The sequence below is a fragment of the Haematobia irritans genome, chromosome 4, assembly GCF_050003625.1.
Source record: "Haematobia irritans isolate KBUSLIRL chromosome 4, ASM5000362v1, whole genome shotgun sequence".
NCBI lineage: Eukaryota > Metazoa > Arthropoda > Insecta > Diptera > Muscidae > Haematobia > Haematobia irritans.
In genome coordinates this window covers 120373557-120440175 of record NC_134400.1, presented here as the reverse complement: position 1 = coordinate 120440175, position 66619 = coordinate 120373557, and the positions used below count along the sequence as shown (strand labels likewise).

General features: G+C 32.6%; 4 protein-coding genes and 3 long non-coding RNA genes across 8 annotated transcripts; 3 read left to right on the top strand and 4 right to left on the bottom strand.

The window, feature by feature from the left end:
• Positions 1-6910: 6910 nt before the first annotated feature.
• Positions 6911-11300, bottom strand: Myt1 (protein kinase, membrane associated tyrosine/threonine 1). Its single transcript, XM_075305736.1, has 4 exons — positions 11093-11300; positions 9714-10697; positions 7664-8061; positions 6911-7585 (listed from the first exon to the last, which is right to left on the bottom strand). The coding sequence occupies exons 1-4, from the start codon at positions 11192-11194 to the stop codon at positions 7426-7428; spliced, it is 1644 nt and encodes a 547-aa protein (XP_075161851.1). The 5' UTR covers positions 11195-11300; the 3' UTR covers positions 6911-7425.
• Positions 11301-14266: 2966 nt separating this feature from the next.
• On the top strand, positions 14267-15770 carry scf (Calumenin B scf). Its single transcript, XM_075307703.1, has one exon. The coding sequence runs from the start codon at positions 14380-14382 to the stop codon at positions 15346-15348; it is 969 nt and encodes a 322-aa protein (XP_075163818.1). The 5' UTR covers positions 14267-14379; the 3' UTR covers positions 15349-15770.
• A 5494-nt stretch (positions 15771-21264) lies between these two features.
• On the top strand, positions 21265-65440 carry Herc4 (HECT and RLD domain containing E3 ubiquitin ligase 4). Of its 2 annotated transcripts, none has more exons than XM_075307700.1 (15): positions 21265-21663; positions 21721-21886; positions 22740-22976; positions 23037-23614; positions 23902-24062; positions 24116-24377; positions 24442-24756; positions 24810-24983; positions 56577-56696; positions 56764-56901; positions 63775-64235; positions 64301-64388; positions 64447-64584; positions 64641-64754; positions 64830-65440. In XM_075307700.1, the coding sequence occupies exons 1-15, from the start codon at positions 21595-21597 to the stop codon at positions 64980-64982; spliced, it is 3174 nt and encodes a 1057-aa protein (XP_075163815.1). In that variant the 5' UTR covers positions 21265-21594; the 3' UTR covers positions 64983-65440. The 2 variants fall into 2 exon arrangements, with proteins under 2 accessions (XP_075163815.1, XP_075163814.1); XM_075307699.1 differs by having other exon boundaries at positions 21721-21907.
• LOC142236485 (uncharacterized) lies at positions 31075-44028 on the bottom strand. Its single transcript, XR_012722054.1, has 2 exons — positions 43808-44028; positions 31075-31696 (listed from the first exon to the last, which is right to left on the bottom strand). It is a non-coding gene; the product is annotated as an uncharacterized LOC142236485 (long non-coding RNA).
• Positions 39641-43773, bottom strand: LOC142233350 (uncharacterized). Its single transcript, XM_075304247.1, has 2 exons — positions 41633-43773; positions 39641-40128 (listed from the first exon to the last, which is right to left on the bottom strand). The coding sequence occupies exons 1-2, from the start codon at positions 41676-41678 to the stop codon at positions 39641-39643; spliced, it is 534 nt and encodes a 177-aa protein (XP_075160362.1). The 5' UTR covers positions 41679-43773.
• LOC142236486 (uncharacterized) lies at positions 40472-41083 on the bottom strand. Its single transcript, XR_012722055.1, has 2 exons — positions 40792-41083; positions 40472-40729 (listed from the first exon to the last, which is right to left on the bottom strand). It is a non-coding gene; the product is annotated as an uncharacterized LOC142236486 (long non-coding RNA).
• Positions 59396-60037, top strand: LOC142236955 (uncharacterized). Its single transcript, XR_012722275.1, has 3 exons — positions 59396-59690; positions 59784-59838; positions 59911-60037. It is a non-coding gene; the product is annotated as an uncharacterized LOC142236955 (long non-coding RNA).
• Positions 65441-66619: the final 1179 nt, after the last annotated feature.

The window sequence follows — 66619 nt, the reverse complement described above, 5'->3', positions numbered from 1 at the left end:
TAGAGACCATATACCAACATCATGTACCAAATTTCAGGCAGATAGGCTGAAATTTGCTTCTCTTTAAGGCTCCGCAAGCCAAATCTGGGGACCGGTTTATATGGGGGCTACATATAATTATGGACCAATGTGGACCAATTTTTGCATGGTTGTTAGAAAACATACACCAACATCATGTGCCAAATTTCAGCGGGATCGGATTAAATATGCTTCTCTTAGACGCTCCGCAAACCGAATCTGAGGGTCCCTTTATATGGGGGCTATATGTAAAAGTGGACCGATATGGCCCATTTGCAATACCATCCGACCTACATCAATAACAACCAGGGTTGGCCTATCGCAAACAGTGACTTTTGCGACATACGTTTACGACGGTATAATACGTATGTCGCAACAGTCGTAAACCTAGTGTAGAAAACCTAATTTGAAATTAAAGAAATTGCGAATATTTTTTAATTTAATTTAGTTAAGCTCCCCGATAAAAGGTATGCAAAAAATGCTTTATATTGTATTTATTCAAAACTCTACTAGATTTACGTCTCCCATTCACAACTTCAAACTATTCTTGGTTTTCGTGGTCCATAATGTCCATCTAAGCTAATAAGCCAAAAAGTGATATTATAAAATTCTCACATTTATGTAATGTATTTATGTTTTCCTTCCTTCCAGTTTCTGCAGTAATTTGTGAAAGGTTAACCATGAACGAGTACCGACCGTCACGTTTACTGCACCATCGACTAGTTTATAGTAATTTTGGCTTCGAGTTTCCAATTGAAATAACTATATTCTCAAGTTTTTTAAGCTCGTTAATAATTTTACAAACATTCCTGAGAATTGAAACTTCTTCGCACGTATCATCATCTTGGATTGTCATTCGCTGCCTACTAAAGGGTCTGAAGTATTTGGAGTTTGCGACGTTTGCTACTTTTTCTACATTTACGACGTGTATGTTACGTTTACAACTTTGCGACAGTCGCAAACTTTAAAAAGTTGTATACAGACCATCTCTGATAACAACTAATTGTGCCAAGTTTCAAGTCGAAAGCTTGTTTCGTTCGGAAGTTAGCGTGATTTCAACAGACGGACGGACATTCTTAGATCGACTCAGAATTTCACCACGACCCAGAATATATATACTTTATGGGTTCTTAGAGCAATATTTCGATGTGTTACAAACGGAATGACAAAATTAATATACCCCCCATCCTATGGTGGAGGGTATAAAAATTCCCGTGGTTATTTTTTCCATATTTTAGGCAATCAAAACGTGGGAATCCATGCGTCAGGTATTAAATGGCATTGCGTATGCTATTCAAATTATTAGCCAGACAGTATGAAATTCAGCACCGGTCATTGGCTACTTATGGAAAAAGTTCAATTGCAGCATAAGCAATTCCGGCTAAAACTTGTTTCAGTTATTTTCTTTTTTTATTGTTATTTTTATTTTATTTTACAATTTAGAAAAAATTCATTAAAATATATCACTACACACAAAAAATTGTCACCGAACTTGTTTCAATTAAACACTTAATGAATTTGGAAACGGATTCAATTAATATGTTAATTGATTCAATTAGTTATTTAATCAAATCCAAATAAAAACCAATTAAAAATGATATTTGTGACGTTTCCAATTAAAATATTAATTGATTCAATTAATTTGTTAATCAATTCGGAAATAATTTTCAATTACACACGTGATTGAAAACTTTTTCGTTCCCAATTAAACATTTGATTGATTCAATCACCTTTGTGATTGAAATTGAATAATTTTGAGCGATGGAGAGAAAGAGCGAAAAGGGAACAAGAGAATGTGTATTTACTCAACAACACGTGACGGAGAGATCAGTCTGTGGAAGTAACTCATATCGAACGGTTGGGTTTTTGTTTTTCGCGTAAATTGACAAACATGATTGGCGACATTGTGTCTGCTGCGTGCGAAATGTGTGAATAAATATTTTGAATACATTAACAAGTCATACAAAAAAGTTGAAATATATAAAGTGTGCAACAACAAATGGCCATGCGAATGCATTTGGAATTACCTGTGTTTGTGTTTTGCGGTATTGTAAAAATAGATCACAATCTACATTTGTTGAAGGTAAGCAATTGTGAAATGTGAATAAAGTTTTCCATTGAAGCCTATTTTTTTAAACGGACTATCATTTTAATCAAAAATCATCTAGTATATGCATTTTCCATTTATATTTTTTATTTCCAGAATTTGCAATGTATCAATATAATTCCAAATATTATAATTTTTGTCTCTGATTGGTTCAACTTTTAATCAATGCGTGGAAATTTAGAAAAGAAATTACTACTACAATCAAACTTGATGAGCCCGTAAATGCTTTATGTGCTAAAAGACTACAGCGGCAAAATAAGATTATAACTCTGCCACCTGGAACTAAGAACTCAACTTGACAGGTAATGTTTAACAAAATTAACTTTTAATTGAAAAAAAAAAATAAATTCTAATTATTTTTTTTTACTTTCAGAGAAATTAAGTTAGCTTACAGACTGCTAATTTATTGGAAATCTAGGCGCATTTACATATTAGAAGGAACATGCTGAACATGTTATTATGATAAGGTAGATGATTTTTATAGTTTATTTTTTTCACCCTTTATTATTTATATTGATGATAATTGTATAACTTACACATACAATTATTATCAATAACAACTAAAGAACAAAACACATAAATAACAAGAACTAATTTCTTTTGTTTATAGAATAATTCACAAAAATAAAATATTGAATATTTTTATAAGAAACGCATATTTTCTTTTATTTTAAACAAAATTAAATAAAGTGTTGGGTGAGCAATTTATTAATTTTTTGATTGAAATTTATTGGCAATATGAATTAATTATTTAATTGAATCAATCAAATAGTTGATTGATATTAAACAAACAGGTCGCTTTTCGTCTGTCGCCACTAATTGGTACACGCAGAGAAGGACTATGATCACCTCAAACATGTTTCAAGAGCAAAATGTTATTTTTGTATGGTGACCATGTAACATGTTTGTCACTAAAATGTTATTTTCTCGTCAAATATAACCTGCTTGCCGAAATCAGATACATGATTTCCGAGAAAATAACATGGTTGCGAAAACCATGTTACATGGTCACCACCCAAAAATAACATTTTGCTCTTAAAACATGTTTGAGGTGATCATATTCCTTCTCTGGGTGTATTCCGTTCGTCGATATATTCTGATATCGACGAAAATCGGTATTCCTGGAGTCGCTTTTTGTCGCCAATATCTTCGCCGTTAAATTTACCAGTGTTTAAGTTTTTTAGACTTTATTAATCGAACAATTGAAAAATAAATTTAAACAAGTATATATGGCCGTAAGTTCGGACAGGCCGAATCTTATGTACCCTCCACCATGGATTGCGTACACGGAAAGAAGATTTTTCTTTTCTGAGGAACGAAATTTTAGACAAACGAAGATTTCTTTAGACGCTAAGCAATTTTCTTTAGAAGCAAATAAAACAGATTAGAGACCAATGTTACAACGTTTGTCATCAATTCGGGTTTATTTGTTCTCAATGAAAATACTTTATGTCAAAGGGAAATTTCGTTTGTCTAAAATTTCGTTCCTTAGGAAAGTATTTTTTCTTTGGGTGTAGAAACTTCTACGAAAGACTGTCATCCACAATCGAATTACTTGCGTTGTGGTATCTTAAATCGCTTTCTAAATTGTGAGTTAGTCCATACGTGGCATATATTAGACAAAAAAGGTATGTGTAGGTAAGTCTACAAATAATTACGAATCGATATGGACTTTTGCACGGTACGTAGGGAGCCAGAATTGAAATATGGGGGTCGCTTATATGGGGGCTATATACAATTATTAGCTTGATATGGACCAATTTTTATGTGATTGGGGATCGATTTATCTGAGGGCTATATATAACTATAGACCGATATGGACCTAGTTAGGCATGGTTGTTAACGACCATATATTAGCACAATGTACCAAATTTCAACTGACTCGGCTCCAAGAAGCTCCCATTTAGCCTTTCTTTGTTTTTATTTTCATAATTTTCATATATATTTCGTTTTATTATAGTATTTTTCACTTAATGTTTTTAACATATGTATAAGTTAGTTTTATCTTTTCAAGCAAATACCTGTAATCATTTGTATTATCTATCAACATATAGTCCGTATGGGCTCGGTTTGATTAAATAAAGATGAATATGAATATGAATATGAAAACCAAATCTCGGGATCGGTTTATATGGGTCCTATATATGATTATGGACTGATATGGACCACTTTTGGCATGTTTGTTAAATATCATATACTACCACCACGTACCACGTAATTTCAACCAGATCGGATGAATTTTGCTTCTCCAAAAGGCAGCGGAGGTCAAATCTGGGGATCGGTTTATATATATAATTATGGACTGATATGAACCAATTCCTGCATGGTTGTTGGATACCATATACTAACATCACGTAACAAATTTCAACCGAATCGGATAAATTTTGCTCTTCCAAGGGGCTCCGGAGGTCAAATCTAGGATCGGTTTATATGGGGGCTATATACAATTATGAGCTTGATATGGACCAATTTTTGTGTGATTGGTGATCGATTTATCTGAGGGCTATATATAACTATAGACCGATATGGACCTAGTTAGGCATGGTTGTTAACGACCATATATTAGCACAATGTACCAAATTTCAACTGACTCGGCTCCAGGAGGCTCCAAAACCAAATCTCGGGATCGGTTTATTTGGGGCCTATATATGATTATGGACTGATATGGACCACGTTTGGCATGGTTGTTAAATATCATATACTACCACCACGTACCACGTAATTTCAACCAGATCGGATGAATTTTGCTTCTCCAAAAGGCACCGGAGGTCAAATCTGGGGATCGGTTTATATGGGAGCTATATAATTATGGACTGATATGAACCAATTCCTGCATGGTTGTTGGATACCATATACTAACATCACGTATAAAATTTCAACCGAATCGGATGAATTCTCTCTTCCAAGGGGCTCCGGAGGTCAAATCTGGGGATCGGTTGACATGGGGGCTATATATAATTGTGGACCGATTTCGACCAATTTTTGCATGGGTGTTTGAAGCCATATATTAACACCACGTACCAAATATCAACTGATTCAGATGAATTTTGGTCCTCCAAGAGGCTCCGGAGGTCAAATCTGGTGATCGGTTTATATGGGGGCTATATATAATTATGCACCGATGTGGACCAATTTTTGCATAGTTGTTAGAGACCATATACTAACACCATGTACCAAATTTCAGCCGGATCGGATGAAATTTTCTTCTCTTAGAGGCTCCGCGAGCCAAATCTGGGGATCGGTTTATATGGGGGCTATATATAATTATAAACCGATATGGACCAATTTTTTTATGGTTCTTAAGGACCATATACTAACACCATGTACCAAATTTCAGCCGGATCGGATGAAATTTGCTTCTGTTAGAGGGTCTGCAAGCCAAATTTGGGGGTCCATTTATATGGGGGCTATACGTAAAAGTGGACCGATATGCCAAGTTTCAAGTCGATAGCTTGTTTCGTTCGGAAGTTAGCGTAATTTCAACAGACGGACGGACGGACGGACATGCTCAGATCGACTCAGAATTTTACCACGACCCAGAATATATATATATATATATATATATATATATATATATATATATATATATATATATATATATATATATATATATATATATATATATATATATATATATATATATATATATATATATATATATATATATATATATATATATATATATATATATATATATATATATATATATATATATATATATATATATATACTTTATGGGGTCTTAGATGTGTTACAAACGGAATGACAAAGTTAATATACCCCCATCCTATGGTGGAGGGTTTAAAAATGAAAATTGTTAAGTGACTAATCTTCCAAAATTACAAAAAAAGAATAAAGGAACTAGTGATCAGCCATTAGATGAGCTAGACTGATTCCAACGATTTAAAACCGGTTGGTCACCTCGGGGGTATGAAGTTTTGTTTTAGCTGTCAAATCCGCAATTGTGGCTCAAGAAGCCATAATTTCACTTTGATAATTTCCCTTCGAAAAGTGGGGACACATCTTAAAAACCTTATTTTTTTAATTTGCATATTTTTCAGCATTTTACCGGTAGGATGTTGAAAACTTCCACAATTAGTTAGTGGACACATGAGGCTTTTTGGAAAATGATCGGCTTAGCAATTATTTTTTGTAATATGCATATTTTTCAGCTTTTTACCGGTAGGATGTTGAAAACTTCCACAATTAGTTAGTGGACACATGAGGCTTTTTGGAAAAAAGATCGGCTTAGCAATCGGTGCTTTGCCGAAAACAGGGACCCTCCCAAAAACGGAAATTCCAGTCTCAAAAAACTGACCCCACTTTGTTAAAAATGTGAAAAAAAATTAATTGTGAGGCTGATATCTCGCAAACTATAAAAGATATTCGCACACGCACGCGACCTTTTTTATAGGTGGGTTTGTACAAGTTCTATCGAAATCGGTTCATAATTGCGGATTTAATACCTCCGACTTTTAACGCCTACAGATCAGCCTACTAGGGACCCACAAACTTGCACCTCAGCTATCACACAAAGAAATAATTATGTTAACATCATAATCGATTCAAAAGTTGCAGCATTGTTTCCTAACAAAAAGCGATTTGGAACCACTGTGCGCTGTACATGGAATATTTGTATGGAGTTCACCAATTTAGAATCTTCTTATTATATTGTTTTTAGTTGGAACGGAATTGTCCACGAATAACACATAACACTTTTTTGTTTCATATGTACGTATATTTTGTTGTATGCATTGTTTGCTTTAAAATAAACACATGGTAAAATGTATTCATAGAATAATTTTAATTTTTGAAACCAATAACATAACTCTTAACTAATCAACGAGGAGGGAAGATGATTTAATTACTTTTATACTAATTAGGAAGATATTTGATATATGATCCCTGCAATACATCGTATAATTAAATTACAATTAAACGTTTCATTATTGTTAATATTTGCGTTAACATATCACATATAGCAAATTAATCATCTATATGTTATAAACATACTACAATTGTAAATTTACATCTTTTATAAAATTATTTGAATAGTAAAGAATAAAAGAATATTAAAGGAAAATTGAGATTGCGAAACAAAATAACATGTTTTTAATAAAATACAACTATATTCTACGAGTAAGATCAAATGAATACCATTTGAAGCTCTGTTTTATATATAACTTCTTATATATAACTAATGTATTTATGATATATATGTAAAGAGGAATATAAATAAACACGATTATCCAAACAATAGAAAAACAATTTGGAATTAGGAACTAAAAGAATTTAATTACCTAGTCAGTATCTTCGTCAAATTTACTAAATAGTTTCTTCCCGCGCATAGAAGACACATCTAAGGGCCTACGTGAGCATTGTAAATAATCCGATTCGCAATCATCCAAATAGGAAAATGTTGATTTATCAAGAACAGAGGAGGAAACTTCGATGTTATCGCTGCACGTCCCACAAAGAAGAAGAAACATTAAATATTAATTATTTTATCATCGATTATATAACGAGTATAAAACTTACTTAAAACATGTTCTCGTTAAATCTTTTCGGGAACGAAAACTGCCATGATTATGATTTAGTGGTGTCGAATTAACAATTTTGTGTTCATTTAATCCATTATTATAGGGTGTGGAATGTTGCTGTTCAAAATACAAGTCTTCATCAAATTGGAAATCTATTCTTGCTTTGGCTTTCGATGAATTCATTGTGGGAGTTGATGACGTTAAGTGAGAGCGGGGATGTGGCGGCCTTTTCTTCTCCACTGTAGTAAGTTGTGTACATATGCCTTCCTTTTGGTTGCTCGAAGAATCTCGCTTCCCCAATATGTTAAATATGCTGGTAAAAATGTGAAAAAGTACATTTTTAAAATTGCATAATGTTGCCCAAGCAAATCTTCGAGATTTTCGTACTGTGCATTTCTGAAATGAGATAAAATAAAATAAAAATATGTGTAAAAAACAACAATAACCCAATCGATATAACTGTTGATTTCTATGCGAATATTTCTTCAGTCGAACATACTATTTTAACGCAATAAGACCATATAGCTTATTATAAATGTAATTTATGGACTAGAAAATCAAAAATTGCAATATATTTTTTTTAAGTTTTTTGTTTCTTATTTTCTAATACAAGATATTATATTATATAAAAACAATTATATACGGACAGGCCGAATCTTATGTACCCTCCTCCATGGATTGAGTAGAAACTTCGACTAAAGACTGTCATCCACAATCGAATTACTTGGGTTGTGGTAATACTTGCCGATGACCATGTCATCTTAAAACTTCTTAACATCGTCCTCTAAATTGTAAGTTAGGCCATACGTGGTATATATTAGACAATAAAAAAACAGATTAAATACGTATATAATTCAGTTCTTGACCGGGTATATGGTATATAGGGAAGTGTACAAATAATTACCAATGGATACGAAGTTTTGCACGGTAATTAGAGAGCCGAATTCAAATGTGGGGGTCGCTTTATAAAGGGCTATATACAATTACGAACCGATATGGACCAATTTGTGTGTGATTGGGGATAGGTTTTATATAACTATAGACCTATATGGACCAATTTTGGCATGGTTATTAGCGGCCATATACTACCACAATGTACCAAATTTCAACCGAATCGGATGAATTTTGCTCCTTCAAGAGGCTCCAGAGGTCAAATCTGCGGATTGGTTTATATGGGGACTATATATAATTGGACCGATATGGATAAATTTTTGCATGGGTTTTAAAGACTAAATACTTAGACCACGTACCTAATTTCAACCGGATCGGAGGAATTTTTCTCTTCCAAGAGGCTCCGGAGTTCAAATCTGGGGATCGGTTTATATGGGGGCTATATATAATTATGGATCGATATCGACCAATTTTTGCATGGTTGTTAGAGACTATATACCAACACCATGTACCAAATTTCAACCGGATCGGATGAAATTTGCTTCTCTAAGAGGCTCCGCAAGCCAAATCTGGGGGGTCGATTTTTATGGGGGCTATACGTAAGTGGTCCAATACGGCCCATTTGCAATACTATCTGACCTACATCAATAACAACTATTTATGCCAAGTTTCAAGTCGATATCTTGTTTCGTTCGGAAGTTAATATACATTCTATGGTGGAGGGTATAAAAATTTAAAAATTAAAATTAAATTAAAAAAATAACGTTACATATCAATCACAAAAATTATTAATTAAAGAGTAATTGAGGCAAATCATTTTGAGGCCACACTTTCTTTATGCATAATACTCATATTTGACAGATAAATGCTGACTAGAGCGGAGTGCAAAATCAATCACAAAAATTATCATTTAAGGAGTCATTGAGGCAAATAGTTTTAAGGTCAGACTTCCTCTATGCAGAATACTCATATTTTTTTTATTTAACTCATTTTACAACCAAACCGAAATGGCCATATACGGTTACAGGGATACTCAAAATTTGACTCCTAAATAGCATTTCCTTTAATCAGCTGTGTGAATCATTAGTGGGTCAAATATGATTGAAAATGTTTGAAGGGATAGATCAGAATTTCATAATGCATTTACTTATACATACCAATTTATTGAACAATTCCCAGTGACGTCTTTTTTGCAACATTGCAACAAAGCGCTTATTGCTTAAAAGTTGGTCGACAGTTGGCCTTTCCTTGGGATTCGGTGTCATCATGTCTTTTATAACAGTTTGTAATTCCTCAGATATCTTTTTCAAAAACTCTTCTGGAAAAATAGCACTTCTTAATTGCTGCCATAGTGGACCGTTTGCCGGTAGCTCTAAGTAACAAGATAACTCTAACATTGCAATACCCAAACTAAAAATATCGGCTGCCTTTGAAAAATTGCCCTGCATTATTTCCGGCGCCACATAGCGTGAATCACCTTCAGTAGCCTGATGCCTGTTGGCTCGATCGACATCAATGACTAAACCAAAATCTGCCAATTTACAACTATCATCATCGCCAATCAAGACATTATCCAATTTAATATCTAAATGCAATAAATTTCGGTCGTGTAGACTTTTTAAAGCCAACAACAAATCCAACAACACAGACCATATTTTCTCTTCGGAAATGTTGCGCTTGCGTTGTAGGTATGAATCCAAACTTTCCCGACATAATTCCATTTGCATAAAAAGACGATCCTCTTGCTCCCAAGCACGATAGAAACGCAAACAATTTTTATGACCCGAAAATTGTTCATAACGTCTTACTTCCTCCAAACGCTCTTGTCGATATAAATCACTTCGAAATAATTGCTTTGACATTTTAACAGCATACAACAAACCATCTTCTTTAGAGCGCACCTTAAACACCTCACCAAAGGAGCCTTCGCCGATCTTGCCCAAGCGTGTAAAACACTGTTCGAAATAGGTTTCGTTCAATGAACAATCGTACGTAGAACTGAGAAGAGAAGAATCTGCCACGCACTCAGGATCATCACCACGAAAAGATATTGCATGAGCCGTGTGGTGGTCTCGATTGAAATTTGTGTCATAGCGAGGTTTTAGTTTTGGTGGTTTCGGAATATCTTCCCGGCGATGTACCTAAATTAGAAAAAAACATTTTGATTTATTAAGTCAGGCTATAAAAAAAGTTTTCTAATCAAAGAATAATTATATTTAAAAATAAGGATTTATATGTGTTAGCAAAATCTTTTTTTTTTCTTGTTTTGTTTTTGTTCCCTATCTTCCATTTGGTAAATTTTCCCTTGGTTTTGGGTTTTGAATAGATTCCTGTTGTAATCTGACTACAACTTCAACTGCTTTAGTTTCCAAATGGGAATTCGAAGGCTGCTTTGCAGTTCTTAGCTGATTTTTCGTCTAGAGTTTTATTATAATCTCCCAGCCTGCAAAGAACAGATAACAACTCTCTTTGTCTGCTTTCCATATTCCCCTCACAAGAATACTATAAATTTTAGTGAATAAGACTTACTACTTACTTGCTTGTGTGAGTGTTGAAAAGTTGTTTCCTCCTTTATTTCTGGCACTGGCAAACGGGATAAAATCCCATTCTCCATTGTGTGGACTATTGAATCTTTCATAATTACAGCTAATAATTAAAATCAGCACTTGTTACGTAGCCAGAACAACTTGAACTTCTCAAATGAAAACAAAGATGTCAACAAGGATATCCAACAGGAATTAAACGAAACGAAACACTCCCGACCAGGGATGGAAAATACAATTTTTAAGAAAGTACGAAAAAGGGATTTTCTTGATGGAAAAAGTACTTTTCACTAAATTTCAACAAAAATTCCATTGGAAGATTATTGTCAAGAGCTCATTTAGACTGAATTTTAAATAAAATAATATTTTGTTTAAATATTTTTTTAATTTTATATCCGCTTACAAAGACTACCGTTGCCACACAATTTTCTATAGAAATAAAATTTTGACAAAATTTTCTATAGAAATAAAATTTTGTCAAAATTTTTTATAAATATAAAATTTTGACAAAATTTTCTATAGAAATAAAATTTTGATAAAATTTTCTATAGATATAAAATTTTGATAAAATTTTCTATCGAAATAAAATTTTGACAAAATTTTCTATAGAAATAAAATTTTGATAAAATTTTCTATAGATATAAAATTTTGATAAAATTTTCTAAATATATAAAATTTTGACAAAATATTCTATAGAAATAAAATTTTGACAAAATTTTCTATAGAAATAAAATTTTGACAAATTTTTCTATAGAAATAAAATTGACAAAATTTTCTATAGATATAAAATTTTGATAAAATTTTCTAAAGAAATAACATTTTTACAACATTTTCTATAGTAATAAGATATTGACAAAATTTTCTATTAAAAAAACGGCACAAAATTGTCTACACAAAAGGTACTAAATCATTCGCGGGGGTACTACGGTAATGACCATGGTGAAAAAGTATTGAAAAAGGTACTATAGTACTGCATTTTCCATCCCTGCTCCCGACGCGTTCAAAAAAAATTCGATGCCGCGATGCCGTTTAATTTAAAGTTGACGTTTCAATGGCTTTGGCTTTGTACTTTGGATTTGGGCTGTGTTCATGAGGCCCGCTTTATCAAATAGGGTGTTCGCAATAAAACTGTTCATACAATAGCAGGCATGCTTAAATCCATAGTGGTTTCAAATTTGATACAACCCAATAAACACAAACGTTTGAAAACTAACAAATTTCAACCATTTTTCAAAGGATTAGGATAATATTAAAGTCAAGAAATTGTTGATAAAATCGAGTTATCATCAAAAATTATGATTGCTGCGTATATTTTCCCACCACCATTTGTACAAAAGTCAATCCCACTTCTAACCGAAAATCAATACCAAATTTCTAGGGTTTTTGTATAATTTATTTATATTTATAATACCACTAAAAAATAATTATCTTATTAAATACATTTTATATTTCGTGAAACCCCAAACGCAATAGATTATTATAATTTTTTTTTAATAAAAACGATAAGGAAATGCTGAAAACATAGTTATTTCGCATAAAAATGTGAAAGCTATATTGGTGAACAATTTTCATGTTGCAGCGTCTATCAGCCGTTTGCTTATTCTTGATGGAGGCAGCGTGTCTGGAAAAATATCTGAAAAAAAAATCACTATTCCATTTGGCAAGTCGAAAATTGTTCACCATATGCCTTTCACAATTTTAAGCATAATAACTTTGTTTTCAGCACTTTATTTTCGTTTTTATTTAAATAAATTATAATAAGCTAGTTGCGCTTGGCGTTTCAAAAAATATGAAATGGTTCTTCTAACAGTAGTGATAGCAATATACGTTCATGTACATTTTGTACTTTTTGATATGCTTCCCTAATCACAGTTGGCGTTTGTTGTAGTACCACTTACGAGTCTGTGATAGCGAATGAGATGAAATCGAACTTTGAAATGCTGGCAGTGATTACACACACAAGCAAACCAGCCAGAAGAAAAGAAAAATTTGTTTCTGTTTTACTGTATAAGTGTACACTGTATCTCAATTAGCGCTGTCATTCGGGATTAATCGTCCGTCCCAGATCACGGGATATAATATTTTGAGATCCCGGGATTTATAAAAATCGATCCCAAATGACAGCCCTAATCGCAATGTATTAATATGCCAATTTGATGATTTAGCACCAAATTTTTGCTTTTTACAAAAAAAGCATCAAATTGGTGCGTTCTGGCATTTTGATTTACCCCCATTTTCATGAAGCTCCGTTAGTGCTACGTTAGCTAACGAACTTTTAATCCGTGATAACTACATATCTGTCACTTTGCGTATATATTCCAAATGCCAGTTAGAAACTTAACTGTTGAAAATTTTTCAGTTAAAGTTAACCGGAGAAAAGATATTTCCATTTTTCTTTCTTTAACTGGCAGTTAAAGCCTAACGGAGCTACATGAAAATGACCGTTAGTGTTTTTTTTTTCAATTTGAACAGTATTAAGTTTAATTGACGATATCTTTTCATACAAAAATTCGGATTAGACTTTCAAAAGCTTAAGCAACTCAACTATATTGCCAAATATAGAATTTGATTGTTATGAAGGTGGTATTGATTCTTTTTTTTAATATTGGTATTTGTATTCTTTAGAAATGCCTAGCGACGAATGACGAATTTCTGAACTTGAGATGTTATTAAAAACGTTTTAAATTCACAAAAGCACTCATAACTGAAATAAGAAATAGACTCCCACCAAATATTAACGTTTCCAAATTTAATGTCGAAATAATTTGTTTTCTTCTCTGGAAAATGGTGTGAAATTTCAAAGACATTACTAATCAAACCGAATTGGATGAAAGCATTCAAACTGATCAAGGTGTACACTTGAATAGAAGTTCATAATTCAATTAAAAATTCGTGAAATCAATACACAAAAGTTCTATAATACATCTTTGGAAGTGTTTTTTTTTTTTTTTTTTTTTTTTTTTTTTTTTTTTTTTAATAGAGCATTGAATTTTAAATGGTTTTAGTAGTGTTTGTGGTGGAAGGTGGTATGTTAGATTTTATAATATATTTTTGGTGCTTTATAGCAGAATTCTGTCTTTCAGGAGTTGGCATCACACACATTACGTCCCATTGGTAACGCCATCGTTAATATTTGTATGGTAACACTTTCTATTCATTCATACATTTGTTTTGTGTTTGTAAGGGGCCAAGCGGAATGGATTTTAATCATTTCTCAAATTAGTGAGAGCATTCGGTTAAAGTACACGTAGATCTTCAGCGGAAGAACAAAATTGCAATAATGTTAACATCAGCATTTGTGGCATTGTTGGTAGTGTGTGTGGTGGCCGTTCCGAAGCCTGATGAAGTATTGAAACATAATCCATTGGAACATGACTCGAAACACATAGATCATTTTGCCAATGGTCACCATAATCCTCAATATGACCATGAACAATTCTTGGGAGAAGATGAAGCTAAGACGTTTGACCAATTACCACCGGAAGAAAGTAAGCGGCGATTGGGCCTTATAGTAGACAGAATAGATGAGGACAAAGATGGTTTCGTGAATTTATCAGAATTAAAGAGGTGGATTGAATACACACAAAGAAGATATATTGACGAAGACGTCGATCGGCAATGGCGTCAACATAATCCCGATGGCAATGATACTATTACATGGGAATCTTATCGTCGTGATGTCTATGGATTTATGGATAGCCTAACCAAAGATGAACAAGAGCACGAAGAAAATGGTATTTCTTACAAAAGTATGTTGACTCGTGACCGCCGACGATGGGGTGTAGCAGATAAGGATCTCGATGATGCACTCACCAAAGAAGAGTTCACAAATTTCTTGCACCCAGTTGACAGCCCAGTGATGAGCGATGTTGTTTTGACCGAGACCATTGAGGACATAGATAAGAATAAAGACGGCAAAATATCCGTTGATGAATATATTGGCGATATGTATACACCCGCCGAAAAGGGTGAAGAAGAACCTGAATGGATTATCAATGAACGAGAGACATTTGCCAAATTCCGAGATACCAACGGTGATGGTTTCTTAGATCGTGAGGAAGTTCGAGCTTGGATTGTTCCAAAAGATTTCGATCACGCAGAAACTGAAGCCAAGCATTTGATTTTTGAGGCCGACAACGATTCAGATGAACTATTAACGAAAGCTGAAATCCTCGATAAATACGACGTGTTTATTGGTTCCAAGGCTACAGACTTCGGAGAAGCGCTCGGACGTCATGATGAGTTTTAATTTATTCATTGAACTTTTTTGTTCAATCGGTTACCTATAGATGCCACCAAATTCATACTCATACCTATTTAAGAATTTGACACCCATACTCTGCTTTATATGTACGTGCTTTACTTAAATTCCAAATTCTAGTTATTATGAGATTTTTTATCTACTTCTTTTCTCAAATAATATACTATATATTTTCCATGCGAATATTAATAAGTTTATATTTTTGTATCAAACACTACTTTTATTGTTTTGTACAAAATGAGAGGAATCTCTATTAGTAAAATATACCAAATAATTACTGCAACATATTTTAAATTAACGAACAATTTTTACGTTATATAGCTATAAAAAAATTTTATTAACATTATTTGTATATGTTATTTGCAAATGCATTTATGAATTGAAATAAAACACATTCTATTTTAAGACAATTAGATGCTTATCACTGTATACATTTTTATTAGTAATTGTTTTGTGTTTAATTGACTACTGGACCATATGCTAACTTGTGTGTATCTGCCATTTCTATGTGTTTCAATTTTACCATTCATGGGTCATACATCATGTGTTCTTATCGGCATGCATTTGGACACATCATCACTTTCTGGAATTTTCTGATAAGCCTTTGCCACTATTTTTCTCACAATTTTTGGACTGCAATGGATGAAGAGGTTAGATTTAATAGAATCTATGCTGAGATAAGCTAATCTTAATGTCGACTGTACATAAACTATTGTAATTCAATGCCCGATGGTTTCTTGTTTTACGTAAATATGTTTGGAAATATTCATGGAAACATACAATGTGTGGTATATCTTGTACATACAAATTGCAAGTAGTCATATATATTTATTGTAAACACAATTGAAGAACACTAAATCGTGGAATGAATTTGTTCATGTTCTTATTATTGAAATGGCTACTGTTCCAAGTTGGAATTTCAACGAAATCGTTTGTAGACAAGACAATACAATAAAAACTTTTCATTTTATATATCTATTATTTCGGATTTCACCTATGAACACCCAAAGAAATGGTTGGTTGCAATTCGATCATTGCAATAAGGAGATGGCAGTAACTTATTATTTGTTACAAGAAGAATGTTTTGATTATTTCCCCCATTATATATCCAACACAACTGTAAAAAAAGTTCACAAAATCAAATAGGAATTTTCAAAACCATTCAATTGGTTACAATAAACAATGCAGATAAATTTACTTTCATGTTTCATAAAATTGTGGAGCTATCCCTGCCAGCATTTCAAAGTTCAATTTCATCCTCATCGCTACCACAAACTCGTATTTGACACTACAACAATCGCTAACTATGATGGGGGAAGCATATCAAAAAGTACAAAATATACATGCATGTATTTTGCCATCACTATTGTTACAAAAGCCATTTTATATTTTGGCGCTTGGCGTTTCACAAAATATCAAAATGGCTCTAGTAGGTTAGGTTAAAGTGCCAGCCGGATTAAGTTTCAGGCTCACTTAGACTATTCAGTCCATTGTGATACCACATTTAACTAAAAGTACCTATTACATATGGGCACTTCTAGTTTTAACAACTGAATCTTCTCTATTATTTTCTTTTGTTGAACCAACCAGATTGTTCCAAAAACATTAACAGACTGCTTAAGTTAACGTTTTCCAGGTCCGCCAGTAATCTAAAGCTATATGCCCCTAAAATTTGCATACGCCTTACACAAAATGCAGAACACTCAGCCAATTCGCCACCTCTTTTATTGCTAATATTTCAGCCTGAAAAACACTATGTTACAGTGATTAGGTAATCTTTTCGCTATTCGAAGTTCCAGATCTTTAGAATATACTCCGAAACCCACTTGTTCATCCATTTGGAGCCATCAGTGTAGAAATCTATACATCTTTTATTCCGCGGGGTCTGCGTACACCACGCCTCACTGTTGGGAATTAGAGTTTCAAACTTTTTGTCGAAAAGTGGTTTCGCCAGAGTTAGGCACATCTGGCATTATTTTGAGGACCGAACTGTGGCCGTACATTTTTTCCGACCACAGCGATAGCTCGCGCAACCGCACAACCGTAGTTGCAGCTGACTGTTTGGCCACAATGTCTAAAGGCAATAGATGCATCATGACATTAAGGGAATCTGTTCCTGTCTTACTGAACGCCTGAGATACACAAGCACGCCATACGCTGAACTTTAAAACCTTTTTAACCTGTCGGTTGCTGAAGTGCCGGCCACCAGACTACAACACCATATAGCATTATAGGTCTAACAACTGTCGTGTATAGACAATGCACAATTTTCGGTTTTAGTCCCCACTTTTTTGGCTTTCCTCGCCCTTTCTCCAATATTAAGCCTAAAGTTCAGCTTCCAGTCCAGAATAACGCCAAGATATTTTGCGCACTCACCAAAGGGAATTTCAATACCCCCAAAGATATGGGCTTAACCGTGGGAGGTTTGCTATCTTTGCGGTACATGACTAATTCTGTCTTGGCAGGATTTACTCCAAGACCATTCTCTTTCGCCCATTTCTCAGTCATCCGGAGGGCTATTTGTATAACATCTCTGATTGTGGATGGGAATTTTCCCCTGACTGCTAGGGCCACATCGTCTGCATATGCCACCACTTTTATCCTTTCTTTTTCTAGGGAAACCAGAAGGTTGTTTATAGCAACATTCCAAAGAAGAGGTGATAGAACTCCTCCTTGGGGATTGCCTCTGTTCACATACCTTTGCATTTTTGCTTGTCCTAGTGTGGCTGAAATACGTCTCCTCATTAGCACTTCGTCTAACAGCCTAAGTATACCTGGTTCAACATTCAGAGTTGCCAGTCCATTTAATATCGAGCTCGGATGGACGTTATTGAATGCCCCCTCGATGTATAGAAACGCCATGATTGTATATTCATTGACAGATAGTGAGCTTTCTATAAAGCTGACTAGTTCATGCAAAGCGGTCTCAGTAGACCTGCCCTTCGAGTATGCATGTTGTCGTTTCGAGAGCAAACTTGAATCGACGCTAGTTCTAAGATAAATGTCTATCATCCTCTCCAGAGTCTTAAGTAGAAATGAAGATAAGCTGATTGGTCGGAAATCCTTCGCACTCGAGTGAGAGGCTTTTCCTGCTTTAGGTATGAAAACGACTTTTGTTTCCCTCCACTTTTCTGGAATATATGCTAAGTTTATACATCCTTTCACTGGACGTTGTCCAATTGCCCTCCGATGTTTTAATTAAACCTGGAGCGAAGTTAGTGGATGCTAGTACCTTCCGTAGTCTTGAAGCCACAGACGTATTCTCAATACTGCTGCAGTAATCATTCCAAGAGTTAGGTTGAGCCTTTCTCAGTTCTCGCTTGTATCCTTTCAGAATCTTCTTGTAAGCGTCCCATACCTTAGGAGCTCTGGGGGACTTTGCTTTGTTAAAGAGCTTCCTGCAGGATTTCCTCATATTACTTAACTCCGTATACCACCATGGTGGTCGACTTTTTCCCCTTGGTTTCTCTCTAGGGCATGCAGCTTTCAGGGAGATGTTGAAGGCCTTAGTAATCCGCTCCACTTCGTGTTCGATATCTTGCACAGTGCTCATATTTGTCTCTGGTATTTCCGGTATCATCATATTGAACGATTCCCTATACCTATTCCAATCAGCTTTCCTAACATTTGGCGGAAATATGGTCTTTGAAGTACGAACAGCCAATCTGAAACTGATGTAGCGATGATCTGAGAAGCTATGTTCCCTCAAAACTTGCCACTCAGGTATCTTATCATTCAGTTCCGGAGAGGCCAATGTGACGTCCAAACCCTCTAGCTGTTTTTAGTGACGAAGGTTGGTGCATCGCCCTTATTGCAAACTACCAGGTTACTACGCAAAATAAACTATATTAGCGACTCTCCCCTTGCATTAGTATCACTACTTCCCCAAATACTATGATGTGCGTTTGCATCGCATCCCACAATGAGTTTTGTCTTTATTTTCAGTGACTCCTCAACTAAGATCTTAACGGCACATGAAGGCATCTCCCTATCATGTCCCATGTAGACCGAAGATACCCAGTATTTGCATTTGGATATCTCTAGACTGGCTACGACAGTGTCTGCATTGCACGTTGAAGGTAGCAGAAACAAGTTGAGCTCGTTTTTAGCAATTATACAGGCTCGATCATTACCAGTATACTGCAATAGTTTGAACCCCGGAGTACTTAATTCACATATTTTGTTTCTATAAACATATGGTTCTTGAATAAGAACTATATCTATGTCCCCTTTCATCAGGAGAACTTTTAAGGCAGCACAAGCGCCCTTACAATGGTGAAGATTTATCTGGAGGAACCGTAGAACCATCCAAATTTTCAGCCGCTTCAATTGAGTCATCAAGGGCTTCCTCTTCACAGATCTCGGTGACTCTCGCAACAACCCGTGGTTCAGCTTTGGTGAGGTTTGAGCCTGTAGGAACTTCCCGCATAGGATGTTCGTCAATGTCTGCAGTTTTTATGTCTCCTTCGGCTTCGCAAGATTTTTTCACTTCTGACTCTACCGGAGGCTTGTCTGTTTCGGATTCCTTTGGCTGATCGCTTTTATGTACTTTCATATGGATATCATGAAAGCCATAACTTACACGTCCTTGGGTCTGGGCTAGATGTGGCAGCGACTCAATGTTCAATATAAACATCCATCTCATCCAAACGACTAACTTTCGAATCGGCGGTTGGAAGATCTGGGTTACATTCCTTTAGTCTGTTTAGTATCGACTCAGGATCAGAAGGGTTTGCAGGTATCCATGCATGTGCTCTAGGTTTAGCCGGTATGTCTTTTTTATCGACTAACTCCAAAGCGGCTCCTTCCCAAACTTCACCAACTAGCATCAAAGCAGCTTTAAAGCAATCCATAGGCCTCTGGTCCGCAAATGCTATTAACTTATATCGTCCTTGATACCAGCCAGCATCTTGCCGTCGAGGACTTGGTCCGGGAAACTTTTTTCGCACCTCTGAGTAGACACCAGACATCGCGTTCTCAATTTCCCCCAATTTTTGCTTTGGAACCATACCGTCCAATGCTTCCTTATTAATGGTAGCCATCACAAGGCTGTCTTTTGCAACTGAAGCAAACAATCTTTGATCCCGTTTAGAGGATGACAGTTCATCCGGTGATCGTTCCCTTTTTCCAGCTTCAAGAATTCCTTGAGCCCATTTTAAGGAATCGCTTTGCTTAGCCCACAACGTGCTTAGGTCAACAGATCCTAATTTCTTTAAGATAAACAAAGCATTTCTGCGTTCTTTGAATCTCTTTCGTGGGGGATTACCTCCTTTTGATGTCGTTACCTTAGAAAAGGTTTGACTTGCCAAAGTGTCGCCACCTGTCGACCCGTCTACAGGTCGACTAATTGGGCCTGACTCTTGGTCACTGCCCAAATTCATAACTTCAGTCGATACCCGTCCACTGGGCCCTGAAGTTAGCAACCCAGTGGATGACTTTGAATTTCACGGCATGGTGGTTTGATTTTCCACCACAAGTGAAATTCGTAATAGGTACTTATTACGATTAAATAATCTGTTATTAAAAAAACACGTCCGTTCATTTCGCCATCACTCTAGTAACAATAGTGATGGCAAAATACTTTCATGTACATTTCGTTCTTTTTGGTACATTTCCCCATCACAATTGGCGTTTGTTGTAGTGCCACTTACGAGTCAGTGATAACGATGGGGATGCAATCGAACTTTGAAATGCTGACAGGGTTAAGAGTATATGGCTGCTGGAAAATATTTGCTGCCGTTGTCCAGTAAGAATTATTGGACCAGCGGAAAATATTTTTTACAATTATGTATGCGAACGTAGCTACTGTAAGCGGTTTGCGGTCGGTTGTTTTCGGCATGCTACCTATTTGCTTCATCATTGTGGCAACGCCATAGTAATATTTTTGTAAACATATCATATGTCAAAATTTTAATTGGATTTGTGGTCACTGTATTCTATTTGTATAGGAATTTATTGTTAAAAATAAAGATATTAATGTTTTCAATATAAATTTGATCTTCATTTTAAACGAGGAACAAGGAAAATATCGTTAATATTCCGACCAGGAAGCAAAGAATATAATATAAAGGATTGCGTTGAACAAAGTAGAAATTTTTTTGTTCTAGAAATTTTCCAAAAACGGCTGAGAAAACGAATGCTCCGATTTAAAACAACAAAAACACAAGAAAATTTGAGGAAATTTTATCAAAATATCACAACATTGGATATTTTAAAGAAAAAAAAGAAGGTGAAATGGCCATTTATTGTTGGGGTAATACAGCACACGGGGAGTTGGGATTGGGAGGCATTGAAAATGAGCAGGTAGGCCTTAACGACACTTATTTGATCTTACAGTAATCATTCTATTTTATAACATAGATTCTAACACCTCGTAAAATGGCTTGGAATCCACCTAATTCGTGTGTGACCAAAGTAAGCTGCGGTCGTTGGCATACATTGTTTTTGACCTCCAGTGGAAAAGTATATTCCTGCGGAAGTAATGACAACGGCCAGTTGGGACATGAACTACCGACGAAGAGGCCACGTATGTCCTTACCAATATTTAGTATGTACATAAAACCTCATCAGCATATGCTTAACTCACAAACTATTCATTATGATGTTAATTTTTCTTAATGGATATTTATGTGTCGTTGTCAATGAACTTATGATTTTTCTGGAAAAATTATTAGAAGGGTGTGCAATTTTTTTCTTAATGGATAATATGTGTCGCTATCAATGAACTTATACCCACGTCCTGAATCAATATAATTTTGGAAGATATTTGTTAGGAATGCAAATACCCTAATACGATGGAAATTAAGGTGTTATTGATTTTCATTTTGTTACTTTTTAGGTCATTTTGGATTTTTAATTCTCGATCACAATAATTGGAGATCGACATTGATAATATTAGGATTTAGTAGTTTTGTCATTTTTCCCGTGAAACCAAAAAGAGCAACAATAAGCTAACTTGATAAAAAAAAACCCGATTCCAGTTTCAGTTTCTGTAATCATTTTGTTTAACACGCTATCTGAAGCACATTGAGGATATAAAACTTTCGAAATTTTGGATTTCGAATCTTTTCAATATTAGAATGGTAGCCTTTTTAATGTTTTCAAATCGACTATTCAATTTATCAAATCGACTTTTCAATTTATACCGCAAATAAAAAATTCTCATACAAATACTTCAACCTTATTTCGCTATGTTGACAGGAAGCTATGAAAAATTGTATCTTAAAACAGGCAAGTTATGTTGCTCTTTATACTTAATTGTTTATACTCATGGGTGCTGGCCAAGAAATACACATTTTTTATTTCAATTTTGCAATTAGAACCTCATGAATTTTTTTTTTAAATGAACGGAATTACTTTATACCCATGTGCCTTTTCAGAACTAATAGAAGAATTGGAAAACTACATGATAACAAATATATCTTGTGGTGCTCGTCATTCCATGGCGCTAAATGAGTGGGGACAGATTTTCAGTTGGGGGCACAATGATTATGGGCAGCTTGGATTAGCTAATGGTCAAGACCTAGTAACACAACCTAAAATTGTTCGCAGTTTAATTTCGAAAAATGTAATACAAATAGCATGCGGTAACAATCATAGCTTGGCCCTAACAAACTGTAAGTACCTTCACAAAAATTTAGAATTTATGTTTAATATTTTATTTATTAATTTATAAGGTGGAGAGTTATATGCCTGGGGCTCAAATATCTATGGACAATTGGGCATTGGTTCACCTGGTGATGTTGTGCATTCAAATACTCCACGTCTTATATCAGCCTTAAATGGCATTCCGATTGCTTTTATCGTGTGTGGGGGTAATCATTCGTTCGTCATATCAAAATCTGGTGCTGTATTTGGTTGGGGTAGAAATGATTGTGGCCAACTTGGTCTGAATGACTACGTCAACCGATGCTATCCGACTCAATTAAAAACTTTGCGGAGCTTGGGTGTACGCTATATTACTTGTGGAGACGAATTTTCCGCTTTTCTTACAAATGACGGTGGTGTCTTCACATGTGGCTCTGGCCGATATGGACAATTGGGACATGGAGGCAACGCAAATGAAGTCTTACCTCGTATGGTTGTTGAACTTATGGGTAGTACAGTTACTCAAATAGCTTGCGGAACAAGACATACACTGGCATTGGTGCCATCTCGAGGTCGAGTATATGGATTTGGATTAGGCTGTGCTGGTCAATTGGGAATACGTGTTAATAATAACTCTCCTGTACCTCAAGTTGTTTTGGGTCCATGGGTAAGTACTTATACTTCTGCTGGTACGAGTACGAGTACTGGTACTGGTACTGTTATTTATATAACTTAAGTGACAGTACAAAATATGCAAGAAAATGTCAAAAATCTGTTGCAAAATAAATTAATATACGATGGACTAACGCCTAAGACCGTATATGCTAACCGAAAATGGCTTCTCAAATCTTGGAGCTTTCCCATACCCAAATAGGTTTTATAAAAATATAATTGACATCGCCAGTTTTTCATGATTTCCAGTTCTCCATGATTTTCTACTTTAATTACTTTTAGGTTTCTCCCAGTGGTCAATCATTAATACAATCCGAAATGTCGGAAAACCATGAAAATGCTTGCTACATTATAAAACAAATTTTCTGTGGTGGTGATCATTCCTTAGTCACATGTACATTTTACGAAGACAAAATTCCTGCCGTAGATTGTCGAATTTATGAGTAAGTGTTAATATATTTTATTAGGATTACAATGAATTATTTTCTTATTAAAGGGAAAAGACACAGGTACTATCGTTAAACGAAGAAATTGCTAAAAAATGTGCAGACATTGACCGAGTAGGTTCGATTGATATGGATCTATTGGCATTTGTAGAGCTGATATTTAAAAGTCAAGCATGCCTGAATGGTTCATTTCTACTTAATGACGATCAACATTTTTGCTGTACATCAAAGCATCATGGTATAGATTTGAACACTGCAAACAATGCATTTAATTATTTGCGAAGAATTGAAAATGAGACGTTAAAAACTTTGGTAATTTCTAAAATAAATATAGAAAACCCCCAATCATGAAATTAAGTTGATATTTTTTTCTCAGATTTGGGATACAATTACAAATGACTTGCTAAAAACTCTTGTGGTTTCTCCGGCTGATGTAGAAACATTGCGGATTTTCTTAATTCTACCTTTATACCATGAGTTCGTGAATTCAAAAAACTATGAAAGACTGCACACACCATTCAGCAATGCTGTAATTAAACTAAATGAAATTCCACGTAAAATTGTAGCGAAATGGTGGTCTCAGACCTCTACTGAATGGTTCGAACATATAGTTTCAAATTACAAAGATGTTATAGCTTATATAATAAGCTTTAAAATACCACATAATATGGGTGATGCTTCTGAGAAAAGAGTAAGAATAAAAATTCTATAGAGTTTCTTATAATAAAGTATTGTGATTTTCAGCTTGTGACATATAATTCAAATTTAACTGCAGCCTTAAATCTTATAGTTTTTCTCCACGATATAAATCATAAAGAACGTAAGGATAAAATACATTACGAATCTTTCCATTGGTCTGAGTTATCCGACTTTGTGGATGTTCAACAAAATTATATACATTGGTTATTCGATAAAACTGTAAGTACCATTTAGTTATTCAAGGTAGAAAGTATATTTAACTACTTAAGGTGGGTACTAAGTTCGAGTTTAGCCGCTAAAATCAAAACTAAATCATTAAAAAATTTATAAAATTATAGAATATCCCAAAGCACTTTTTCATAAAGTTTATAATCCTTATAATGGATTATTAGAGAAAAGTAATCGTGGCGATTTTAGCGGCTAAACTCGAACTTAATACTCACCTTTACAAAAAAAGTTTGATATATCAAGCTAATTGGTTTGCATGATTACTTTCGAATGTATTAACGAAATAGCAAAAAACAACTTCCTCATGTTGTTATTCGAAAGTAGTGCAAACTTGAATTTTACATGAGTTTGTCAACAGAAGTAATCTGTTTTTGGACCATTAGCAAGGTTTTTTAATGATTACAAACGGGAAATATTTTTTCAATATTTTTTTTTATTATGCCTTCATTTTACCATCTAATTTTTATAAATTGAAATTTTTACAAATTTTGAAGCTGGGTACAAATTTTACCATCTAATTTTTATAAATTGAAATTTTTACAAATTTTGAAGCTGGGTATACAAAAAAAATCACCAAAATGTTCCAATTAAAATTTTGATTGCAAAAGTAATCAATTAAACAATTAAATTTTTAATAAAATTAAAAGGTAAGTCAATCAATAAAATGATTGAAAATTTTTACGTTTTTAATTAAAATATTAATTATCCCAATTAAAATCGTAATTAAACAAAAAAATATTTCCAAATGTTTGGTAGCGCCGCTGTCAACATACCAATGCAAAATATTTTTTCCGTTATCTGTACACCCAGAAAAAAGTGCGTTCGAAACTAAAGGAAAAATTGTTCATCAATTTAGTTTAGCCATTTTCTGTATAATATAATAAAATTTACTTGTTTCAGTAAAAACAAGTAAGGAAAGTCTAAAGTCGGCCGGGGCCGACTATATTATACCCTGTACCACTCTGTAGATCTAAATTTTCGATATCATATCACATCTGTCAAATGTATTGGGGGCTATATATAAAGGTTTGTCCCAAATACATAAATTTAAGTATCACTCGATCTGGACAGAATTTGATAGACTTCTACAAAATTTATAGACTCAAAATTTAAGTCTGCTAATGCACTAGGATGGAACACAATGTTAGTAAAAAAAATATGGGAAACATTTAAATCTGAAGCAATTTTAAGGAAACTTCGCAAAAATTTATTTATGATTCACTCGATATATATGTATTATAAGTTTAGGAAAATTAGAGTCATTTTTACAACTTTTCGACTAAGAAGTGGCGATTTTACAAGGAAAATATTGGTATTTTGACCATTTTTGTCGAAATCAGAAAAACATATATATGGGAGCTATATCTAAATCAGAACCGATTTCAACCAAATTTAACACGCATAGCAACAATGCTAATACTACTCCCTGTGCAAAATTTCAACAAAATCGGAGTTAAAAATTGGCCTCTGTGGTCATATGAGTGTAAATCGGGCGAAAGCTATATATGGGAGCTATATCTAAATCTGAACCGATTTCAACCAAATTTGGCACGCATAGCAGCAATGCTAATTCTACTCCCTGTGCAAAATTTCAACTAAATCGGAGTTAAAAATTGGCCTCTGTGGTCATATGAGTGTAAATCGGGCGAAAACTATATATGGGAGCTATATCTAAATCTGAACCGATTTCAACCAAATTTGGCACGCATAACTACAATGCTAATTCTACTCCCTGTGCAAAATGTCAACTAAATCGGAGCAATAAAATTTTGCACATTTGACTATACTACCAATTGTACTCCTAGTGCAAAATTTCAACCAAATTGGCGTAATACTCAGGCTTCTAGGGCCGTATAAGTGCATATCGGGCGAAAGATATATATAGGAGCTATATCTAAATCTGAACCGATTTCTTCCAAAATCAATAGGGTTATACTTTGACCCAAAACACATACTTGTGCCAAATTCGAAGTCGATTGGGCTTAAATTACTACCTAATCCCTTGGTTACAAAAATGTGTTCACGGACAGACGGACATGGCTATATCGGCTCTGGAGCCCACCCTAAGCATTTTTGTCAAAGACACCATGTGTCTATCTCGTCTCCTTGTAGGTGTTGCAAACATATGCACTAACTTATTAACTGGAATAAGGTATGGCATTTTACTAATAGTGATTTCTTCTCGGGGTATAAACATTTACAACTCAACAAGAAAATATTATTCACTGCCCAGCAAAAACTCTCATTACCCGGTAATATTGTAGGTAAGCTTATTTAAAAATTAATAACCACTTATTGTCTCAGGCAACCAAATCTCAAAAATATTGATTTCTATCGCCGATTACAATGGATCAAAATATGGCGAGTAATGCTGTAATAGGAGCTCTACTTGAATAGAAACGAATATTGTATAAATAAACCAAAAATTTAATAAATCATCTAAATAAGATTACACGCAAATTAATTCCACACTTAAAATAGAAATAAATGTAGGTTGTTTAAGGGAGTTGGATTCGTGAATTACGTTATAATATATCCAATAGCCAATTTACATTAGGTTCGAAATCTACTAAAAGTGGATTTTAAGTCCCTTTTTTATAAGGCACATGGCATTTGCAATATAGTTTAAGTGCATTTTGGAAGTGTAATGTGAATGAGGTATAAGAAAGCATTTATTTAAAACATAATATGATAATGTCATTAATTTAAAACACAATTATTATGAAATATTTGTGATAAAAATTTCTTAACGGAAAAATCTTCAGAATTACCGTTACATTACATATTCTTTTTGATTTTTTAAGTAAATGCTCAATTATGTGAATAATTATACCTAATGGTATCATCATTTGTTCTATTTTATTAAGTCATTAACAACTGCCAAAAAAATTGAGAATAACAATTCGAAAATTACCGAGCAGTATTTAGTATTGTCATTACAAGTTAGTCATTATAACTCACTGCAATGTAATGCAACGTGTAATGAGAGCTTTACTCCTGGTAATGCCAATTGTAATTAGTTGTTGTTACAGTTTGTAGCAGGGCTGTGGAGTCGAGCCAATTTTGCTCGACTCCGACTCCAGCATTTTTCATCAGCTCGACTCCGACTCCGACTCCGGAGTCGACTCCGGGTAATATAACTAAATCTGATTTTAATACCACTAATTTGTGGTTCTATTGTGGGGGTACCGTAAGTGGATCGATATAAAGTATCGTATTTATTTATGTGTGCAAAAAAGGTCTTAATTTCACATTAGATGCCAATTGAACACTATATTTCAAATAGAGGGCAATGTTTAATAAATAAAATAATGATATAAATACCCATCATAATATGAGAAGATACCAACAGTATATGTATTTGTGGACCAAAATTATTGATACTATCTCAAATCCTTTACATTTGTTGCGAGCTATATAAAGGTTTATATTCCCATATGCATGAATTTGAATCTGAATCGATTTAGACAAAATTGTATATACTTCTACAAAATCTATGTACTTAAAATTTAAATCTAACGTTATGGGACGTAACACAATTTTAACAAAAAATAAAAATGCAAGGAAAGAGTAAAGACGGGCGGGCCGATTATAATATACTCTGCACAATTTTGTATTTAGATCTACATTTTGATAAAATCTCTTCTACAAAATCTCGGGCAATATTTGGGAAATATTTATAATTGTTTAGACAATTTCGCAAAAATGCATTTATGATTCATTCATTGAAAAATTTGAAAATTTGAGTTATTTCTACAAGTTTTCGACTTAGCAGTGAGTATCAGCGAGCATACAATTTTGGAAAAATTTTTTGTCTATTAAAGAAAATTTTGCAAAATTTTCTACACAAACAAAATCTTGACTAAATTTTCTATAGAAATAAAATTTTGGCAAAATTTTCTATAGAAATCAAATTTCCACCAAATATGTAGAAATAAAATTTTGAATAAAATTTTTATAGAAATAAAATTTGGCGAAATTGTTTATAGAAATTAAAGTTTGACAAAATTATCAATAGAAATGCAATTAAAAAAAATTTTGTAGCAAACACAATTTTGCAAAATTTTGTATAGAACTAAAATTTTGCAAAATATTCTATAGAAACAAAATTTTCTATAGAAATAAAATTTTGACTAAATTTTATATAGAAAAAAAATTTCTATAGTAATAAAATTTTGAATACATTTTTTATAGGAGTGAGTATCAGCGAGCACCAGTAAAAAAAAATTGAGAAAATTTTCTACAGAAATAAAATTTGACAATTTTTTCTTATAGAAATAAAATTTTGAAAAAATCATCAATAAAAATACAATTTTAGAAAAAATTTTGTGCAGTAAATAAATTTCTGCAAAATGTTCTAGAGAAACAAAATTTTGACTAAATTTTCTATAGAAATAAAATTTTGACAAAATTTTCTATAGAAATAAAATTTTGACCAAATTTTTTAATAAAAAAATCTATTACTATAAAACTTTGGCAAAATTTTCTGTAGAAATACAATTTTTACCAAATTTTCTAATAAAAAAATCTATTACTATAAAATTTTGGCAAAATTTTCAATAGAAATAAAATTTTGACTTAAATTTTTATAGAAATAAAATTATCAATAGAAATAAAATTTTGAAAAAATTTTTGTGTAACAAATAAAATTTTGCAAAATTTTCTAAAGAAATAAAATTTTGCAAAATATTCTATAGAAACAAAATTTTGACTCAATTTTCTATAGAAATAAAATTTTGACTAAATTTTCTATAGAAAAATATATTTCTATAGTAATAAAATTTTGAATAAATTTTTTATAGAAATAAAATTTTGACAAAATTTGCTATGGAAATAAAATTTTGACAAAACTTTTTATAGAAATAAGATTTTGACAAAATTTTCTATAAAAAACAACTTTGAAAAAATTTTCTGTCAATATTCCACATATGTATATGGCCTTAAAATAAAATAAAAAAAATAATTTCGATTGTTCGAAATATTTCAAATAAATTGATATGGGCATTAAAATGGATCGATCCAGCCTATCTGCTAGTCTAACATTCTAGGAAACATAGAAAGATAGCCGTAATTGGAACTTGATTTTCATTTACAATCATGCTGTACATTGATCGATTGAATAACGCAATGGAAACTAATTTGCGTAAAAACTTGCTTAGTTACAAAAAAATTTGGTTTAGCCGGAGTCGGAGTCGAGCAAAATTTTTACGACTCCGACTCCGACTCCAGCAAAATCTTCAGACTCCGACTCCGACTCCGACTCCGGCTCCACAGCCCTGGTTTGTAGTATAGTGGTACATAAATATAGAAAAAGTTTAACTAATATATAGAATGTATTCTTCATAATTTCTAAGAAATTCACATTGTTCAAACATATAAAAATGTCTTCAGTCGCTATACGAAGTTCAACTTTCTTCAAAATTAGTTCAATTTAACTGTCACTTTTTCTGGGTGTTGGCTGTCTAATTACTCTCTGTAATGGGTAGTTCGCTAACGAACTACACTCAAAAAAAGTGAACCCTCTATTTCACTAAAGCCAATTTAAATTTATTTTAGTTCATGAAGTTATTATGTTTTGACAAAGTTTTCTTGTCTTTAACAATTTTTTGCGTACGTTGGATAAATTAATTAAAAAACTTCGTATAGCACTAAACACATTTTTGCAATTTTCAACTCCAATTTTTTCCTTCACATTACGAAATTTCTTTTACAAAATATTTACTTATTTTTGTTAAATCGCGATGACATATGCGTTTGTAATACAATTTAGTTAAATTTTTCTAAAACTAACCTCATTTTTCTAAAATTAACCAAACTTCTCCTTTCTGGTGTGATCAATGTGTTTTGAGTGCAGTGGGTCACTGAAATGAGCTTTTCAGTTCACCATGTCAGTTTACCTAACTAAGCACATTGTATCAGTTTGTTCACTTAGTTATTTTTGCTTTCCTTGACAATGGGACAATTGTTTGCCTTTGCGGCACGGTTGCAAATTTTTTTGAGAGAGATCCCCAAAAATTTCGAAATTATTTCCCCAAAAAATCCCCAACAGAAATATTTCCCCATGAAAAATCCCTAAGGAAAATTCATATAATTATTTTGTTTTTTATTTATCTATTTTTATTACATAATATTTACAATACAATAGTATGTGTGTAAATTTTATTCTATGAAAAATCTTACAATATCGAATTCTTTAATAGGTAACGACTTCAGCATGTCTGTTAGCTGGTCAATTGTTGCAATCTATGTTTTGCAATAAAAATTGCGGATTTTTTCAGAAAGTTATACTATTCTAGCCAAAAATACTCTAGCAAAAATTGGAGAAAATCCAAAGAAGAATTGTTTTGTCAAAATTTTACTTCTATAGAAAATTGTGTCAAAATTTTATTTCTATAAAAAAAAGAAAATAGATATGTTTGTACAGATTTATTTCGGCATAAGCCGGCTATCATGTAAAACCTTTTTTCGGAAGGTTTAAGTGTGGTTCATTGTTGGGTTTAATGAACTGCCTGAATTTATTCTGATAATTGGTTGATAGTTTTGCTGCAAGTAGAGGATGCTGATGAGGAATATGGTATTTCCGAAACGTGCGTCCATCCAACCATCTTGCAGTCTATAGGGCTTTGCCCAAATAAATTTGACAAACATTCTTTTCCTCTGTTGGTTAAGCTACACTTGTAGTTTGGTCAATGCATGGTTTTAAGCTGAAATAAAAATAAAAAAAAAACAACAAATTAAATTTTAGAAAATTTTGTCAAATTTTGTAAAAATTTTATTTTTATAGCAAATGTCAAAATTTTGTTTATATAGAAAATTTTGTCAAAATTTTAATTCTATAGAAAGTTTGTGAAGTACTTCTTAGTTGGAGAGGAATATTTTGCAAAATCTACCAAAGCCCATAAGAGTTATTGTACTTCGCTTTTACACTTTCTATAAGAAAAATCCCCAAATCATGACGTTATCCCCAGCCAAATCCCCAGATCCTCAAAGTGAAAAAATATCTCCAACCACGAGAAAAAATCCTCAGGAAAAATCCCCTAATCTGACAACACTGCTTTGCGCCCATGTCGTTCTTTTTTTGCACATAAGCTGTTCGACATTCTTTTCGCTGTCACTAACCGACAATGAACTAAGTGAGAGAACTAGTTCGTTGATCGGAAAAGAGCTGAAGTGAACGATAATTATACTGAACTAAGATCAATGGGATATACACTCATAGAAAAAAGTCAACTAAAAAGCAATCAGTGTCTTCTGTTATAAATAGTATAAAAATAAATTAAAAAGAATCACGGGCTACTCTACAGTCGTCTTATTACAATATAATAGAAATAAGTAGATAGATAATGGCTCCGTTCAAGAACCCAATCATTTTTGATAATTATTACAAATTTTTACTGGAAGTCGTTCGTTTACACTAAAATGCCAGCAAAAGAGAGCCGGAGAGAGACTACATTTGACAGTTATTTAGTAGTGCTGATTAAAGCCAAAATCATTAACAGCGATAGCATCATTATTCAATTTTATCTTATGTATTATGTATTATATATTACTATAGTTTTCTCACATATACAATGATAATTTTGTTCATCTCAATTTTATTCTCACATTGAGAGGTATGTTTATTTTGTTGGCTTGTTATTCTCACTAAAATAACTGTACGCTTTTATTTTGTTTTTGGTAGCTTGACTATGCTACTCATCATTACATTGTTTGTTTTTGGATTCTGATATTTTGTTAGTAACATGAGCATCTCTTGTGATAAATTTGACTCAAAACACCTGTAATGTTAGAAACTCAGAGCTTAGCTTGGTACATAATCAAATTGTACTTGCTTGGAAATAAACAAGAAGAAAAGCGGAAACAACGTTTATTTCATTTCGGAAAGCAAACTTAGAAAAATATAACATTATATTTGCAAAGCCGTAAGAAAACCTAGTGTCTATTGTGGCCTGTATTTTTAAGGCTTGTACTGATGATTCTGTGAATTTTTTTTACATCGTCACATCATCAGACCGCATCGTTGCAGCTGTTTTGCATACTCAGCGGTAACATTCAAAGGTAGTATATGTGTTGTACAATATAAAAAGGAAGAACGATTTCTTCACAAAAACGTGTAAAGGAGTAGTTGTTGTTGCGGAAAATTACATCGTGGTTTTAAGGAAGTTTTTGAAAACAACGGTTTTATTTTATGAAAACTGGCCTACAACTCATATAGGATTATGGTTCTTAAAACAAAGTTTTTCTTCAAGTATTTCACGTATTTCACGTCGATATGTCCAATCTGGCTCTAATAAACGAGGTTCAAATCCTAACCAGAATATTATGGTGAACTACAATTTGTCCGGACGGCAGCTACAAAATTTAGTAGGGAATCTTCAGGTTCGTACTGAACGAAAGTCCACTTTTAGCTCATGTAGCGCTCGTTTTAATGGTGGTCATAGTACATCGAAAGTAGAGGATGTTATAGCCACAATTTTAGTATATATAGTACTGACCAAAGAGCTTTAATAAGCTTACCATTGCTATTTGAAGGTTATGCATCATCTTGAAGAGGCCATAAAACTACTTCGCGGCGCATTTGACACTGGTAATCACGCCCCAATATCTAACTCCCCTTATCGCATTTCTCAAAAAACTTAAAGTTGAACTAGATGATATGCTCTCAAAATGAATTATTGAAGAAACACAGTCACCATGATAATTTCCTGTTTTTCACATTCCGCATTCCGAAAAAAGATAACTCTGTCAGGATATGCGTCGACTAAAGGAAACTGAAGTCCATTACGTTACCAATACTTATCCCTTGCCTCGAATGGAAGATTTGTTGCATGCTGGTAAGGCTTCGCCACTTTGGATCTTAAATCTGGCTACTTGCAGATACAAATATCAGAAGATGACAAATTAAAAACGCGTTATTGACAAGTTTCGTTCGAGTTTGCCAAACATTCTAATTTTAGCATACTTAGACGATATAACAATTAGTTCTACCCAATTAAAAGACCTCTTCTTAAAAACTAAAAAATTGGTTTCCATCTGAACAAAGAAAAATGTTTCTTTTGTAAGCCAGAAGTAAAATTTTTGGGCCACATTTTGACGAAAGAGGGCATAAAACTGGACCGGCTATAATGAATCGCCCCAGACCCAAACATTTAAAACAGTTGATGGTCTTTCTACAAACATGTTCGTGGTTTAGACGTTTTATTCCAAATTTTGCCAGTATTTCAAAGCCATTGTCAAATCTTACGAAAAATGGAGTTGGACCAATGTGGAAGAAGAATCATTCTGAATGATATGCTTTCTTCACCACCAATTTTACAACAGGTCAAAGAAAATCAACCATTTTCTCTCATAACAGATTATGCGATTGGGTCTGCGTTGTTGCAGGGGAGAAGGAAACCGAACATCCAATCGGATATGCTAGCCTTCTTCTGATACCTGCAGAATGAAACTACCGAACGAGAAGCTTTAGCAGTCGTGTGAGCTGTTCAAAAGTTCCGCGGATATATTGAAGGGTCAGAAGTCATCATCTCAACGGATCACCAACAACTGAAGTGGCTTTTTTCGTTAAAATTCCCAACATGTCAGATTGACTTTGTTACTTCAAAGCTATAATTTGAAATTTAATTATACGCCTGGGAAACAAAATGCAATTGCAGACACTATCCAGGTCGCCATGCGCAAAGGAAACTTGTGTAACGAGGTCCATATTGATTTTCCCCGAAAAGGCTTAGAGGAAGATGAAGAATTATCCAAAATAATATCTTCCTTCGAAAATAATGATGAAAATAGCACAAGGCACACAAAATTCCGAAAATGGCCAGTTGGTGATTCCACGATCACACCGAAAAGAAGTTTTGGACAAATACCACAAAAACCCCACTTCGGGACATTATGATGTGGACAAAACCATTAATCGAATTGCACCCTTATTTTATTGACCTGATGTGAGAGCAGATATAATGTCTTATGTTAAAGTTTGTGATCAATGCAAGCGCTACAAACCTTCGAATAAGAAGCCGACTGATTTACTGCAAACATAACAAAACAAAAGAAATGAGATAATTTCCGTATATATTTTTGGACCACTACCTCGAACCTCAGAAGGATACCAATGGATCCTTATAGTAGAGAACATATGCAGTATATGGGTTGAGTTATTTGCATTGAGAGAGGGTTATCAGAAACTTGTGCACTAACACTAATGATAATGGGACGGAGTTTATTTCCTCATTAATGCAGAAATTAACATACTGTTTTGGCATAAAACAAGCCTTTACACCGATTTATCATCCGGAATAGAATCCGGTAGAAAGAAGAAACCGAGATCTTAAAACTCAGCTTTCTATTTATGTGGGGACCGACCATAGAAAAAGGAATATTATGCTCCAAGCAGTTAGCGTATTTAAATTTCCATATAGCAGCAGAAAAGTTCATACCACATATAACACCACATCTTTTAAAACTTGCAGACACTCTAAAATGGCCGACGAAGACGAAATCAAGATGCAAGATAGAAATAAAGCGCATGTGGATCAGAAACGTCAAATTCAGTCAAAAATAGAGATTGGTAACAAAGTTCTTATAGCAACACACTTATTGAGCCGGGCTAAGGATGGAATTACATCAAAATTCACACCTCGCCGTGATGGTCCATATATTGTTGTAGGCAAAAAGGGGTCCAGTTCGTATACCGTTGCAACGTTGGAAGAACCCAACACTACACGTTTCAGCACTAACGCCATATGAAGGACAAGTTACAACACCAATCTACCCGAAACGGGAAAGAGGACGTCCTACCAATTCAAGTAGAATCAACAATGAAAATCGCCAAGATGACACTGCTGAAAACTGCCAACAGGGGAGGTTGTAGCCAGAGATGGTCTTATCAAACTTTTAAGGTTTGCGACTGTCGCAAAGTTGTAAACGTCACATACACGTGGTAAACGTAGAAAAAGTAGCAAACGTCGCTAACTCCAAATACTTTAGACCCTTCGGATAGGCAGCGAATGATGATATATGCGAAGAAGTTTCAATTGTCAGGAATGTTCACAAAATTATTAACGAGTTTAAAAAACTTGAGAATGCAGATATTTCAATTGGAATTACTATAAACTACTCGATGGTGCAGTAAACTTGACAGTCGGTACTCGCTCATGGTCAACCTTTCACAAATTACTGCAGAAACTGGAAGGAAGGAAAACTACTTAAGTCTTACATAAGTGAATTGCTGTTAGAGAGAATTTTATAAAATCACTATTTGGCTTATTAGAGCCAATTTCCATATTAATTAAAAATTGTAGCTAGTCATTCGTTGATGCAACTAAAGCTTGGATTGACATTATGGACCACGAAAACCAAGAATAGTTTGAAGTTGTGAATGAGAGATGTAAATCTAGTAGAGTTAGAATAAATACAATATAAAGCATTTTTGCATACCTTTTATCGGGGAGCTTAACTAAATTAAATAAAAAAATATTCACAATTTCTTTAATTCCAAATTAGGTTTTCTAAACTAGGTTTACGACTTTTGCGACATACGTTTTACACCGTCGTAAACGTATGTCGCAAAAGTTACAGTTTGCGACAAGCCAACCCTGGTTGTAGCAGTGCTGATTAAAGCCAAAATCATTAACAGCGATAGCATCCTTATTAAATTTTATCTTATGTTAAACTTCTCATAAATTGTTATTATGTATTTATGTTACATCACATGTTAACATCCCAGTCGGAAAAAGCGTCGTGTTTCTGGCATTATAACGTACCTTATTTAGGAGCCAGTAGTGATGCCACACAAATGCAAACTCTATTTCAAAATAACATTGGGTGTCATTGGGCGTCAAGTACTTGCCCTCTCACTTCAATTTATATTGCTTGTATAAGGCGTGATCTTATTAGGAGAAAAAATTACCTTAAATAAGGCCTTCTAAATATGGTGTCTTAGAAGGTCTTGGGAAAAAAATCTATTTTTAGATTTTTTGTTTTTGCTTTTAATGCTATTTTTCCCTATTCCTTGATGAATGTTTTCATAGTTTTATTATAATTACAATTTATTTCTATTTTCTTACCTTTTTAAAATTTCTCCTGAAAGCGGTGTCGAACTCACGACCATTGACTTCATAAGCGCACACTCTACCCACTCGGCTACGGTCGGCTGTGCTTTGCACAGAGCTAAAGGCTATCGTAAATGTAACACACATAAACACATTATCCTACGCATTCCATGAGAGTTGTGTTAACAGGTCTGTTATTAGAAACGACAATATAATGGTACTTCCAATACTCCAGTTTTTAGAAACCGAAAAATATTCACTACTCTTGATTCTCTGCATTGCATAATCAGGGGCTTTCTAACGTCTAATAGCGGCATATGAAATTCGATAGCATTGTTAAATGTTGTTGATCAGTTACAATCAACAGCGATATAATGAGAACAACGTCAAATAGTCAAATTTAAAAAAAATACATATTTTAAACTTTATTAAATATTTATATTACTATACATACTCGAAAATTAATTTTTATTTAAATTAATCAGAATATGGAAAAATTAAATGTTAAACTAAACGTATGGAATTCTATACCTGTGCTCCAATATAATTAAATAATATTTTAATTGGATGGAATACAAAAATTAATTAATTAATTACACCCAGAAAAAAGTGACCCCTTCTTTAAGTTAAAATGAACTCATTGTGAAGAAAGTTGAACTTCGTATAGCGCCAAAGACATTTTTATTTGTTTGAACGATGTGATTTTCGTAGAAATTAGGTATAATGCATTCCATATATTAGTTAACATTTTCCTATATTTATGTACCACTATACTACAGAATGAAAAAATGTAACTGATTTGAATTCATATATGGAATGATTTTATTGAAATTTTTTCATTCACATGGACAAATCTTACACATTTGTGGTAAAACTTTTACTTCATAATTAGAACTGCTTACCTTCGTTTTTAAATACAATTTTATTTATTTATATAAGCAATTTTATATTCAATAAAAGACATGTTTTATTAATATATTGAATATATTTATTAAGAATCAACAGCATCGAATCTCCTTGAAATATTAGTTTATTATTCCGCTGTTTCCAATTTCCATGTGATATTATCAACTGTAAAACGCACTTTTTCTTCTTCTTGTACTTTTCACTTTTAATAAGTTGCTGCCTAACGATTTTGTCCTCCTTTTACAATTTCAATACCTACAAATATAAAAAATCATAAACCATTTTTGTTACAAAAGGTTAGCGTCACTGAATATTACCTGATAATTGAAGATTCCAAAATGAAGACAAATGAAAGGGTTGTTATTCTGCTGGTGTTTTCTTTCTTTACATACCATCACGAACATTGATAGATTTATTTTCAAAAAAAGAAAATTTTTCTCACTAATTTAAAATAATAAATATTTTATATATTTTATTTGTTATTTATTTTACCATATTATTTTTTAACAATCTTTCCGTGTTAGGGATCTATAAATCGAAAATCGATTAATCGATTATTCGAATTTTGGCATGAAAATCTAAAAAAGTCGAAATCGATTATTAAGCTAAAAATAATCGCAAAATCGATTTTAGATTTTTAACTAATTTTTAGTTTTGATCACCAAAAATTTAGTTTAAATTTTGAACTAGAAAAATAAAAATTCTGATTTTATTAAATAAAATATCAAATTGGTGGAAATGAATCCTTTGTGTTTTCAATTTCCTTGAATTTATAGTGTAATTATTTGGGGAAATAAAAATTAATGATTGGCACATGTTAAAAATTTTATGTTGAACATTTTAATTTTTAAACAAATTTAAAAATTAACATGTTTGACTGGAACTAATTTTTTGCTTTTATTAACAACTATTGTTAATAATACTCACAAAAAGACAAATAGATTTCATAAAATCGTATATTTTTTAGAATCATTATTTCTATGAAAATCGATTATGAAAAATCGAATATTCGAATTTTCATTGGTAAAAATAATCGAAAATCGATTTTTGATTAAAAGTCAATAATCGAAATGTCGAAAAATCGATTATTGGTTTGTATTATAGATCCCTATTCCGTGTACCACAACAACGCGATTCCAACTAAAAAAACAACCCACGCGCAAACATATCGATTACACCCACGCGCAAACACATCGATTGCGATGACAGGTATCGATTACAGGTAGACAATAGAAATATAGGAAAATTTCCTATATTCTAACAAGTGTGTTTCCTTAAGTTTTGAAAGGATTGCATACTTCTTAGTACGAATGAACTAAAATATTTTTCTATGCCAAGTGTTGTTCGTATGTATGAAAAACTTTCTATTATAAAGGAAGTCGCAATTATCATTTTATAAGAAATTTTACTAATTTTGAGGAAACTTGGTTTTAGTTCGGTTTTTGTTTATTTTTACGAATGCTTTGTTATCGGTGAATAAAATTTTCTTGTTCAGTAGTAAATTCTTATACCCAGCGAAGAAAATAGTATGAGTAAAATTCCATGCTTTTTTCTGGGTGCATAAACAAAGAAACTAAAACCTTATTTTATATTTATATTTATATTTATATTTACATTTATATTTACATTTATATTTATATTTATATTTATATTTGTAATTATTTTTATATAAATTAATGTATATTTAAATTGCTAATTATTTTTTATTTTTAAACATTTTTCTTTGTAAATCTTATTTTTCTCTCTCTTAAATGCTTTTTTCAATTGCATTTTATATGCATCAAAAGTGACTACTTCTTCTTCAATTGCTTTGAAGAATATTTGGTTGATATTATTGTAAGTTTTAAACGATTCTTTATTTTGAAACCAGTCATAGTTAAAGGCTTTTATAATATCGGGGCCCAATAAATTATTTAAATTTTTTAGTAGTCCACCATTACGAACGATTTTCTTCACAATTTCCAGGACAGTCTCTTCAGTTCCTTTGTTGATAAGATTTGCTTCTAAATCTTGTAACTCTTCTACACTTTGAAGAGGAAATATTTTTTTGTATCTGTCATCATTTTTTTTGGTTTTAATTAGCTCTGCATGCTGAACTTGAATTTGCGCCATCCCTTCCGCAAAAAGATCGTTTTGTACTCGAAAAGTTTCTTTTAGTTCTAGTATAATACCATGTAATTCTGAAATAATATGAAATTAACAAGAAATAAAATAAACACCCAGAAAAAAGTGACCCCTTCTTTAAGTTAAAATGAACTCATTGTGAAGAAAGTTGAACTTCGTATAGCGCCAAAGACATTTTTATTTGTTTGAACGATGTGATTTTCGTAGAAATTAGCTATAATGCATTCCATATATTAGTTAACATTTTCCTATATTTATGTACCACTATACTACAGAATGAAAAAATTTAACTGATTTGAATTCATATATGGAATGATTTTATTGAAATTTTTTCATTCATTTGGACAAATCTTACACATTTGTGGTAAAACTTTTACTTCTTAATTAGAACTGCTTACCTTCGTTTTTAAATACAATTTTATTTATTTATATGAGCAATTTTATCTTCAATAAAAGACATGTTTTATTAATACATTGAATATACTTATTAAGAATCAACAGCATCGAATCTCCTTGAAATATTAGTTTATTATTCCGCTGTTTCCAATTTCCATGTGATATTATCAACTGTAAAACGCACTTTTTCTTCTTCTTGTACTTTTCACTTTTAATAAGTTGCTGCCTAACGATTTTGTCCTCCTTTTACAATTTCAATACCTACAAATATAAAAAATCATAAACCATTTTTGTTACAAAAGGTTAGCGTCACTGAATATTACCTGATAATTGAAGATTCCAAAATGAAGACAAATGAAAGGGTTGTTATTCTGCTGGTGTTTTCTTTCTTTATATACCATCACGAACATTGATAGATTTATTTTCAAAAAAAGAACATTTTTCTCACTAATTTAAAATAATAAATATTTTATATATTTTATTTGTTATTTATTATATTATTTTACAATATTATTTTTTAACAATCTTTCCGTATACCACAACAACGCGATTCCAACTAAAAAAACAACCCACGCGCAAACATATCGATTACACCCACGTGCAAACACATCGATTGCGATGACAGGTATCGATTACAGGTAGACAATAGAAATATAGGAAAATTTCCTATATTCTAACAAGTGTGTTTCCTTAAGCTTTGATTGGATTGCATACTTCTTAGTACGAATGAACTAAAATATTTTTCTATGCCAAGTGTTGTTCGTATGTATGAAAAACTTTCTATTATAAAGGAAGTCGCAATTATCATTTTATAAGAAATTTTACTAATTTTGAGGAAACTTGGTTTTAGTTCGGGTTTTGTTTATTTTTACGAATGCTTTGTTATCGGTGAATAACATTTTCTTGTTCAGTAGTAAATTCTTATACCCAGCGAAGAAAATAGTATGAGTAAAATTCCATGCCTTATTCTAGTTAATGAACTATTCCTAACTGCTTACAGTATAGGATATTTTTACTGAAACGAGTAAATTTTATTATTTCTCACAAAATTTTACCTTAATGGAAATAAAATGGATAAACTATATTGATGAAAAATTTTTCCTTTAGTTTCGAAGGCACTTTTTTCTGGGTGAATATATTTCGTTTTTAATAAAGTTTTCATACCTTTTATTTTATCGCCTAACTTTAACTTCTGGTTTTTTTCTCCCATTTTATTATTTAAATGATTCCAAGCCGTTTTTCCTGTTGAGTTATAGTTACAAAAATTAATTGCAGGTATGTAGCATGGGAATTAGAATATATGACTGTTCATATGGAATTACAATTAATTTCGAATAAATCATTTCTATTTTAAAAGTTTCGGGCTCCCCGACACCCATATCTCCCACAAAAATACCCAACGAGGATGACGGCATGGGGCCTTCAAAAATTTTGGAGATTTTGAAATCTTAACCCCCTCAATACTCCTCCATTTTCCTCAGAAAAGTCTACAATCATGATTGGTATAAATGGCTTTATACAGCAATAATTGTTTGGTTTCTTCTTGGTTAAATTGAAATTATTCATCTCCAAACATATTATTGTATTTTTGGAACATTTATGTAGTTTAGTATTTTTGGTTATTATTTTTAGAGGCGCTTCTATGAATTTATTCCTTATTTGTTCCAGAATTTTGTTGGGTTTTTTAATTTTTCTTTTTAATTCCTGAAGAAAATTTTCATATCCGTATGCCGAAATTTGTGATATGTCTTCAATCTCTTGCATATCATCTATTATGTGCAATAAATTATGTACGTTAAACGTAAGACTGCATTCTCCAAATATGTTTTTAAAATTTTCCACGAAAGTTTGAAATAGTACTGAAGCAGCACCTTTATTTTTATGAAAATGTCTTGGTGACATCAGCAATCGATATCCTGTATGTAGGAGAAGGATTTCATAAAAAAATCGTCGTCTACTATGACTTTTAAGACGATGGGACCATAGTATAATACGAAATTTTTAAATTCTGTCGCCTTCCATCTTGAAATATCTTCAATCGATCTTGGTTTTCGTTGAAATTCTTTTGGAATATATTGACTTAGGCAAAGGAGACGCTGAGTCAATGTACTTTTAAAATCTGTGGTGGCTTTGGTTTTTGTTTTATTGTTAACTAAAAAATTCAACATTTTTTTTGTTATTCCCAGGTCTATGAGGTGCATAGGGTCCAGGGGAAATTGGGAAATCATTTTTTATACCAAACATTTCTAGGGCGCTGTGTTCACTCTTATATCTGCCCTTGTGAAATTCAGGTTGTTTTCTATTAAAAAAGTCTTCATCGGTCCTCAACTGTGATGATTGTGCCGAAAATACTGTGGTATTTTTTTATCGTTTTTCCAGTTTGGTAGCATTTCATGCAACCAATTAACGAATTGTGACCTATTACACTGCAAATAAATGCTCGTGCTGGAGTGTCACATATAAAGTGCCTTATTCTTAGCGATAATTGCTTACCATGAAGAACTAATCCATTCTGACTTATGGTCTTCATTTCTTGAATAAAATCATGGAGATACGTATTTACATCACATGGTTTGTTAACTCCAACAAAACAGCCTACCAAAAAAACCTGGACACATTGTATGTTCCCAATTTTGGCCATAATGGGCAATAGTGAGTTATTTGAACTCTTATATAATGGCAAACCGTCTACACCTATGTCCAAAATCAATTCCTTTTTGTCTTTTATTAAGTCGACGGGAACTTTACTTAATTGTTTCGCAATACCAATGTGGTGATAACTGCCAGGAGCTACAGTTCTGATTGTTATGTTTTTGCAATTTTGCTTTAGAAGGCCTTTTAGACTTCTCGGAACATCAAGGTTTGAATCATTCAATATTTTCAGCAATTCATCCATACTATCCCTGGATGGATAAACTTTTTGGTACCACTTAATTAATTTTTCTTTTAACGATGGAACATCTTCCGTGTGCTCAAAATCTTCTGAATTTCGAACATCTCCCTTGAACATCACATTTTCTTCGTCATTTATAGTACATTCAATCACATTAGTTTTGTCTTTATTTTCCACTGATTTCTTAATTATTTCCAATATTTTTTCTTTTTCAAATTCAATTTTTCTTTTTATTGTTACTTCTTCCGTACATTTAAAATCATCACTTTGTAACTCTCCCATGCTCATTACATTGTCTTTTTTATTTGTGTCACATTCAGTTATGTTAGGTAAAATTCTGCTTCTTACTGTTTTTCTAATTTTTCTTAATATATTTTCTTTTTCACATTTAATTTTTCTTTTTATTGTCCTTTTGTGCATTTTTTAAATATTTTGATAAACTTTACCTTTTTTTTACTGTTTATTTCACTGTTGTTTGTTACTCAATACTTAACTTTTTAAAATTTCCGCGTTGCTTACACATCGATCTCTTTAGTAAACTAGAATGAAATCGTCTTGCAAAACTCAAATATTTTTAACCGTTATGTTAAACAAAAATGCATATAGTAGTTTATCGTTGATACAATAGACAACTCGTAATGCTCCGCGGGAGCTAGAAGGAGGCAGGTATAGGTATAAGTGATATTTAAAACACTCGATATCAACTGATTTCTTTTGGTATCAAGTCCCATTCCTTCTAGCATTCGCTTCTAAGAAGAAATGGGATAGATAAATGCAAGTATTTAACCTTCGATGCTATGAAGGTTAAGCTGATTCTTAATTTATGATTGACACAGGATTGCAAAAAATGCATCACATTTTTTTGTTGCTATCATTGATAACTCCCAAAACTCCATGGGAGCTAGAGGTTGGCAGGCATATACATACATAAATTATATTTTAAAACATTCGGTACCAACTGAATTTTGCGGCACAGAAAAAATGAAACTATTTCATGGGAAAACTAACACTGAAAAAAATATTGACCTAATATGAAAGATTATGCAAACTAAATTTTAGGTCACACAATATACACAATATTGAGGACAAATTTAAAATAAAATTCTTGAAGGAAATTTTATAATCTTTGCATTAAAAATATAACTCCTTTTATTTTAAATAAGCTGCATCTTTGGCTCGGAAGCAATATCAAAATACTTTCAATTCAAGTAAACTTTTTTTGAGTGTATTATTTTTTTGAAGTGTAAGAAAAAATTCTTCTGATTATTGAGGTAACGTTCAACTTATTTGTTATTGAAATTTCACTGACACTTAGTTAATAAAATTTTTGAGACGTACTTGGAATAAAGAAACATTTGTTGGGCTGGGGAAATTTTCTAATAAAATTTTAAAAGTAACCTGAAACATATTAAATGTTTTGCAATAAAGATAAATTAATTTTAGAACTAACTGACTTTTTCTGTGTATGGTACAGTAAGTGCGAGTTATAAAGAATGGGATATATAAACGCAAGTATTCAACCTTGAATGCTATGAAGGTTAAGCTATTTTTTTAATTTATTTTTGACACTGAACTAAAAAACATGTGCGGTTCCAAAGATTTTATCTTTACTTTAAAAATGTTGGTATTGTTTCCGAGCCAAAGAAGCGGACAATACAAATAAGGATACTTTTAAAACACAATTCTCTTTTAAATTTACTGAAAATTTTTTGTTTACTTGCTCTTAGGAGGTAAATTTTAATTTTTCGTTTTTCAGCTTGTTTCCTTCATATTATATCAAAGTCATTTAAAAGCGAGTTAACAACAACTTTATTTTCCAACAGATATTATGCTATGTTTCAAGTAAAAACATCTTTAGAATGAAGTGTTGAAAATCATGCCCTATTTTTGAACGATTTTTTGCTTTGTAGTGAAGATGCAAAAAGACAACAAAATTTAAAGACAATTAATCATTAATATTAAAGAATTTTTCTGAATTCTTAAAGTCAAGTTGACTTTAGACCAACATTTTTTTCCTTCTTCTTATGATACCCATTTTTAAGTAAAATCGCTTAATTATAAGGACAATACGACTTCATTGAAAAGTTTGGACGAGGAAAAAAACTTTATATTAGAGAAATTCGTCTTCTATGCTAAGCAAAATTTGCATTCGTATTTTAAAGAAAAGAAATCTTTGACTTCACGAAAATATTTTTTTCAGTGTGGAAGCAAAAAAAAATGCACATCATTATTTCTTTTTTTTCCTACACTAGATAACTCTTAATGCTACATGGCAGCTTGAAGGAGACAGGTATAGACGATCGACACCAACTGAAATTTATTACGAAACAACAAGTGTGTGTTAGAAAGAATGGGGTAGATAGACGAAAGTATTTAACCGTTACTGCTATGAAGGTAAGCAGATTCCAAAAATTTAATCACAATAGTCAAATTTGGACTACAATTTACAACGAAGCGGAAAGTGCGATGAAGCAGGCGGGGTTAGATAAGCACAAAAAATATCAATAATTTTGATTGTCAATACAATTATGATTATGTTTAAATTTGTGCTAACAACGTAATTTGTAAATACATTACAAATTTAAATTTAAAAAATTTAAATTTTAGTAACTTTAGCAACCGAGTTTGGTATATCAACAAACATTTTGTTCAAAAATATATATTATTTTGTGTGTAAAAAAAGTTGGACAAAATTAAAAATATTTGGTACATTCTTTTGAGTTCAGGAGGGCTCTAAATTATTTATACAAAAAATCCACCGTATCTCCACAGTAAATTAAACTTTGGCAGATCTAACAGACGTATACTCGTTATACCTTCCCGCCATCAACTTCTGATCTCTGAATGGCAATTTTTCACAAATACAACCCGTCTTTGGAACTCCCTTCCACCAGATATTCAACGCATTGGCAACGCATATAAATTCAAAAAAGCTATTTTCAATCATTTTCAAAATTAGTTAATTATTGCAGCTTTACTATTGTTTTAATTTTTTTTGTTTATATACTTTTGTATTTCTACTTTTAATTTTAAATTTTTGTTGTTAATCTATTGGTGATTTTTATTTAATGTACTTAATGCTTATTATACTTATCTGTTTTACTTTATCTTTATCTGTTTTACTACCAATTTGTGAGCAAATGCTATAGATACTTGTCTAATCACATACTGTAATAACACTGAAAAAACAGTGAACCCTTTTCCATTGCAAAACGAACTAAACTGTAGTAATATTGACCATGATTTAGCCCTTAAGATTTTTTTCAACTTGTCTAGTTTATAATTCTCTTAAATTTTAGTTAATCTATAACATTGTATTTTAGTTCATTTTTACAACACCATAAGATTTATATACCCCTACCAAGTTAAAAAGTCAGTATTATTTTGGTTTACCTGCTTATTTTTTGGGAAACCCGATAATAAAAAGTGGTTAACAGTCTCCTTAAAATGTCGACGACTAAACTATTTTTAAATCAATCATTCCACAGTACAGAGAAATTAAATAATTAAAGGGACAACAACCCGTTTTACTATTATGAAAATTTTCATACATTAAAATTCAACTTTCTTTAAGCAAAAGTACTTTATTATAAAAACTTATGATGAGAGTTCTTAATACAATGTTTTTGTGAATAAAAATTATGACCACGTGGAACAAGAAAGTAGTTTATTTTAACTCGCTATTTGGACATTTTGACTTTTCCTTAGTTTTTTATTCATCGTTAGTATATTCACATATCTTGCTGAAAAATATGGAAGGAATAATGAAAATTGTTAAAAATTAACATGTAATAAACTATAATTTTTAATCTCTTTAAATTAGCTTGTAACTTACCAAATTTGGGGGCATTTTATTAAATGGTGTAAGGAATTCAACTTTTCTTAGATAAACGTACCTCATAAAGTTTGTACCTGAAACAATTAGAGAAATAATGAATTAAGTAATATATTAACTCATAAAACTGTGTTGTTATCGATGTGAAGGACATAATACAATAAATATTCTTGTCAAAAGAAAGCCAAAGTTTTAATATAAAACTTACCAATTCTCTATTAAATTGTACGCTGAGGTTAAAAAGTTATCGAAATTCATTTGGGGATACTCTGAAATTAAATATTTATTTTTTACATTAAATAGAAAACATATTGGTTTCCAAAAAATCTAATTAAAGAAATAATATGCATAAAAAAACTAAATATTCTGGTTAAAAGAATGTTAAAGAAAGCTTACCAATTCATAAAAATGTTTCCAAATTGTTATTCTGAAATTAAATATTTGTTTTTTACAATAAAAATATTAAATTTGTTTCCAAAAATATTTGGTTATTGTAATACTAAAATAAGGTATTAAAAACATGTAATTTTGATAATAAAAAGGTCATAAAAATTTAAATATTCTAGTGAAAAGAAAGCCAAATTTTAAAAGAAAATTTACCACTTCTCTATTAAATTATACGCTGAGGAGGAATATAAAAATATGCCCGAATCCATCTTGGGGTTGCTCTGAAATTAAATATTTTTTTACAACAAAGAAAAACATTAAACTAGTTTCAAAAATAATAATAATATTAAGCAAATAATGATATAAATAAAAAATATCCTTTTTAAAAGAAAACCACATTTTAAAAAGAATACTTACCAATTTATGATTAAACTATATGCTGAGGTGTAACAAAAATTTTCCAAAAATATTTGATTAAAGTAATACTAAAATAAGGTATTAAAACCTGTAATTTTTGACAATAAAAATGTCATTAAAACGTAAATATTCTAGTGAGAAGAAAGCCAATTTTTAAAAGAAAACTTACCACTTCTCTATTAAATTATACGCTGAGGAGAAATATAAAAATTTGCCCGAATCCATTTGGGTTGCTCTTAACTTACATATTTTTTTACAACAAAGAAAAACATGAAACTTGTTAAAAAAAATAATAATAATAATAATTAGCAACTAATAATATACATAAAGAATATTATTTTTTAAAAGAAAACCACATTGAAAATTGCATTAGATAAAACAATTTCAATATACTTTCCATTTCAGCATTTTTTCCTAAATATTGAACATTCTTAATAACTTTTTTCTAAGCTACCGATCATCTCTTCGCCATCGTACATCTCATCGCTAAAATATTAATAACTTTCATTTCAAAGTTTTAATAAACAAACACCAATATATGTCTAAAAAACAACAAAATATTCCATACCTTTATATTCTCTTGTTACATACTTGCTAAAAAGATGCAACAGCCCACGCCAACGCCAACTATATAACTGAAGCATGCCAAACAAAACCAAGCAAAACCAAAACATTCCTACAACAACAAAAACACACGTGCCTTCATTGAAAACAACACCTCATCCAGACAAATAAACCATTCGCCAATAATAAACACACACACAAACCACTGAAAGAACAAAAACAACCCCACGCTCAGATATACACAACATCCCCATCACTCGCTACCATTTCTCATTATTGCATTGCATGCTCTCACTCTCAAAAAAAATTCAAGTAACATCATCTTTACATTAAACATATTCCACTTTGACGAGAAAGATCTCTGTACTATGCATTAGTTCATCGCATCTGTCCACAATTTACTCTAAAAACAATACTCTTAAATGCATATCAGTATAAGAACGATGAAACGTTTAACTTAAAATTAGCAAAAACTTCATGAAATGATATCTACCCATTTTTGACGAAAATGTCTATAAATTTAATTACATGTGAACTAAAAAATTTCATTGGGAAATTTTTTACCAACAATTATTAACCATAGGAATTGTCAGTAAGAAATTGCTATCCACTTTCAAGTTCATTTTTCGTAAAAAAATATTTTCTCATACAAAAAAATCTTATGGTAAATTGTACTTATTATTTAGAAAATACTTTACATTTCACAAGTAGTTTTATAGCATGACAAACGAATTTTTAACTACCAGTTAAGAAATTTTTTAAGGAAATTTCCATCGTATTTTGTAGGCCATGAACTAAACGATTGCTACTTAGAATTTGTAAAATTTCCTTTCGAGTAGTTAATTTTCGTTGAAGATACGAAAAATGAACTAAAATTCTGGAAAATTCTTGTAATAAATTATTGTAAAAATCTTCTTAAATTTACGAGACACTTTTTTTCTGTGCGTATTGCACTGAAGACTTTCTTGCAATTTTTAATTCCAATTTTCTCATTCAAACTACATTTGTTTATTTATTTTTAATTAATCGCTTGTTAAATTAATTATGTTTAATAAATGTTCTTGAATTTGTCGAAAAATATTCACTTAGTTTTGAGATATCGACATGATGTCAGCGTTTGTAATACTCTTTAGTTAATTTTTCTATAAATAATAAGTGTGTTCACGTTTTTTCTGTGACATTTGTCCTGTAGTGATACTTTCATAGAAAACGATGCCTCTTATTGCTTAAGACTTAAAAAAATATGTAATTTTGACTTCATCCAATGTAAACTATAATTTCAAAAAAAAATTTAACAGAAATAAGAAGTGTGTTTCGTTTTTAAATGAAATAATTTCAATAAAAAACAAGCCTTCTCGTGTAAGTTGAAATGTCATTAGTAGTCGTTTCGATGTGTTTCTTCGTTCCTTCTTTCACAACTTATTAATAAAGAGGAACTTAACTTTGTTTTTATACATTTTACTGTGTAATTTTTCACTATTTCCTCCTTATTTCATTTTACTGTCCCAACTCTAAAAAGAGTATAGTGCCCTTTCGTTATTTTTATGAAGACCCCTGATTTCTTTTAATGAACCAAGAAAAAAATTGTGCCCATAATGCCAAAATGATAAACAAAACACATGTCCACACATACATAAAATGGTGCTCTCAAGGCGAAAACCTATGCTGTTTGTTTTTCAAATGTCTATTCTCTTGGTTCCGAATGTCTATTCTCTTTATTCAAATTAAATAATATTTAGACTTAAGCATATCAAATTTGTGGCCTTATCATAAAACAATTTTCCGAAACAACATACAAGCGGTTTCACAGAAATTGTTCTCGTTTGATTCTTTCGCTGTTATGTTGATATCTTTCGTCAACTCTCCCGGTTTCCATCTCTATTTCTTTCTCTTTACTCTCTCTGTCGCTTTGAATAAAATATCACAACATATGTATGTTTAGTCGAAATTTGTAAATTTATATATGTTTGCATTCACACATGATTTTTATGAAACATTCATGCCACAAACATAATATATTCTAACATATTAACATAGATGTCCCAAACATTTAGTGTTAGTTTAGGAAATTACATGTTTGCACTTAAATATATTGTGTTTTAAAATTGTGCCCGAAACACATTTTGTTTATATCGGAACATATGAAAAACATATTTTTCTAACAGTGTAGTTGTTATTGATGTAGGTTAGGTTAGGTTAGGTGGCAGCCCGATGTATCAGGCTCACTTAGACTATTCAGTCCATTGTGATACCACATTGGTGAACTTCTCACTTATCACTGAGTGCTGCCCGATTCCATCCCAGCAAAAAAAGCGTCGCCAAAAAAGTAATGAAAATGTTCTTTTTGGATCCGGAAGAGGTTCAAAATTGACGCAGAAGCGATGAATTTAACATGGGTTTGTCATAGGACGGAAGTCCTCCATTTCAACAGCCGTTGCACCGAACTTGCATCACTTCTTTAGGTGTGATCCGAATTCAATGTTTTGGATGTAAATTAAAAAAATCTGTGATATTTTGTCAAATAAATAATTTTTATAACTTTTTATAAATATTTTATGGATTCTAACGCTTGCCGGAAACGTTAGACTTCAAATATTTTCAAAAATTCACAATTTTTTCAAATTGGATTTAGCATTTTTTGACAAAATTTAAATGATTTGTACCATTTTATGAATTCTTACTCTGTTTTTAACCTATCCCTTTCACTACCGAAATAAACCTAATGTTAAAAACTTTAATTTTTCTTCTGTGTTTACTAGTACTAACAGCATGTAAAACAAAAATTGTTATTTTGAGAGCCTACCTCAATTACTTCAAGAGGTATATGAGCTTGTTCTGGAAACTTGATTCTTGATTTGTGACCAAATGGCCTTACGAAAAGAAGCGCTATTTGGCCTATAATATCCTTCAAAGTGTGAGAAAAATACAAAAAAGAACCCGAAAAAGTATCGGCTATAGTTTTTGTATAAATATCCATTTACTAGAGACATACAGTAGAAAAATTGTCTCAAATTTTCGTATTTTTCGTTTATTGTTAAAGAAGTTTATAAAAATATATTTTAGTGGTCACCAATATGGGAAATCAAGGCATATTAAAGAGGTAAAGTCATACAATCAGGTGACTAATATCGACATTCATCTTGTCAAAGGCTTTGTTTACGTTTAGTAGGTTTGTTTACATTCTTTGTGTACATAAATATTGCTTTTATTTACATTGTGTTACAATACAACAACACTACACATACAAAAAATGTCAACTTAAGTGACCTGTCATTTTAGTTTGACTTTCTAAATATCATGGGGTGTACACACGCTTGCTCGTGACTTTACCTTTAATTAATATGCCTTGATGGGAAATATTTGTAGCTTATTTAGATTAAAGCCTCTACTTTAAAATAACATCGAGAAATAAATCGAATCTAAGTGGGAAAATAGAATTTGGTGTCTTTTTCGAATGTCCTTCTAAGTGGACATCGGTAGTGAAAGGGCTATTTGAAACAAAAAATAAAATTACCCATTAAAAGTATGAAAAAAGAGAACTTCCTGGGTAGTTAAAATAAAGAACATCATTGGGAGTGCATCTTCTGGAAGTGCTTTTAAAGTTGTGCCTTTGGAAGAACTTCCAAATTTTTTTGCTGGGATGTTAAGCTTAATGACAAGGGACCTCCTTTTTAAAGCCGAGTCCGAACGGCGCTCCACATTGCAGTGAAACCACTTAGAGAAGTTTTGAAACCCTCAGAAATGTCACCAGCATTACTGAGGTGGGATAATCCACCGCTGAAAAACTTTTTGGTTTTCGATCGAAGCAGGAATCGAACCCACGACCTTGTGTATGCAAGACGGGCATGTTAACCATTGCACCACGGTGGCTCCCATGTAGGTCGGATGGTATTGAGCCATATATGGATATGGATGGTATTGGGCCATATCGGACTACTTTTACGTATAGCCCCCATATAAACCGACGCTCAGATTTGCCTTGCGGAGCCTCTTGGAGGAGCAAAATTCATCCGATCCAGGGGCCAAATCACCGCATTCGTCATCGAGTTCTGTTTCGTATCGAGAAACATTTCGATCGCTGTAAAATTTTGGATCACCGCATTCGATCGTAATTTATTTCGTCTACTACTTTTTTTACATTGCTGTAAACATATGGTAATAAGAAATTGGAAGCAAAAGATGATTTCAAAACTTTTTGTGATCAAAATATGTATATGTGTAAAAATTATTATGAATCCATGTGTTTTTGTTTTCCTCGTCTTCGGATTCAGAGGATGAGTACAAAGTGGCATAAATAAGGAAAAATATTCGAGACAAAATCAGTCGTTTAGCATTGTCTGAAGTACACTGAAAAAAATATTGTCGTGAGGTCAAAGATTTCATGTCTTTAAAATACGAATACAAATTTTGCTTAGCAAAGAAGACGCATTTCTCTAAAATAAAGTTATTTTCCTTGTCCAAAAGTCGATAAACTTTTCAATGAAGTCGTATTGTCCTTATAATTAAGTGATTTGACTTAAAAATGGGTATCTTAACATGAAAGAAAAAATTTATAGGCTAAGGTCAACTTGACTTTAATAATTCAGAACAATTCTTTAAATTTAATGAAATTGTCTTTAAATTTGTTGTCTTTTTGCATCTTGACTACAAAGCAAAAAATCGTTCAAATTAAGGACATGTTTTTCAAAACTTTATTTTAAAGAAGTTTTTTACTTCAAACATAGCATAATTTCTACTGGAAGTCGAGTCCTAATTTGGAAAATAATGTTGCCGTTAACTCGTTTTTAAAGGACTTTGATAGCATATGAAGAAAAAAGCTGAGAAAGCGAAAAATTAAAATTTGCTTCCTAGAAGCAAGTACACAAAACCTAAATTTAAAAGAGAATTGTGTCTTAAAAGTATCCTTACTTGTATTCTCCGCTTCTTTGGCTCGGAATCAATTCCAAATTTTTTAAAGTAAAGACAAAATCTTTGGAACCGAGTATGCTTTTTTTTCAGTGTACATTGCCTATAAGTGATTCTATTTTGAAGTGAGTGCTTTTAACTAATTGTGTTTTTAACATCCATAAATTTAAAAGACGCTTTCATCTGTCAAAAGAAGCTTTTAAATATTTTCTTGAAAAAAAGAGTTTTTTTGAAGCGGCTACTGTATTTTGCCAATATATATAAATAATACTTCCATTTTCACCAACTTGTTTCTTTTTGTTTACCTTTTTTCTGCTCAAAAATCATTACATTAAAAATCATTACTTCGTTTTCGATAGCATGGTACCTATCGTGTTCAACTTCGAGTAGAAACAATTCGATAACGACTGCGGTGATCCGCGTAAACTACATTACGACGACGAAGTACTCGATTTCGACTGCGGTGATTTGGCCCCAGTTTGGTACCTGGTGTTAGTATATGGTCTCTCACAACCATGCAAAAATTGGTCCAAATCGGTCCATAATTATATATAGCGCCCATATAAACCGATCCCCAGATTTGGCTTGCGGAGCCTCTAAGAGAAGCAATTTTTATCCAATTTTTATACCCTTCACCACTACTGTGGTACAGGGTATAATAAGTTTGTGCATTTGTATGTAACGCCAAGAAGGAGTAATCATAGACCAACCTTTTAGTATACGGATCGGCTTAGAATTAAATTCTGAGTCGATTTAGCCATGTCCGTCTGTCTGTCTGTCTGTCTGTTGATGTATTTTTGTGTGCAAAGTACAGCTCGCAGTTTTTGTCCGATTGTCCTACAATTTGGTATGGGGTCCTGTTTCGGCTCAAAGACGATCCCTATTGATTTTGGAAAAAATCGGTTCAGATTTAGATATAGCTGCCATATATATTTTTCACCGATCTGGTCATAATTGGCGTGTATACCAACCGATCTTCCTCAAATTCCGTACATCCGAATATTTTATGGGTCTCGAAAAACTTGCAAAATATCAGCCAAATCGGTTCAGATTTAGATATAGCTCCCATATATAGCTTTCGCCCGATTTACACTCATTTACCCACAGAGGCCAATTTTTTGCTCCGATTTAGTTGAAATTTTGCATAGGGAGTAGAATTAGCATTGTAACTATGCGTGCCAAATTTTGTTGAAATCGGTTCAGATTTGGATATATCTCCCATATATAGCTTTCGCCCGATTTACACTCTTATGACCACAGAGGCCAATTTTTAACTCCGATTTAGTTGAAATTTTGCATAGGGAGTAGAATTAGCATTGTAACTATGCGTGCCAAATTTGGTTGAAATCGGTTCAGATTTGGATATATCTCCCATATATAGCTTTCGCCCGATTTACACTCATATGACCACAGAGGCCAATTTTTAACTCCGATTTAGTTGAAATTTTGCATAGGGAGTAGAATTAGCATTGTAGCCATGCGTGCCAAATTTGGTCGAAATCGGTCGAATCAGATTTAGATATAGCTCCCATATATATGTTTTTCTGATTTCGACAAAAATGGTCAAAATACCAACATTTTCCTTGTAAAATCGCCACTGCTTAGTCCAAAAGTTGTAAAAATGACTCTAATTTCCCTAAACTTCTAATACATATATATCGAGCGATAAATCATAAATAAAATTTTGAGAAGTTTCCTTAAAATTGCTTCAGATTTAAATGTTTCACATATTTTTTTTACTAATATTGTGTTCCACCCTAGTGCATTAGCCGACTTAAATTTTGAGTCTATAGATTTGTAGAAGTCTATCAAATTCTGTCCAGATCGAGTGATATTTAAATGTATGTATTTGGGACAAACCTTTATATATAGCCCCCAACACATTTGACGGATGTGATATGGTATCGAAAATTTAGATCTACAAAGTGGTGCAGGGTATAATATAGTCGGCCCCGCCCGACTTTAGACTTTCAATACTTGTTTTTACTATATTTCATGTTAGCCTGATACCGAAACAGGCATTTTTTTTACTATAGAAAATTTTGTCAAAATTTTATTACTATAGAAAATGTTGTCAAAATTTTATTACTATACCCAACAAAACTTATGATTACTGGTGGTACCTTCAACTTTTGTGGAAGTGGAAAATCTTACTCAGACTTCACATCATTGTTGTTGTTGCCCTGAAGTTGCTTTCTTCGCCGTTTTGTGGGTTGTTGAAACTTCGTTTGGCTTAATTTAAAATTGCTGCATTGTTGTTGTTATTGGACGCAATTGGAATTCTGTTGTTGCTATTCTTTTTGGTACAAAAACTAATAATTTAGCTCATATTTAAGTGGGAAGAAGTCCTTCATTGGATTTTATTTGTATAGAAAATGTTGTCAAAATTTTATTGCTATAGAAAATTTTGTCAAAATTCTATTTCTATAGAAAATTTTGTCAAAATTTTATTTCTATAGAAACTTTTGTCAAACTGAATTATTTACGTATTAAAGCGGCCTTTTTTGTTTAATATATACCCCGATGGACTAACTTACAATTGAGAACACGGTGTTAAGAATTTTTAAGATACCTTGCCATCGAGAAGTCTTACCGCAACCCAAGTAATTCGATTGTGGATGACAGTCTTTAGTACAAGTTTCTATGCAATCCATGGTGGAGGGTACATAAGATTCGGCCTGTCCGAACTTACGACCGTATATAGTTGTTTTTTTTTTTTGTGTAAGTGTAAGCACATACAAAAAAATATTTTTTTGTTCAATCACGAAATTAATTGATCCAATTAATTTTTAATTGAAATGTCTTCAATCACAGAAATTATATTATCAATTAAAAAGTTCATTGAAAGTCAATTAAAAAGTTAATTGATACTATTAATCTTTGTGAATGGTTTTTGTTTCAATTAAAGAGTTTTTTGAATCAATTAAATTTTTCATTGAATATTTTTTAAAACTCAATTAAGACTTTAATTGGATAATTTTTCGTGAAAATTTTTTCTGCAGTTTTTTGTTCGTTTTCAAACTCAAACGGTGTAGTTTTCTCAGGGGTTTCGGCAACATTTCAACATTTCATTTATTATTATATTGTTTTTTTTTTTTTCCTCGTAGCCTGGTGCATTTAATATCTGCAATTATCCTATGCTTTTCAACGCCGCGGCTAAGACAACGTTACTACAAACAGATCAAGCAATTCAAATGCACCATGCCATGAACACAGCCACTTCAAATGTGAGTTCAATTAAGAATATTTATATACATTTTCATATTCTTATAAGCTTTTCTTATTATTTTTCAGAGCATTTTTAGTTTCCTTACCACCGGTCAACCAATTCAACAATTTGTTGTATTGAATGTTACTCGAGAGAATTTGGTACAGGACACGCTGCGCGAAATAATGAAGTGTAATCCTAATGATTTGAAAAAACCTCTGAAGGTATGTGTAATATATAAAATACAGTAATCCCCGCTTAATTACATCGCTGAAGATCTTAAAACATTTGGGTAAATATCTGTGTAAGGCGTTTATGAGGGCTGGCTTTTTTAGAAATTAGACAACAATAATATAAACTGAGAGGGATGCAATTACGTCTATGTTGCACACCATAAGTTAAAGGGTGATACGGTCAAAATTTGGTCAATATAAACTTGACGTATTTCTTTCAATTTTGCATTTAAAAAACCTGAACACCCCTCATTTTGAAGGTGTGTGTATGTAGCATGTTGCTCCTATTTTGATTTTGGAATTCACTCTTCAGTTGTCAAAATGCCGTCCAAGCAAGAAGAGCAGCGTTTCAAAATTTTGCTCGCGCATCGCGAAAATCCGAGCTACTCGCACGCAAAGCTGGCAAAATCGCTAAAAGTTGCCAAATCAACCGTTACAAATGTAATTAAAGTGTTTGGGGAACGTTTGTCGACAGCCAGGAAGTATGGATCGGGGGGAAATCGAAAACCGGAAGCCGCTGAGACGACAAAGAGAGTTGCCGGTAGTTTCAAGCGAAACCCTAACCTCTCCGAGATGCCGCAAATAAGCTGGGTGTATCGTCTACAACCGTGCATCGAGCCAAAAAACGAGCCGGACTATCGACTTACAAGAAGGTAGTGACTCCAAATCGCGATGATAAACAAAATACGACGGCCAAAGCGCGATCCCTGAGGCTGTACACGACGATGCTGACGAAGTTTGACTGCGTGGTAATGGACGACGAAACCTACGTCAAAGCCGACTACAAGCAGCTTCCGGGACAGCAAAAGAAAGGGGAAAGGTAGCAGATATTTTCAAGCACATAAAACTGTCAACGTTCGCAAAGAAATATCTGGTTTGGCAAGACATCTGTACCTGTGGCTTGAAAAGCAGCTTTCATAGCTTCCGGGACTGTCAACCAAGAAATTTACGTGAAAGAGTGTTTGAATAAACGCCTGCTGCCTTTCCTGAAGAAACACGGTTGTTCCGTACTGTTTTGGCCGGATTTGGCATCTTGCCATTACGGAAAAAAGGCCATGGAGTGGTACACCGCCAACAACGTGCAGGTGGTTCCCAAGGACAAGAACGCTCCCAACACGCCAGAGCTCCGCCCAATTGAGAAATACTGGGCTATTGTCAAGCGGAACCTAAAGAAGACCAAAAAACTGCTAAGGACGAGCAGCAGTTCAATGCAAACTGGCTTTCTGCGGCGAAGAAGGTGGACAAGGTGGCTGTACAAAATCTGATGGCAGGTGTCAAGCGTGAGGCCCGGCAATTCGGATTTGGAAAAGCGAAAGCCTAACTGAACTAACTAAAAATATAAGTATTTTTGGTTATTTTTAGATCTGTTCTAAAATGGGCTTTCAAGGTCTCTCAATATGCAAATAAAAAGACTTTATTTCATATTTACATCCGACGTTTCGTTGGTGATTTCCAACTTCTTCTGGGATGAATTTTTTATTGAAATCTGGCAACCATATTGTAAACAGAAAAAACATACAATTACTTCTATGTAGCGTATCATACACTAAACTCTAAACTTACATTTAGTCTTTTGTCATATTTTTTAAATTAATTTTAAATTGTAAAAAGTAACGGCACAGGAACACCACGACGTTAAACAAATATTTAAAATAATTTCAAAAATAATTACAAAACTAAATTAAAATATCACAGATGTTTTTCCTTATGACTACGATCATAGAAGATTGGACGTAAATTAAATAATAGCTAATGTATAGGCAGCATTAGTGTTATCTTTGTCTTCTTTTCTGTTTACTGCACATTGAACTCTTTGTTGTATTCTTAGACTCTCTAGAGTATAACGTTTATTCTCCTTTCTCTCTTTGTCTATGAAATTCGTTTTCGAATATAGTACATACACTATCTGTCTCTCAGAGCGCAAGCAGTGAAGTGAAGAGCATACTTGCTTATCAAATACCAACGAGTCTGAAACAATATGTGTTCCGAAAAAAGGAACAATAAAAATATAAGTACTTGAGAAAGAGCACAACATACATTCTGTTCACTTCACGTGATACCACAAGTATTTCTCAGTTATGTTCGAAGCAAAACTTTCCACTGTTATTAATCATAGATATGTATGTATGTCACACACACACAAAAAATTATCACCAACATTTTATCAATTAAACACTTAATTGAATTTGGAAACGGATTCAATTAATATGTTAATTGATTCAATTAATTATTTAATCAAATCCGAATAAAACCCAATTAAAAAAATGATTGATATTTGTTACGTTTCCAATTAAAATATTAATTGATTCAATCAATTTGTTAATCAATTCGGAAATAATTTTCAATTACAAACGTGATTGAAAATTTTTCCGTTTCCAATTACACATGTGATTGATCCAATCACCTTTGTGATTGAAATTTAATAATTTTGAGCAATGGAAAGAGCGAAAAGAGAACAAGAGAATGGGTATTTATTCAACAATGTATGATGGAGAGATCAGTCTGTAGAAGTAACTTGTAACGAACGGTTGGGTTTTTGTTTTTCGCGTAAATTGAAAAACATGATTGGCGACATTCTGTCTGCTGCATTGAAAATGTGTACATAAATATTTTGAACGCAACAACAAATCATAGCAAAGGGTTGAAATAAATAAAGTGTGCAACAACAAATGGCCACGTGGTAAAGGTTTGAAAAAATATATGAGAGAACGCATTTGAAATTACCTGTGTTTGTGTTTTGTGGTATTGTAAAAATGGAAAACAATCTACGTTTATTGAAGGTAAGAAATTGTGAAATGTGAATACCGTTTTCCATTGAAGCCTGTTTACATTAAACGGACTAAAATAATATATTTTTTATTCATATCTTTTAGTAACCAATTTTATTTCGTGAAATTGACCAATCAACTCCATCATTTTATCAAATATGTAAGAACATGTTTGCAACAAAAAAGTGGGTACCGTATTGATCTTTTAAAATTATATTTTTTTCACTACTAGTTTTCTTAAAACCAAGAGCGGTATGGGTTTGTTGGAAGATTCACCTTGAAGTTGCGAAGTGGCGTTGGCATTAAATTGTATTTTTGTTTTACCTGCCTTTTTCAGTTTGAACCCAAGTAGAGAGCAGTATATCTAATATATAAACTAATGAGCTGAATTATGTAATGGGAAAAAAGTTCTTTCTTTTGGATTTAAAAATATGAAAAATATCCGAAAATAATAAAAATATGTATTTCCCATTTATATATTTTTTCTATTTTTAGAATTTGCAAAGTATCATCAATATAATACCAAATATTACATTGCTTTCCCATTATTTTTGTCTATGATTGGTTCAAATTTTAATAGACGATTTCAATGTGTGGAAATTTTGGAAAGGAATTGTTACTAAAATTAAATTACCGAGCTCCTTAATACACCTTTTTATGCTAAAAGACTACAACTGCAAAAGAAGATTATAAATCTGCAACCTGGAACTAAGAATTGAACTTGATATTCTATGCAGGTAACAAAATTAACTTTTAATTGAACAAAATTAAATTCGAATTATTCTGTTTACTTTCACAAAAACTAATTTAGCTTACTGATTTATTGGAAATCTAGGCGGATCTACATATTAGATGGACCATGCTAACATGGTTATTATTATAAGGAAGATAATGATTTATATAATTTATGTAATTGTATTTGTAAGTTATGTTAGAACAAACCACAAATGACAAGAACCAAATTTATTTGTCTATTGCATAATTCAAAAAATAATAAAATATTAAATATGTTTTATAAGAAACACATATTTTCTTTTATTTCAAATAAAATTAAATACGATTTTGGGGTCGCAATATATAAATTTTTTGATTGAAATTTATAGCCAATTTCAATTAATTATTTAATTGAATGAATCAAATAGTTGATTGATTTTTGTCGCGAAATTAATTAAAATTTTAATTGATTCAATTAAAACTGTGATTGAATTTTATGTTAAAAATCAATCACGTTTTTAATTGATTCAATCACACAATTAATTGATTCCGTGACAAAAGTCAATTAAATTTTTAATTGAAAATCGTGTTGGTTTTCAATCAAAATGGGTGATTGATACTATCATTTTCGTGATTGAAGACATTTCAATTAAAAAAATGATTGAATCCGCGATTTTCGTGATTGAAATCAAAAAAAAATTTTTTGTGTGCACTTATGTTAGCTTATCGGTAGCCGTTCTGTATAACAAACCGAAAACATATTTAATGGAAAGTAACTGTTCTTTGTATTTCTCAAATTGCACGTTGTACATGTAGTACTCCATGCAATTTTGTTCTCGCTACATACTCGACGTGATCACCCTGAGTACACTTCAATACGAGCGTAAGAGGAATTTGTACTCGTTGGTAGTGAAGACATTAGAGTAACAACAAGAAGTTACTCGTAGCTTTTGGTGTTCATCAAAATGTGTACCAATTGTTTTGCGACTCTCTCAAATAGATGTACTCATGTGGCAAGTACACGTGTACCAAAGGCCTGCACAAGCCTATTTGAAGTAATCGATGTTCTAGTGAAGGCAATACACTCCACGAATACTTCGAATACTTCGATTAATGAATAAAACAAAACCACTGTAAAGCGATTACAGTGTCAAGCATTGCAGAACCATCACATTCAAAAGGAATCGTTATACAGTTCTTTTCAATATTTTGGTTTTGAAGTAATCGTCACGATACGAGCAAATCAAAAGATTTTTAGTGAAGATAGAATACTTTGCTTTAGCAACGACGAAACTTCGTATGAGACACGAAGTAACTATCAAACAAAAGAAACACAAACACAATCGTCGATCAGTTGATTGGCAGAATTCAATGAATGCAGGCTGTGAGCGGGCCTGGGCTTTTTATTGTATGTGCCAACAATAAACAAAATGGGAGTGGTGTGTATGTGTGTGTAGCATCATACTCTTATAGTTGAGAAAACGAAATAACTTCATCTACTCAGAAATGGAAATTATAAAACGAATGGATTTGGAATTCCGATTACATTCAAATACTTCAAAACATTGTTTGGTGCTTGCTTTACTGGGTTCTATTTGTTTTGGTTCACAATGTGCAAGGTTTATATTTCACTCGTTTGAGAAATGGACAATGAAGTTACTACTCGAATTGTAAAGCTTGTGCTTGAAGTATTCATTTGTGTATTCGTTGCAGAGGTTTGACGTGTACAAATATACGGCCTCATTGGATTCTTCGTAAACCGCCATATATTCAGCCTCAGTATAACTCAATCCCCGAAGAAGAAAATAAGTCCATGCGTTCAATGATATGTGAACCGAGGCACTCCCCAAGGAGAAGTTCTATCACCTCTTCTTTGGAATGTAGCTATAAACCTAGAAAAAGAAAGGATAAAAGTGGTGGCATGCGCAGATCATATGGCTCTTGCACTCAGGGGTAAATTCCCATCCACGGAACTAGTCATGTACTGCAAAGAACGCAAAATTCCCACAGGTGGTATTGAAATTCCCTTTGGTGAGTGTGCAAAATACCTTGGAGTTATATTGGACGGGAACCTGAACTTTAAGCTTAATATTAAAGAAAGAGCGAGAAAAGCCACGGTAGGCTTGTATTCGTGCAAAAAGGCAATAGGAAAAAGTGGAGACTAAAACCGAAAATTGTGCATTGGCTATACACGGCAGTGGTTAGACCTATAATGCTATATGATTTTGTGGTCTGCTGGCCGGCATTTAAGCAGTCGACAAGTTTTGATAAAGTTAAAACAAGTTTAGATAAAGTTAAAGCGAATGGCGTGTTTGTGTATCTCAGACGCATTCAGTAAGACAGGAACAGATATCCTTAATGTGCAGCTATTGCCTTTAGGCATATTAGCCAAACAGTCAGACGCTACAACGACTCTGCGGTTGCGCGAGCTACCGCTGTGGTCGTAAAAATACACGGTCACAGTTCGGTCCTCGAAATAATTAATACCAGATGTGCCAAACGTAGTGTATTACTCTCTGGCGAAACCGCTGTTCGACAAAAGTTAGAAACTCCAATTCCCAACAGTGATCCGCGGGGAATAAACGTTATATAGACTTCTACATCGATGGCTCCTAATTGGATGGACAAGTGGGCTTCCAAGTATATTCTAAAAACCTGGAACTTAGAATAGCAATTTGGCTGATAAGTAATGTTCCAACAAATATTGACATTAATATATACTCAGACAGTCAGTCCCCTGAAAGAACTAGGAACTATCTAGCAACTAGTGTTTTCAAGACGTATCACTCTTGATATCTGCTATAACGGGTCACTGCCTGATAGGCGTGTTTACAAAAACTATTGGCGCGAAGTATAACGACTACTACACGAGCTGTCATGATGCGGAGTAAAACGAATCAATTAGACGCCTCTTACGTAAGTGTCCTGTATTTGTGAAAGGCATAAGCGAACTTTAGGAGCATATAGCTTTAGATTACTGGCGGACCTGGAAATGTTAATTTAAACAGTCTGCTAATGTTTCTGGTTGGTTCAACCAGACTGACCAGGCAATGGACTGAAGTCTAGTGAGCCTGAGAATAAATAGGGCTGCCCCTTAAACTAACCTACCCTAAACCCATGTACGATTTTCTATCTTTTCTATATCCTACCCAATCAGCATCAACATATCCCTGTAATATAAATTCGACGGAATCACGGCTTTTGGTTTCACACGTAAAAATATGCCAACCGGTAAATAAGCGGGGAATACTGAATATCGAAAAACTAGCAACAATCATTGTCTTGGTGCGTTAGGTATACTGGTACTAAAGTCAAATGCTCTCAGTTGAGCATAAATGAAATCCAAAATTTAATGCTACAAAAGATACTCAATTGTTTTTAGATAAAATTTTTTGGTGAAGAAGCAGAGGACGCTGGTGGTGTACGAAAGGAATTCTTTATGTTGCTTTTAAAGGATTTGATTGATCCCAAGTACGGAATGTTCAAAGAATATGAAGATTCGCGAGTAGTATGGTTTGCAGACATGACATTCGAAACTGAAAATATGTATTTCTTGATTGGTATCATTTGTGGTTTGGCAATTTATAACTTTACAATTATAAATTTACCATTTCCATTGGCCTTGTATAAAAAGATAATGAATGAAAATGTCGACTTAAGTGATTTGCAAGAGTTATCACCAATGTTGGCAAGATCCATGCAACAAATTTTGGATTATGATGGGGATGATTTTGAAGAAACATTCGATTTGCATTTTGAAATATCGAGAGATATTTTCGGAGAGAGTACTAGTGAACCATTGAAGCCTAATGGTTCGAATATAAATGTAACAAAAGAAAATAGGCAAGTTATTAACGTACATACACTGTTTCGAGTCCGAATTGACTTTTTCTTGCTTTTAATTATAGGCAAGAGTTTGTAGATTTATATGTGGACTTCATATTCAATAAGGCTGTTGATGACAAATTCAAAGCATTTCAAAAGGGATTTATGAAGGTAAAATTTTCATTTTGAAACTTTGTGCTGTATTCCAATCTTTATATTTTCCAATAAGGTTTGCTGGGGAAATGTTCTAAAATTATTCCGACCGGAAGAACTTATGGCAATGGTTGTAGGTAACGAAGAGTATGATTGGAAAACTTGGGAATTGTCTTGCGAATACAAAAATGGTTACACAGTCAGTGATGATACGGTATGTGCACAATCTTCTAAAAACTACAGAATTTAATATTTTTTCATTTGAAACAGGTTAAGTGGTTTTGGGAAACCTTCCATGAAATGTCACTCGAAGATAAGAAGAAATTTTTATTATATCTCACAGGTAGCGATCGCATACCAATACAGGGAATGAAAGCTATTAAGGTATGAAAATTTTTCCGTATATCCTTATGTTTTGTTGTGAATACTAAAATATATGCCTTGTATTTAATGTTATAGATTTTTATACAACCAACAAATGATGATAGATGTTTACCTGTAGCTCACACATGTTTTAATCTTCTCGATTTACCTCGTTACAAAACAAAAGAGCGTCTAAAATATAAGTTAATGCAAGCAATACAACAGACCCAGGGTTTCAGTCTCGTGTAATATTCGACTTTTAAAAATGCCATACATATACCATCTAATGTTTTACCAGATATGAATTTTTGTTTAAAGAAAATGTTGTTTGCCTTTTGTACTCATCACATGTTTTTTTTTATATTTAGTTAGGATGGTGGTCTAAATATTGTAAACGATTTTAGTTGCTAAATATATTTGCATGTAATGGCTAATATTAATATCTCAAATCTTAAAAAACACCTATTAAGTTATGTCTGAAAAAGTGTGGCATGCCGTTTATGAACGATACAAAACACTCGTTTTAAGACATATGCAATTTTGTTAAGTAATAAATTTAAACTACAACTATAAATATGTTAGACAAATCTGAAAAGCCTTGAAAACAAATAAATGCAGAAAAATGTTTGCCGATTGTACATTGTAAAATTAGCCAGACTGAATATAAATTACATTAAATAAATTTTTATGGATATGAGAAAATAAAATGCATTTAATTTCGTAAGTGAACATCAAAAGCCAAAATGAAATGAAAGTCAATCCCACTCTAAGAGAAGCAAATTTCATCCGAAATTTGGTACATGGTGTTAGTATATGGTATCTGACAAGCATGCAAAAATTGGTCCACATTGGTCCATAATTATATATAGCCCCCATATAAACCGATCCCCCGATTTGGCTTGCGGAGCCTCTACGAGAAGAAAATTTCATCCGATCCGGCTAAAATTTGGTATATGGTGTAAGTATATGGTCTCTAATGACCATGCAAAAATTGGTCCACATCGGTCCATAATTATATATAGCCCCCATATAAACCGATCACCAGATTTGACCTCCGGAGCCTCTTGGAAGACCAAAATTCATCTGATTCTGAGTTCTGAGGCGAAATATGGTACGTGGTGTTAATATATGGCCTCAAACACCCATGCAAAAATCGGTCAATAATTATATATACCCCATATAAACCGATCCCCAGATTTGACCTCCGGAGCCCCCTGGAAGAGCAAAATTCTTTTGATTCGGTTGAAATTTGGTACGTGATGTTAGTATATGGTATCCACCAACCATGCAGGAATTGGTTCATATCAGTCCATAATTAAATATAGCCCCATATAAACCGATCCCCAGATTTGACCTCCGGTGCCTTTTGGAGAAGCAAAATTCATCCGATCTGGTTGAAATTTGGTACGTGGTGGTAGTATATGATATTTAACAACCATGCCACAAGTGGTCCATATCAGTCCATAATCATATATAGCCCCCATATAAACCGATCTCGAGATTTGATTTTCGATCCTCTTGGAGAAGCAAATTTCATCCGAGTCAGTTGAAATTTTGTATATTGTGCTAGTATATGGCCGTTAACAACCATGCCTAACTAGGTCCATATCGGTCTGTAGTTATATATAGCCCTCAGATAAATCGATCCCCAATCACACAAAAATTGGTCCATATCAAGTTCATAATTCTATATAGCCCCCATATAAGCGACCCCCATATTTCAATTCATATGTATAGTCGGGCTTGTAAAAACCAAACCAAAAAATGCGAAAAATTTGCGAAATTTTTTCCATTTGTGATACTTTGTTTTTTCGTGTTGAAAAACTGACGTTTATAGCACGGCGCCATTTGCAATGTGAATTAAGAAATAATTTATTTATTAAAAA

Bases quoted from the DNA above. Each gene is read 5' to 3' on its own strand.
- Myt1 (XM_075305736.1), bottom strand. From the start codon at position 11,194: ATGAAAGATTCAATAGTCCACACAATGGAGAATGGGATTTTATCCCGT. The intron at 8,062-9,713 runs GTATGTATAAGT...ATCTCATTTCAG, and splicing joins GGGAATTGTTCAATAAATTG to AAATGCACAGTACGAAAATC. The intron at 7,586-7,663 runs GTAAGTTTTATA...TGGGACGTGCAG, and splicing joins TTAACGAGAACATGTTTTAA to CGATAACATCGAAGTTTCCT.
- scf (XM_075307703.1), top strand. From the start codon at position 14,380: ATGTTAACATCAGCATTTGTGGCATTGTTGGTAGTGTGTGTGGTGGCC.
- Herc4 (XM_075307699.1), top strand. From the start codon at position 21,595: ATGGCCATTTATTGTTGGGGTAATACAGCACACGGGGAGTTGGGATTG. The intron at 56,697-56,763 runs GTGAGTTCAATT...ATTATTTTTCAG, and splicing joins TGAACACAGCCACTTCAAAT to AGCATTTTTAGTTTCCTTAC. The intron at 64,389-64,446 runs GTAAAATTTTCA...TTTTCCAATAAG, and splicing joins TTCAAAAGGGATTTATGAAG to GTTTGCTGGGGAAATGTTCT.
- LOC142233350 (XM_075304247.1), bottom strand. From the start codon at position 41,678: ATGGGAGAAAAAAACCAGAAGTTAAAGTTAGGCGATAAAATAAAAG. The intron at 40,129-41,632 runs GTATGAAAACTT...ATATTATTTCAG, and splicing joins GTTAGGCGATAAAATAAAAG to AATTACATGGTATTATACTA.